Consider the following 72,089-nt stretch of genomic DNA (forward strand, 5'->3'; position numbering starts at 1 on the left):
CCTAATGGTAACTTTAAAAAGTAGATGTAATCTCCATTTTACAGAGTTGAAAGCTGAGGTCTGAAGAAGTGACTTCCTCAATATCACTTACAGTTTGCTGCAGAGCAGGGCTTTGAATCCAGACCTACCTAATATCTTAAATTCTCGTCCTTTTGGCTAAGATCAAGTGTGAACCCAGACGTATTTGCCTATCTGGCTCATCTCTGCTCTTTTCACTGTGCCACGCTGCCATGAGGTAGTAGATTAATATGAAAGCAGCACTTGGTGTTACATTTTTTTCATTAAAAAATACAAATGTATTTATATACATTTACATTACATATACATTAAATACAAATATAAATAATATTTTTGATAATAATAGAGCTCTATTTATAAAAAAAATACCATAAGAAGTGAAAATGAAAAACCATTATTTCTCATGAACACAGACATGACAATTTTTAACAAAACATTATTAGATCAATAACAGCAATAAATCACAACCAAGTGGAGTTCATCCAAACCACCTAAGTCTTGTTCAACAATGGAAAAACAATCAACATAATTCACTATATTAATAGACTGAAGAAAGAGAACCAAAAGATCATATCAATAGATGCAGAAAAAGTTTTCAACAGAATTCAACATCTTTTTATGATCAAAAACTTCAGCAACCTATGAACTTCATTAGCCTAATAAAAATAACTATGAATAACTTCATTAGCCTAATAAAAATATCTATGAATAACCAATAGCTAATATAAAACTTAATGGTAGGAGACTAACTTATTTTCCTGTATAATCTAGAACAAGGCAAAGATGTCTTTTTCTACTACTAATTATCCAAAATTGTTTTGAAAGCCCTAGCTAATGTAATAGACTCCCAAAAAAGTCATAGAAAGTAGAAGAACAAGTGAAACTGCCCTTATTTCTATGCAACACAACTACCTATGTTAAAATCCCAAATAATCTACAAATACCTCTTGAAACTAATAAGTGAGTTTAGCAAGTTCATAGGATACACTGTCCACATGTATAATAGAGCCAGCAATCAAAAACTGAAATCTAAAATTTTAAAAAATTATAATAAAATCTATTTGTATATAAATTTAGTGAAGTATAAGCAAGAGCTATATGCAGAAAATTACAAAACAACAATGAAATAAATCAAAGACTAAGCAAATAGTATACACTATTAATTAAAAGACTCAATGATGTTAAGGTGTCAATTTCTCCAATTCAGCAAATTTTGTTTTGTTTTGTTTTGTTTAGATATCAGCAAGATGATTCTCAAAATCATTTGAATAGGCAAAGCAACTAGAATAGCCAAAATAATTTTTTTTAAATGCTACAATGTTGTAGGACTCCTATTATAAAATTAGACTTACTGTAGAGTAATCAAGATTGTGTGCTATTACTGGTCAGTGTGGTATTGGTAAAAAGCATACACATAAAGATCAATGGAACGAAAAGAAAAAGGTAATTTGATGGAGAAAAGATGGTGTTTTTAACAAACAGTGCTAGAGCAACTGGATGTCCATATACAGAAAATGAACTTAGACTATGACACAGTTTACACAAAATAGCTTAAAATGAATCATAGATATAAAGTACTTAAAGGATCTCAGAAGATACACTTCAATCCTTTTACTAAGGAGGAGGAGAATCCATTGAGTAGATGAGCTTTTTGGATAAACAAGTATAGCTAGAAGGAATGGGACAGTGAAGAAAAAGATAAGAGAAGAGGAACATAGGGGATCCCATGGAGAAAAGTCTGAGATCTGAAGGAGATGCAAAAACACCTACTAAATCAAGATTGAGGGAGACACGTAACAGCAAGAGAAAAAAGTTGGGGGGAAAAAGTTTATTTGGATTGTAGGGAATAGACTGATCATAAGATCTCCCAGAATCCCTGGGTAATTTGTATTTTAGAAGCAAAGCAAACTAACAAGTTGCGCACATTTTCAAAGGCTATGATGCTTGGCTATTTTTATAATTTTTAACCATTAAATAAGACACCCAAATAATCATTAATATACAGAATAATGAATGATTATAAACCCATTAACTCTCACTCAGGACAAAAAAAAAAAAATCGCATCTCTATCTTTCCACAGACTCATGCTCTTTCACCCCAGAAGTGTCACCTCCATTTCATAAGAATCACTGTCACTTTACAATGCCACAGTTCTTTCATTTGTGAAATAAGATTGGTGATATTATCTATTGTATAGAGTTGTTGTAAAGAGAAATGAGCTAAACTCCATCAGTGGTTCAGGTCTGACATAGAGCACAGTTTACTAAATATTTGCTATTAGTGGAACTCAGAGGGCAAAGCAGAATCAGGTATTAGTTTTGAATAGAAATGTAAAAAGAGGAACAGTTATTGAAAATGACCTAAGACTAGAGCAAAATTACAAAACCTTCAAATCTCCTCTTGATAAAGTATTTTAATGAGCATTTTGTAAACCTAAAAATATACAAAAGAAAGATCTATATGTCTGTAAATTTCCTTAGAATTTACCTTAATAACAATTAATTTACCTCAAGTGGAGATTTACCTTAATGGAGATACACCATTACAAATTTTATTGTAAATGGAAATTAGAAGATTTACCTTAAGTGAAATACATTAAAGAACATGTACATCCTTTCCCCCAGAGAATGATAAAAACACTATGTGGGAATGGATAGATATTGTCTCTTTTTTTTAAGATTTTATTTATTTATTCACGAGAGACAGAGAGAGAGAGAAGCAGAGACATAGAGAAGCAGGCTCCCTGCAAGGAGCCTGATGTGGGACTTGATCCCAAGACCCCAGGATCAAGCCCTGAGCCTAAGGCAGAAGGTCAACTGCTGAGACACCCAGGTGCCCTGGGATATCATTTCTTAATATAAGGACCAGGACTATAGTTTGATCCGCAGATTAATAGCAAAGGGAAAAAGCAATTCAAATTGCATAAACAGAGATCTCAGTCACCAAGGACTTTTTAATGAGTGAGATTCTAACAACACACTGAAGAATTACCTTTTGTGTAGGGCATTTGTAATCCAGCTGTAGAGCTGTTGTGGGTACTTGGATCTGAGAGGATACTAACTGGTCAATTGATTATTTGGGGACAGAAAATAATTAACTCGAACTAAATAAGCAACACCTTGGGAGAAAACAAATATACTTTTAGGATATAAACTTTACCTAAAATTTTACTTAGCATTTGAGCTTTGAAAACCTCAGGAATAATGTGGTGGCACAAATAGAGTATAAAATAATGATTTGATTAATTTTCGAAAAAAAGGCCTCTTCTTGCCTTAAGACTTTTTTTTTTTTCCGCTATGGGGTAAACTCCTATCGTTTATTTGAACTGAAATTGTGACAAGTGACAGTAGTTACAAAAAATGTATGAATTTTGTAATTTTTAAAGTATACCTTGGGGGAAGTTAGAAAGTGAAACTCATCAGTAGCATTCGCTAAGCTGAGAACAATTTTCAAGTCAGAAAGTTAAAGAAAATCATTCAAATAGTTAAAGAATGCCTGTGATTTCAATGAAGAATGGGATAAAAGATTATAAAAGAAGAAATCATTCAAAATAAGCGCAGAGGAAAATATGTGAGTAATTTTTTACCATTATTTTGCATAAATCTCTAATAATACCTTTTGAAAAAAAATAGTACCTGCTATGTTAGGAAAATATATTAATTAGCAGCTAATTTTAAAGTAGATTTTACTGTGAATTCTGCAGTCTAAGACTTTTTGGTTTAAGAGAAGACTAAATTCAAATACGTGTTAGTTATCTACTGAGGGTAGGATGACATATTCTAGAAAAATAAGATCAAGGTTGTGTTTTAATTCTACCTACTTTATTAGATGTCTGTACATAAAAAAGGATCAATAATTACAACTTTAGAGAGATGGTCAGCAAAACATTGACCAAGAATAAAGTATTTTTAATTATGTGAAAGACATCATGATTTTATCCGGATAGTTGAAGCTAGTGCCTTTATTCTACAGATAGGAAATTTATATGCCAAGAGTATACCAGGTTCCTAATGTAAGGTGTGGTAGTATTAGGGCTTCCACCCAAATTGTCTTCTCCTACCCATTTTTTTCACTTGGCCAATAGCTGAGGTTGTAATATCACTACTCATACTTGAGAAGTGAGAAATATATTGCTTTCTAGAAGCACATGAGCTGCACGTTTGTTTCTTTCTAGAACTGGCTTGCTTATTTGTAGCTTTTCATGGAGACTTGAGTCTGTTTTATAATCCTGTGTTTCCTTTTACACATTTTCCATTTCAATTTGAGAAGCTAACATGGGACAATGATCCATTCAGGGAGGATCCTGGTTTTGTCTGGAAGATTCAGAAAGGTATATAAATTTCAGATTTGGGACAGCCAGGGTTTATGTTAAATTTATATTTTTGCTTCAATATTTCCCTTTTTAGAGGGTATATAGAGATCTATGATCTATAATCATGATCAAAGTTGATCTATGATCAAGGTTGAGTCTCAGAGATAGTCTGAATTATATAGAACAGGATATATTTTTCTAGGTTTCAAATGAAGAAAAAACTTAAAGAAATTAACTGACATGCAAAAAGTTATATATGAAGTTAGCAGCTGACTTAAGACATATAACCAGGGATTCCCCCCAAATTATTATGAATGATCAGATTATACACATGATTTTTTTAAAGACATTAAAATATGTGGCAATTAATCATAGTAGCCCTATATCTGCAAGGATTTGAACTCCAGACAGGACATTAAATATACCTGGAGCCTTCTAAGCCAAGATAACTAGAAATTCAAGTAATATTTTTAGCATACTGCTAATAAGTGCAGACAGATGGATGAAATGGTTTTGACTGGGAACATTCCAAGACTTACTTTACTTAGAGACTTAAAATTATACAGAAAGCCTTTATACTTGTGCAGGGATAAGGAACATATTTCAGGTATGTTTAATCAATAATTCAAGCCAGTAGTATATCCACTTTTATAATTTTATTCAAATTAAAATAGCCTCTTTAACTTCTTGGCTAATATCACTATAATCTAATTTGGGGAATCATCAAAAGTTATTTTTCAATAACTTGTCCTTAAACTAATTCAAGTTCTTAAAACTCCACTGTGGAAATGAGTATTTTTGCTTTAAAATTCCATTTCTATTACAGTGGGATTATTCATTGTATGGGTGACCATGTTAGCTTAGTAATAGAGAGAGTTGAAGAGGAAATTTAAATAGAAATTGAGAAGTCATGTATAAGGTTAGTGCTGAAAAAAATATGGAAGTGCAAACATCATGAAAATACAAGACAGGATTGAGCCTAAAATTATAAAACTATTGGATTACATATATTATTATGCAATCAGTGCCATGTTTTTAGCAGCATCCAAGACTCATTTGTGGATGATCAAAGGCCTTTAGGTTGACTAAAGCAGACATTGATCACAATTTGCTGGCAGATTTAATGAAAATCTTATGGTCCCCCGGAGTTTTCTTAGAGGGTCACTTTAACTGAATATTTGATTTTTATCCTCTGAGACATTTGAATGAAGCATATTCAACCCAGTAAATTCATCGAATAGGATCTGATCATCACTCTATTCCAGAAACTTTTAAATAGACCTCATGGATTCTGTATTTCAGGTGATTCATGTATTCTATCTATGCTGGACCATGGATCAAAGCAATAACGTCACTGTATTCATTCTCTTGGGACTTTCCAAAAACAAGAACATTGAAATCCTTTGTTTTGTATTATTTTTATTCTGCTACCTTGCTATTTGGATAGGAAACCTGCTTATAATGATTTCTATCATGTGCAGTCAGCTAATTGAGCAACCCATGTATTTCTTCCTTAATTACCTCTCCGCCTCCGACCTTTGTTACACATCCACTGTGACACCCAAGCTAATGACTGACTTATTGGCAGAAAGGAAGACCATTTCCTACAGTAACTGCATGACACAACTCTTTACCACACATTTATTTGGAGGCATCGAGATCTTCATTCTCACAGGGATGGCCTATGACCGCTACGTGGCCATCTGCAAACCCCTGCACTACACCATCATCATGAGCAGACAGAGATGTAATGCAATCATCGCAGCCTGCTGTACGGGGGCGTTTATACATTCCACCAGTCAGTTCCTTCTCACCATCTTCCTGCCGTTCTGTGGCCCCAATGAGATAGATCACTACTTCTGTGATGTGTATCCTTTACTGAAGCTGGCCTGTTCTAATACACACGCCATAGGTCTCTTAGTCATTGCTAATTCAGGCCTAATTGCTTTGGTGACCTTTGCTGTGCTGACGCTGTCTTATTGTTTTATACTGTGCAGCATCAGGGCATATTCTGCACAGAGTCGCAGCAAAGCTCTTGCCACCTGCACTTCTCACCTCACAGTCGTGGTTCTATTTTTTGCACCTGCACTGTTCATTTACCTTCGCCCAGCCACAACTTTCCCAGAAGACAAAGTGTTGGCTCTTTTCTACACCATCATTGCCCCCATGTTCAATCCTCTGATCTACACGCTGAGAAACACGGAGATGAAGAATGCCTTGAGGAAAGTGTGGTGTCATCATGCACTCCTAGAAGGAAAGTAATTTTGCAGAAGCTTGTCTGATTCTCATGCTGTGGTTCTGAAGCCCATGACTGTGAATAAGATCCGCTCTTATCATCTGACCTCACTGCTGGAAGAGATAAGTGGGCAAGCAGAAAGCACATCCCCTCTGTTTTAGGCTTCAACCTTAAACCTCATTAATAAATTGAGTATAATTATTATTCACATGTTCCTCCTCAGGATGTAGCCATTAAGAATTGTGCTTACATGCTATGAGATGACCAGATGATATCTTAAAAATAAAATATTATATTACCTATTGGCTCTTGTGTTGAAAAAAAAGTTAAAACAGGCTGGGCATTTTTTTCACACCTTAAAATGCAAAAAGAGTGAATAAAATAATTCCTTTAATTTTCAACTTGATACTCAGCTATAAATACAGAAAATTGTACATATTGTTTACGTACAGTTCATTCATTACCACACATGGAGCAATATCCTGTAATTAGCAACCAGATTAAGAGTTAGAGATTATCAGTGCACCTAAAGTCCTCCCCATTTTTCTTTAATCATTAACCTTTTAAAGGTGATTGCAATATAATTTGTGGTTTGTATGATACAGATCATACTCTTAGTGTCTGCCCATTATGATTGTGAGATTCATTCATGTTTTGTGAATTTTCTATTTTCATTGATCTATAGTATTTTATTGTTAGAGTATGTAACAACTGATTTATCTCTTCTGTTGCTAGACATTTGAGTAGTTTCCCATTTAGGCCATTATGAGTAGCACTGCTTTCAACATTCTTGAACATTTATTTTGGTGAATTTAAATCTTCTATTGTTTCTTTAACATACTCTATATTGTAATTAAGATAAATTTTAAGATAGTGGTTGTATGCCTGTTAATATTCTTTCCTAATCCATTACTGACATAAAATAAAAAATTATATTAAATAAAAATTATTATCAATAGAAAAACACTAGGGTGAGTGCAATAAATGGTTTAGAAATGTGAAACTTCTAGCACATCTAGGATCCATGCAATGTGGTATTTAATATGTTAATTAATGCAAATAAACCTGTCTGTTATAGATATACAGTTCTTAGAAAGAAGAGAGCTCTTGGAAAGATAGTCCATATAACATAACTCAGAAAAAATTCTGAGAATAGAGCATTAAGTTATGTTTGTAAGATTAGCACAAGTGATCACAATTGAGAAATTGTAATACATAGGATATTTACTAGAGCATATGAAGTATATGAAATTGTCATAATGTCATAAGCAAAACTAGGAAAATTCTTTGTATAAATATATTTTGATAGGTTTCAAATAGGGCAGTGGTTCTAGGGGAAGAAGGTATGCTCTACATACATGCTAACATTGGATTGCCATACATCAACATACATGTGCAGAAATACATAGGATAGAAAATACATCTTCCAGGGGTGTCTATCTCTGTCATAATTGGAATAAACAGGCTTGAGAAGAAAACAAAATATGAGACAGAAATATTTATTTTTTGTGCAAAGCATAAGATCACAAAGCAAAAAAATACTGATAAAGGAGGAAGTTATGTTGAAAATAGCTGTAGTAGAACATGTCATACAATGATAGCTTTTATTGCAGTTCTCATATACAACTAAAATACGTTATTATATAAAAATAAAAAATAATATTAAAATCATGATATAGGGGTGTCTAGGTGGCTCAGTCAGTTAAGTATCTGTCTTCAGCTCAAGTCATGATCCTGGAGTCCTGGGATCAAGGCCCATATCATTCCCCCCACATCCCCTGCCTGTCTTGTACTTTCTCTCACTATCTCTCTCTCTAAAACATATAAATAAAATCTTTAAAGGAATAAATAAAAGCATGATATAGGAACAAGAATCTCAAAACTGTCCAGGGTGTTATAAGAAATAAAAAATAAATATTTTAATTAGAAACTTGATGGATAAAACAGAGTAGCTATATCTTAAGAAAGACTCAGAGAATGGAATTTTAGATATTAACAAATTACCAGAATGCAGAATTAGAGAGAAGAGGTGATAGGAAAAATAGATATATTAAGAGACTTTATGAGTGAAATAAGAGAAAGCAACATGTATCTATCAGACTCCAGGGTTTGGATAATAGGGGAAAAAACATTTAAAAACATAATTATTGCTAATTTTTAAGAACTAATGCAAATAATCTTTACAAAATATTCACAGGAAAGAAAAATACTCACTCTTAAGAAGAATCATAGAAAACACTATTCCCAGTCAATAATAATTTAAATCATAGTAAGAGTAGAAAACAGAAAAAAAAATGGAATTGCATAATGACAGCACTAAAAGAAGAATGTTACCCTTGACTTATGCATTTTTTTCAAGAAAAGTAAAATGAAGATTTTTCAGTACCATAAAACAACAGTGAAAAATAATCAAGAGTTGACTACAAACCTAGGCTTACTAAAAGAAGTTGTGAAGAATGTTTTCATTAAAAAGGGAGGAAGTCTGAGAAGGAAGATAGATTCGAGGAGGAATGGAAAATGAGGGAAGTTATAGACTTATTTGGAAAACTGGAAATTGTATTAAAAATGGCAATCTTGTCTAATATGTAAGAAAGCATAGAAGAGACCAAAGATCCTGCCCCACAAATCATGTGAGTTGGGAGAAAACTATCAGAAAGAAAGGGTTGTAAGTACCATGTATGGTTCAGCAAGAGGGTAAATGCTGTCAGATTCAGACACTTGTGAACATCAATGTACAGACAATGGTATCTTATGGCTAAAGTAATAGGAAATAGATAAACAGGTAGAAAGGCGGGTAGGGAGCTTCATAAACACCCAGATAACAAAAATGCAGAGAGGGAAGAAAAGGAGCCCAATCCAATTAAAAAGCAAGAAAAGAGGGAGAAAATAGAAAAATTGGGAAAAGTAGAAAAAAAGAAAGAAAAAAAAGAAGAAAATGGAAAGTCATAGAAAGAAGTTCAAAAATTTTAGTAAAACAAAATCAATGCAATGAACTAAACTCTCCAGTAGGAAAACAAAGATTATCATAATGAATTTAAATATAGTATGGTGATTTACAAGAGATTATTGGGCATGAATATTGAAACTAAACTGAAAAGATGAAAAGGATACAGCAGGCAAATGCTTAGCACTTGACCCTCCTGACCCTCCAGAGACAGACATGTGCACCCTGGGCCTTGAACCTCCCAGTTCACAAGACCGGACTATATCTGAGCACTCCTCACTTAGCATCTGCCAGGCTACATCCAAGAAAGTATGTTTGCTAGGCTCTTCTGTAAGAGGCTAACACACACCCCAAGCCTCGCGCAGTCCAGCATTTAGCTGATTCTTTGCACTCAACCTATGCATAGCTTCCCGCGAGCCTGCACTGCCCTGCTTTCCGGGGTACTTCCCACCTGCTGGGTGGTATTGGGTACTTCCCACAATGGCCATTCTTTACCATGCCTATAACCTCACCTTTTCCACTGACATCTGAATCCCAACTTTGAGGAGGGTTCTCTTCTTCCAAGTTCATTCTTTGGGTATTCTTCCTCAGTCCTAGTTTACTTTTAATCCCTTATTGAAGTATAATTGACATACAATAAACTGCACATATTTAAAATGTACAATCTAATTAAGTTGTGACTGTGAATCCATCACCACAATCAAGATAATGAGAGTATTCATCTCTCTGAAAAGTTTTCCCTGGAAAATAGTGATTTGTTTTGTGTCTTTATAGATTAGATTAGTTTGTAGTCTCCAGATTTTATATACAGTAAAATCACACATTGTATATTCTATGTTCTAATTATTTTGAGACTAATCCATATTGTTGCACACATCAATTGTACATTCCCTTTTTTAAAGATTTTATTTATTTTTTTATTTATTTTTAAGATTTATTTATTTATTCATGAGAGACACAGAGAGAGAGAGGCAGAGACACAGTCAGAGGGAGAAGCCCGCTCCTCCCAGGGAGCCCAATGTGGGACTTGATCCTGGATCCTGGGATCACGCCTTGAGCTGAAGGCTGACACCCAACCGCTGAGGCACCCAGGTATCCTGTGCATTCCCTTTTTATTGTCAAGTGGTATTCCACTCTTCAAATTCTACACTTCTGCTCTTCAGCATTTAGGTTGTTTCCACTTTTTGGCTATTACAAATACAGCTGCTGTAGGCATTCATGCACAAGTTTATGTGTGAACCATATGCTTTCAGTTCTGCTAGGTAAATCCTTAGGTGTGGAATGGTTAGTCATATCTAGATGTAAGTTTCACATTTTAAGAAACCACCAAACCATCTTTTCAAAGTTACATACCCATGGGAAGTTTATGAGTTTTCCAATTTTTCTTCCACTCTTTACATACCATTTTTCTTAATTTCAGCCCTTCTACAAGATGTGAACTGGTGTTTCATTGCAGCTTTAATTTGCATTTCATAAATAACTAAAGACATCGAGCAGATTTTCATGCACTTACTTGACATGGTGACAATGGTGTGATGTCTTTTGGTGAAATGTCTTTTTAAAGTCTTTTGCCCATCTTAAAGATTTTCATCTAAGTTGTTGAATTTTTAGACATAGATTTGTTTATATTAGCCTTTTCAATATTTTCAAAATTTGTAGTGATGTCAATCCTCTCATTCTTGAAACTGATAATTTGTGTCTACTTTCCTTTGCTCCTGATCAATCTGGCCAGAGGTTTATCAACTTTATTGAATTTCTCAAATAGATTTTTTGCTTTCAACTTTCCCTATTGCTTTTCTGTTTTGTTTTTCATGGATTTTAACTTTGATTTTTATTATTTCCTTCTTCTGACTTTATTGAATTTCTCAAATAGATTTTTTGCTTTCAACTTTCCCTATTGCTTTTCTGTTTTGTTTTTCATGGATTTTAACTTTGATTTTTATTATTTCCTTCTTCTGACTGGCTTAACTTGCTCTTCTTTTTCTAATTTTAAGCTGGACACTGAGGACTTTAAGTTGAAACCTTTCTTCTTTTCCAGTATAGATGTTTAGTGCAATTAATTTCCCTCCAAGTCCTGCATTTGGCAGGATCCCATAAACTCTGATATGTTTTGTTTTTGTTTTCACTCAAATAAAGCTATTTTAATTTCCCTTTTTATTTCTTCTTGACCCATGAGGTTACTTAGAAGTACATTATATAATTTTCAGATGTCTGGAGATTTCCTAGATTTCTTTCTAATATTTCTAATTTGACTCTTCTACAAAGAATATACTTTGAAAGACTGGAGTCCTTTTATTGAGACTTACTTGATGGCGCAGAAAATTATGTATCATTATAAATATTCTGAGCATACCTGACAAGAATATGTATCCTGCTAGAATCAGATGAAGTATTTCAGAGATAATGACGTCAAGCCAGTCAATAGTTTTACTCAAGTTTACTATTTCTTTGTTGATTTTTTTGTCTACTTGTTCCATTAATTATTGACAAATGTGTTGTGAAATATTCAACTATATTGTGCATTTGCCTACTTTTCCTTAAGATTCTGTAAATTCTGTTTTATGAATTTTAGAGCCCTGTTATTAGGGTCATAAACATTTAGGGAGTTATGTCTTCTTGATTAGTTGACCCCTTTATCATATAACATGATTTTTTTTTTTTTTTTACCTATGGTGATATTTTTTACTCTTAAATGGTCTTTGATAATTGAAAAGCCTTTCCATCTTTCTTTGGTGTTAGCATTATTTATCTTTTCCATCCTTTTACCTCTAATCTATTATTTGTATCTTCATATATAAAGTATATTATTTTCTGTTTCCAGAGTATAGTTTGTGAGATTTGTTTATTTGTTTGTTTTTGTTTTTGTTTTGCTTGGCCTTTTAATTTTATTGCTTGGATCATTTCCATGTAATGTTATTATTGATAAGGTTTAGTATAAGTCTATCATCTTGTAATACCATCTATTAGTTCTATTTGTAATCTTTTTGTCTTCCTGTGAATCAATTGAGCATTCTTTTTTAAAAAAATATTTTATTTATTTGAGAGAGAGAGAGAGCAAGAGACCAGCAGAGGGAGAGGAGGAAGCAGGCTCTCCACTGAGCAGGGAGCCTGATATGATGTGAGGCTTAATCCCAGGACTCCAGGATAATAACCCAAGATAAAGGCAGATGCTTAATTGACTGAGCCACCCAGGTGCCCCTCAAATGAGCATTCTTATGATATCACTTTATGTATAGTATAATAGCTTTACAATAATATCCTTTCATTTATCTCCTTCTAATCTTTATGGAATGTTGTTATACATTTCACTTCTACAAAAGTCTTGAAAACTTGTTATTACAACAAAATTATTGTTGCTATTATTATTATTTTGTTAATAATAACAATAACTATTGTTATTATTTTGGAAATCAGCACTGTTATCTTGAGCAAGCTATTTAATCTCTGGAAGATTCCTTTTTCTTTCTTTTTTGCTTTAGGAAATAGGGGCAATAATTGGCACAAAAATGATGTTTTTAAAGAATTAAATCAGATAATGCACTTGAAATACTGTTTTTTTCACTTGAAATACTTAATACAGTGATTGACATGCGATAATTTAAAAATTCGTATAAATATTTTGATTAGTCTACTAAGTGAATTGCTCTGATCTAGATGGGATGCCATAAAACATTGATTTTCTGAAGTCACATGAATATGTACGTATATAGATTTTCTGTTCAAGAACATCTCCTGGACACCTGAATTTCAGTGCACGTGATTCTGAGTCTATATACCTTGCAGCACTGCAACCACACAAAGGTAAGTGTCTGGTAGTAATTAGAATAGAGCTGTATATATTTTCTTGGTTCCTAACTTCATTATCTGCTCCAATATTTTTCAACAAATCTAAGAATCCTTTTCCAACCTACCAGTAGGAGTGGAAAATTTGTTTTAATTTTTAATTTATTTTGCTAATTTTTTTTTCTTTTTCACAATCTAACCCTTCATTGCATCAAGGACAATTAATTATTATTGGGTGTGGTTTCTGGTCCAGGAGAATAGTAGGGTGACAGGTCAATGACTTGTTAACTAGCTGTTATGCATCTTACATTTCTTTGGTTAATGATTTTTGTTGGGACTCTGAATATCCCTCTCTCTGATTTCCTTGCACCTTATCCTCTCTAGAGATAGAGATTTCCTCCCAAACAAACCATTGTTCCCTCATTCCCTCAGGGTTACCAAGTTTCCCTCTTGCTTTTCAGAGGAAGAAATTCTCTGGCAAAATTTCTTTAGCTACTCTGGATCTGAATAACAATAGTGGCCTCTAGAGGCAGAGTGCCCAGAGCTTGGCTAATGCAAAAGTGGAAAATAAATGTAAAGCCTGTTAATTCCTAGGAGGCTAGGGAATATCAACTTGGACAACTGATTAGTGTTACTTGCTAAGGATATTTTGAGAAATACTTCTGGGAAAAACAATTTAACTTTTGAATTAAAAAATTCTTACGATCTCCTCTCACTTTATGTTTGGTTCGTGGAGAGAGAGTTTCCTGCAGGCATAGACCTGAAAGACCTGACTTCTAGGGCATATACATGCAGGATACTTTAGCAGATAATTCAAAATGCTCTTGTTTACTTCTGAATATGAGGAGGTGTCAGGGAATTATATCGGCGATTAAAATCCTAGATCACTTTCTTGTGAGGTGAGCACATATTTCTCTGTGAATCAGAATAGTTTTCGGTGGTATTTATATCTTCACCAACTTTGGGAAAAAGTAGGACTTCCATTCCTGGAAACTCAAGGAATACTAATAAGATATTTTTAAAGAATTTACTGAGATTTGTTTGAATCACTGCTTTCTAGTCTCACATTTTCAGATGTAAATACCAGTAAAAGGTTAGCTAGCTGCATAAGTAAAGGGGACATATGTATGACCAAAACATTTTCCTGGGTACCTGAAAACTAACTTGAAGACCATCCACACTTGATGTTCAGGTAATTGTCCTTAAAATCCTTGTTTTAGGCTCACTAGATCTATTTGACATTCCATTATTTTAAGGATTATATATTTTGATGTGGTATATCAAAATTTAGTAAGAGCAAAAAATGTGCAATACTTAGTTTTGTTGTGTATTACAAAGAGAATTTTTGTTTCTGAAAACACACATAAATCATAAAATTTTTAGGTTGCCAGTGACCTTCCAGCCTCCATTCTTTGAAGAAATTCTCATCTTTCAAATCATCTTTTCTAGATTCATCAGAATCAGGTAAAGTAAGTTTGTAGTAAGGCAGATGCTGATTATATCAATTGAAATGTATATATTTAGTGTTTACAGACCCTAGTTGACCTATGAGAGAATGCAGTTTTGCATCGCTGGTGGTAACTCATTAGAGGGGACCATGACTGTTAAGCAATACTTTTCTTTTTTTCACTTGAAATACTTAATACGGTGATTGACATACAGTAATTTAAAAATTGACTTTTTATTTAATTTTGGTAACATGAAAAAAGATAACTTATTTAAAATTAAGTGTTTAGAAACTCCTCCAGGTAACCAACGATTTCACCAGATCAATTTTATTTTGCCAACAAAACATGATCTATTTGAAGTTTGTTCCAGTTGTCCTCCTAAGATCTCAGCTGCAGTTTTGCTTTCATTTCAAGAAATTTGATTCAGAAGGTATATCTCTGGAGGACAATTTACTTCCAAATCCTTTCATTCAAAGACAGAGGAACATAAGGAAAATATATATGATTGTTACATATACTAAATTTTCCCTGGCAAGTTTGTTTCATAAACTCATCCTTAGGTGATGTTTCTAGATCACAGTTATAGAGGTTGAAGCTCAAGATTAGGAAGGTTCAATGTTTTGTACCAGTAAGAACTACTTGTGTGAATGGAGAAATCCAAAATAGTCTTGTTTATTTTTGTTAAAATTTCATTATAAATGGTAACAGAATGTAAAATGTAAAAATCTTTGGGATTAAGGTGTGGCAATTAAAAAAAATAAGGTGTGGCAATTATTTAACTTCATGCTTGATGATGAGCTCCTCTAATCTGCTTAGATTTGGATGTCAGCTTCTAAATTAACCATAAATATCAAGATTGAAACCAAAAAGTAGCCACATTTTAGTTCAGATTATTTCACTTGATATTAAACATCTGAATACTGAAAGCCTTTAGGCTTTAAGGAATGTAATATATTTTCATAAATTAGCTATTATTTGTAGCTACAATTGTAGATATATGTGAAAAACGTTAAATTTGGGCAGCCTGGGTGGCTCAGCGGTTTAGCGCCACCTTCAGCCCAGGGCGATCCTGGAGACTCAGGATCTAGTCCCATGTCAGGCTCCCTGCATGGAGGCTGCTTCTCCCTCTACCTGTGTCTCTGTCTCTCTTTCTCTCTCTCTTTCTGTGTCTCTCATGAATAAATAAATAAAATCTTAAAAAAAAACATTAAACTTTATGAAGGAGTTACAATTCGTACACAATTTTGAGGGTAAGACCTGATATCTTCATGGTAAAAAAGGAGACTAGAATGTCTTCCATTTCTATTAGTGTTTTTTCTTTTTAAATTTACATTATTGTTTAATGGTTATAGAGTTTATCTTAAAACATTTTTTTACACTAAAACTTAAATAAAAGATAAACATCTTTTCAAATTATTTTTCAAAATGTTACTGACAAAAAAATCTACTTTTTGCTGTAATTTCAGCTCTTTTTGTCTTATAACAAGATTGGCTTTTCAAGCTTTATATATAGTACCCATGTCACACCTACCTTTGTATTTCAAAGAATATTACTTGCAATCCTAATCACCCAACTCACAATGTAGACAAATGTGTCTTTGCTTTTTTTTTTTTTTTTTTAATGCAACTACATTCCTTGACTTATATCTACAGTCAACTTATGCAGATGTTCTATATCATACTGGGGAAATGGAGCATTACCTAGAATGAAAAACTTATTATGAATAAAGAACACAATGGAAATTATGAGTAAAATAAATTTCCTGCATTAAATTAATTCCACTAATATCTAAATGTTATAAATAACAGAAGGCTTTCTTTTTAAAAAATGTAATTTTAAATAATTATACTTTCAAAATTTAATCAGTGCATTTTTAGTATTACCAATATAACAGAATATTTGAAAAAAAAAATTAAAATCATAGTAAAATCAGGGGTGCCTCAGTGGCTCAATTGGCTAAGCTTCTGCTTTCATTTCAGGTGTTGATCTCAGGATCCTGGGATGAAGCCCCACTTCAGGCTCCCTGCTCTGCTGAGGAGTCTGCATTTCCCTCCCACTCTGACTCTCCTCACCATTTGTGCTCTCTCTTGCTCTCACTTTCAATAAAATAAATAAATAAATAAAATCTTTAGAAAAAAAATCATAGCAAAATCAATTATGATTCTCAGGGGGAAAATATAATAATATTGATTTATGAGTTAGCTTCTGTGATTGTTGAATCAACTTTATGCTTTGTTAGTAATTTTTATATGATGGTAATATTATCAGTGTTTTCATCCAAATTGTTTTCTTTTCAGATACTCAATTATTTGTGCATAGCACACAACTTATGGAAAGTCAGAGGAACATCTCAGAATTCATTCTTTTGGGCCTTTCCTATAACCAGAACATACAAATATTTTGTTTCATTTTCTTCTTATTTTGTTATGTTTCCATCTTGGTGGGAAATCTTCTAATTCTTGTCTCCATTCTATGCAGTGGCCTTTTTTACCAACCAATGTACTATTTTCTCAACCACTTATCCTTTATGGACATTTGCTACACCTCCTGTGTGATACCCAAACTGATTGGTGACCTACTACTGGTTAGAAAAACCATCTCTTATGATAACTGTATGTTACAGGTCTTTTCCTTGCACTTCTTGGGAATGATTGAAATCTTCATCCTTACAGTCATGGCCTTTGATCGCTATGCTGCCATCTGCAAACCTCTCCACTACATGATTATTATGAACAGGACAAGATGCAATCTCCTAGTCATGGCTGCTTGGGTTGGTGGAGCTGTCCATTCTTTTTCTCAGTTTTCTATGATAATCTGTTTGCCCTTCTGTGGCCCCAATGAAATCAATCACTACTATTGTGATATCTTCCCTTTGCTGAAAATTGCCTGTACTGATACCTATGTCATTGGTGTCCTTGTGGTTGCCAATTCAGGAATGGTTGCTTTAGTAACCTTTGTTCTCTTGTTTGGGTCTTATGTTGTTATACTATTCACTTTAAGAAATTACTCAGCTGAGGGAAGACGCAAAGCTCTCTCTACCTGTGGGTCTCATATCACGGTGGTCATCTTATTTTTTGGGCCTTCAATCTTTGCCTACCTCAGACCTCCTACCACTTTCCCTGAGGACAAAATATTTGCACTATTTTATACCGTCATTGTTCCTATGTTCAATCCTTTAATCTATACTCTGAGAAATACAGAGATGAAAAAAGCCATGAGAAGGGTTTGGTGTCAAAGGATATTTTCAGAAGACAAACACAATTGATTTGTCCTACTCAATATGCTGAATAAAAACTTTATGCAAGAGCAAAATTGGACTTGGAATCAGAGAGGTCTCTATTAGCTTTCAGATCATTGAAATCAAATCACTTTATGAATGTCAGAGATGATGAACTGAGGAATTATGAGTAAAGTGACTATTTTACTAGTGGAACTGAGATTGGGTAAGGGCATATGTATATTTAACATATGGCTAAAGGAATGGTGGTTATGTCATATACAGTAGGCAGTTTTGAAGCTGTGAGGCTGATTGTGAATTTTAACATTCATTTGCATGTAAAATTTAAACATAAAGATTTGACAACATTTTGGCATTCTGTAGAAATGAAGAAGATTAAAATGGCTTTCAGAAGTTAAAAAAGAATTTTTTTTTGTTATTGAACTTTATTTCCTGCAGAATGTTTATCTAAATCTTATGTGAAATAAATTATGTGATGAAAAAAAATCCACACAGATAATTTAGTTCTAAACCAAAGAAAAAGGGATGGTTATACTTGTCCTCTGGGACTGTAGCACCCACTCCTACCCCATCTCCCTTGAATTATCATAGGCAGGGACAATGGAACAAGTGGCTATTTAACATTTCTGTTATAGTGTTTATTACATCACAGATACTCAGAATGTGAAAAGAAAAAATGAGAAAATTAATAGATCATATCCCTTTCCAGTACAGCTCACTTAGTTGAGGGAACTCAAGACTACATTTGGGAGAAACTGCACATATCAACTTGTCTTGATATGTAGACATGATAAATGAATTCCATTTCCATCAAGATGGACAAGGAATAAGGCCAACTGAAGTCTTAAAAAATAAATTTTCCTTTAGCATAATTCTTGTATTCATTTTTTTCCTCTTAAGGCGAGGTATAGTCTGCTTGAGGACTCTCTTTCCCTCTCCCTCTGCCTCTCCAACTTGTGCTCTCTTTCTCCCTAAGTAAATAAAATTTTAAAAAACAATGAGGGGGAAGGAAAGGGAGAGAAAATATAAGAAACGAAAATCGTAGCAAGTTTATGTGAAGAAGAATTATATAAATTACAATTTAGGCAAATTATTAATAAAAAAATAATGTTGTGCTGGCTTACACCACATCACTAATATCAAGTAGTAAGAGAGTGTAGCAATGTCCAAGGTTTTGAGAGAAAAAGAATAAGAATGATAAGTTTTACTCTTAGTCTTATTGTCTTTAATTTATGCAAAAAATAAAAAGACACTTCATATCAGCCTAATATTTACTACCCACATGTGTTCAAATATTTTACTTTACTGAAAAATTTCATACCACCATAAGTGATGAATTGGTATAAAAAACTTAAGGGAAAGTCAGAATACAGATAATTGGTTTATTTTGTCTTCATCTTCAAGAGCCACCTTTAGTATCATTTAAGGAGAAGAATGAGCAACAAATCAGGAGTCCTTACACTTTTATTTGCATGGCAGTCTACCATTTTTTAATGACATGAGTTTGGTCAAATCAACAAACATCTATGCATCTTATACTCTTCATTTACAATGTAAAACTGATAAGTAAAGTTATTAATGTCACTTAATTATAAAATGATAAATTGAAATGCATTTGAGATATTGATTATGGCTAAGATACATGGACTAGTTATTGCTTAAGATATCAGTCATCTTTAACAGAAGTCATATAACTATTTCCATATTTTTTTCTAATAAATAATAACACTTATTTAGGGATCATGACCTGAGCAGAAGGCAGGCGCCTAACTGCTGAGCCACCCAGGCATCCCAAGAAACACAATTTTTAATAAATTCTCCCAAAATATTAAAATTGATGCTTAACTATACAAGATAGGAATTAGCAAATGCATATTTAATTAACCTTTGGAGTTGACCAGATTCTATCCAAACTTAACCTATACAAAATATATTTTGTGAATAAAGCCACCTAGACTTTTTTCTAATATATCACAGCAGTATTTATGAGGAGCATAGTCTTCTTTCAACAACTTTCCTCCTGCTGTGCTTTATGAGTTAATATTCACTTTTAAATCATAACCTATTTATGTTACGTTGACCTCTCAAATGCTACTCTAACTATTAAGACTTTTGTATTGAAATCAGTTCCAAAGATGCCTTTAATTCCCATTTTGACCAATAACATGAGCAAGAAAAAAGATGTTATTGATTAATTGTATTTCTCATCAATGTCAATATGCAGAATTTTTATGAAATGTTTGATTGCATCATCAAAGACCCTGAAATTTTCCACTAAGGTATTTTCCATTAAGAATTTAATGCAAAAAAAAAAAAAAAGAATTTAATGCACACACAAAAAATACTATAATAATAAAATTAAGGAATAAGAAATTCATGATAAGAAGTCATAAAACACATATGATGTCCAAAAATGTAAAAAAAAAAAAAAAAGCAAGGACCAAAAATCATATTAAAATACTCCATGTACATTGAATGTAATTATTGCTGGAAGCAGAAGGAGAGAAATTGGTTTTATCTTGTCTTTATGCCTATTTCAACAGTTAGTGATACTATGATGACTGAAAAAGTGGTTTGAAAGAATGTATATGTATATATACATGATATATACTAATATATATATACTATCTAGCTACAGGGATACTATGTTTGATAAACTTTTTAAAATTGACATTTTCTAAAAAGCCAGTAAAGGAAGATGAATTTGGATGTTTGCACTTTGGAGGGTGATGAGTTCTTGGGAGCAAATGATCTTCAGTGGTGAGGAACTTTACTAGAAAGATTCAAAGGTAGGGGCTGTAGAGCAGAGCCTGGAGATGACCACATGTTTGGGAAATCAGAAGCTCAGAGGGGATCCCATGGACGTCCTGAGCTGAAAATAGGAATAACTGTGAAAACAGGACCTAGACTAGAGAAGGCATCTTTAAGCAAAATGTCAGAATGTCTTGAATAGGGTTTTAGTGGGGTGACCTAGGTCAAAGGATAGAAACTTTCAGATATGAAAAGAATTCTGTTCTGAGGATGCAAACACAATATGGAGACTACAGCTAATAATACGATTTTGTATCCTTCAAAGCTGCTGAGGGTAGATCATAAGCCTTCTCACCCCACACACAAATAGTGGTTAATTATGTGAAGTGATGGTAATAATGTATTATTAATAATTCCACAATGTATATGTATCATAAAATCATCACATTGTACACTTTAAATATATATGATATATTTGTGAATGATTCCTCAATAAAGTTAAAAAAAAAAAAAAACAGATTTCCTTAGGAGGGTGGGGAAAAGACCAAACCAAATTCAATACCTAGACTTGCTTTCAAGTTAATTCTTTGAAGGCAAATCCAATATCACATTCTACCCTGGGCAGCTACAGTGCCTTGGATATGTCTTGCCATGTATTTTCCTCATATTTAATTAATGAAATAGAACACACAAAGGAGGGCAGCCTGGGTGGCTCAGTGGTTTAGCGTCAATTTCAGTCCAGGGCAAGATGCTGGAGACCCGGGATCGAGTCCCACGTTAGGCTCCCTGTGTGGAGCCTGCTTCTCCCTCTGCCTGTGTCTCTGCCTCTCTCTCTTTCTCTCTCTCTCTCTCTTGCGCGCACGCGCCTCTATGAATAAATAAATAAAATCTAAGAAAAAATAGAACACACAAAGAAACTTGTGTGTGTGTGTGTGTGAGACAGAGAGAGAGAGAGGAGAGAGAGAAAGAGAGAGAGAGATGGGGTCCAGGGTGGGGGAGTGAACTGAGAAGGAAATATCACTGTAATCTCCATATGAATAAAAAATTAGAATACTGCTATCATCTCTAGTCAACCACCCTGTCCTCACTCCTCCCCTTCCCCAGAACTAGCTATTCTTTTAAAATTTATCTGCAATCTCCTCCTTGCCTAGTGATCTTAGACCAAGCATTTATCTTAGCTGTTACAGAGTTTTCTCCTAAGTAAAATAAGAACTCAATGGGTTCTTGTGGAGATTAAGCAGGAGTACTTAGTGTATGACACACAACAAACTCTCAGTATCCATTTGCATGATTTATTCTGCTCACACAACAAGCACATTGGAAGTCAGCTCAAACTTTACATGCAGGTATAAAAATTTTGGGAAGAATTAAAATTTTTCAAATGCAAATTTTGTTCAAACACAAGTTTTCTTTTTTAAATTACTTTTTAAAAATCTTCTAAACCAGGGATGCCTGGGTGGTCTAGCCAGCTAACCATCCAACTCTAGATTTCAAACAGCTCATGATCTCAGGTTCATGGGATGGAACCCTTCATCAGGCTCTACACTCAGTGGGGAGTCTGCTTGAGGATTCTCTCCTTCTCCCTCTGCTCTTCCTCCTGCTCATGCTCTCTCTTCTCTCTCTAAAAATAAATAAATTAAATTTTTTTCTAAACTAAAAGTAATATGAAATAATACTAAGCTTTATTCATTTATAATTTTTCTAGAAATTATACCTGGAAAATTAAAAAAAGAGAAAATAATTCTCTTAGAAAATACAATAAAGACACTTTCTGAGGAGAGATGAAGACCTTTGGCTACCAAGAGGGCCAGGGTTGTCCTACACTCCTGTCAGTTTATAGAGATTACAGAAAGGACAAGGCCCTTAAAGAAAAAAGTTCCTCAAATTTGTTTTCACTACAAGATTCCTTAAGTGCAGGGGAATTCAGTCATTGGGGCCCAGAAGGAATTTCTAATGACAAATTCCTAAATCACATGCAATGTTAATTGTGGCTTGCACACTGTTTATAATCCAGATCCTATTTTAGGGGCATTTGGTCTGATAACTTAGATCTAAAGGAAATCTGCCTGGTGAACTTATATTTGGAAAGGTAAATCCAAACTACTTGGAAAGAACAGTCCATGCTGTAGAATAAAAGAAATGTAGTTTTAGAATGTATTCTCTATTAAGTATTAATTAACCCCATGAGCTTGGACATCTCTAGAAATAATTTTAATGATAAAAATACAGATTGTGATTTGATCTCTTTGGATATAAAATTATTCCACTGCTGTCACCCTAAAGGTATGGCTTCTCATTGTTTGTGCGAACATTGGTTAAGTGGAGTTAGTTGTCTCTAAAATAATACAAGCTTTCTTTCTGTGATTGGCTAACGAGTTATGCTCAGTGAAATGTGAATTCAAGAAGCTGAAATGAAATGCTCTGAACAGTAGGTGAGTGACCAGAATTTCAGTGAAGAGAGAGAGGACACTGGAAGGAAGAAGTAGGAATGAATCCACAACGAAGTAGAAGAATAATATATGGTAAAATATTTCTCCTCCCTTCCCATTATCCTGCTTGACTCTGTGATATCCACTAAATGTATTTTTGCCTCCATTGTATAGCTAACAGACTGACTCCAGTTCAAGTTACATACAGGCATCTTCTCTGATTTTTATAGATTAGTTTGTTTTGAGGTCGGGGCAGTGATAAATTCAGAGAGCTGACCATTTGCCTGGTGGCTCAGTTGGTTAAGCATCTCCCTTTGACTCGGGTCATGATCCCAGGGTCCTGGGATTGAATCCTATGTCTGGCTCCCTGCTCAGCTTCTCCCTCTCCCTCTGCCTGCCACTCTCCTTGCTTGTGTACTCTATCAAATAAATTAATAAATCTTAAAAACAAAACAAAACAGATGCCCATTGAGAGGGTCATATGACATTCTAAAGAGATAGGCACACAGTCAACAGGAAATCATGCTTAGGTGGATAGCAAATCTCAAACAAACAAACAAACAAACAACAAAAAAAACACTTTTAGGACTTTTGGGGTAAAGGTAATAAAGTATTGATTAAGCAAAAAGTGATTCAGGTTACCAAGAAAATGATAAAGCCAAAATTCAAATGACAAATAAACTCCCTGCAGTAACCACTATCATGATTACTGATCCCTCCCTCCTCCTTCAGAAAAAAAGAAAAAAATGCCCCAAGAATTAATTTAACTGAATACCCTACTCACATTACCAAAAAATTCAAATGAAAGTATCTCAAAACTTGAATCTCTGTTTACCTTATCTCTGTTTATTTTGTTGCCTTCCCTGGTTTCTGGGAATCAATTTCAAGACAATAATTTCCATTATGGAGTATTTTATTTATAGACCATTTGAAATCATTGAAGTTATTTTTTTTAATCATTTACATTTACTATTAGTTAAATAAACGGTGGCCTATATTTAACAAGAGATAGAACAAAGATAAAGTAATTAGAAATAGTTATCAAGTCCCTACCATGTACTGGGTGATTTACACATTTTATCCAATTAATTCTCACAGCATTGTCAGCAGGTAGATGTACTCACCAGCGATATATTTATCCACTGCCAATATGGTGATCTGAGAAAAAACAGTACATGCCAAAGATCATACAGATCAGAGAGACATGGCTAGAATTTAAATTTGTGCAACCATTTCTTAGTATTTCAAGGCAGAACATAAGACAGTCTCTCTGTCCTTCAGGAATTTAGGATCACAAAAATTAAGAATGTATAGGGTTTATTTTGGCATAAATTAAAAATGGTCAGTTGGGCACTCTTAAGTAATGATAGTATCAAATATCTATTGAGTACACACTAAGTGTCAGTAACTATGGTCAGTACATAAATTTTGCTAAGTGTGTTGCTAAGTGAGACATGTTGTTTCAGATCTTGACTCTACTAATTAGGTCAATGGTCTTGAACTAATTACTTAATTTCTCCATGGCTTGGTTTCCTTTTTTATAAAATGAGCTTATTAGTAATATTTACTTCTTAGAATTATTGTGAAGATTTAAGTTTTTGCTAGGCACGTGGGAACATTCAAATTGTAAGCTAACATAAAAATTATTAGACCTACTAATAGTGTAGTAAAGTAATGGAATGAGGCCATATATTCACTTACAGCAAAGCCATAATATAAACCCAACCAGGTTCACCCCATTATGTTCAAGGTTTTTCAGAACTTTAACAATAGCAGAGAGCCCAAAGGTTGTGCAAGATCTTAACTGAAACATATAAATTATCAAGACTAGATTTATCCTTTTTTTTTTTTAAATATAGGGACCCTAGAACAAGTGAATGCAAGTTCCTAAGCTGAATGAAGAGCTATAGCAGAGAAGAAATTATAATCTCTTTTTTCTAACTACTGTTCTTACAAAGGGACAATTTGCGGCTGTAATAGCACTGTTCATGTCTGAGAACATGACAAGCTTCAGTGCTTTTTATTCATTTATGTGAGCATAACTTTCTCACTCTTTATAAGTGTGCTACATATGCAGGAAAGAGGAACCGATTGAGTTTGTAGTTTTGTTTGAGTATTTTTGTATTTTTTAGACTAAGAGAGTTTGGCTTAATTCGTTATCTAATTTTGTCATCTGCATATCAAAATTAGAACTGCTGAAATGGTTTAAGGACCATGATTTTGGAGGTTATCTGGTTTTGCATGAAATAATTAGGTAATGAGAGAAAAGGAGTTTTTAACATTAAATTTATTTTGTCACTTTGATACCACGTCTTTTATGTACGAACTCAGGCTCTAGATTCAGAAAACTCTGGTTTCAAATTATATTTTGCTAAATACTAGTTAGGTATTCTATGTATATTTTATCAGGAAAGCTTCAACTAATTTTCATTTCCATAAGGTATTATTACTCTTGCATGTGCATCAAACTGGGCTTAATACCATATTAATTTAGAGAGTATTTTTTCAGAAGTTCTCACAACTATTTTTTAAATTTGAAACTCATAACTCTGATTTATTTAGGCAACAAATAACTTGTCTATATTTTAGACAAAAGTGTTGAGGGAAATGAAGTTCAGAGTTCACACTTAAAATTGATGACTGAGTCAAAGGTAGAAATTAGAAATCCTCTTGCACTCTGAAATTGTGAAGCTAGAGGAGTGCCTGGTGGCTCAGTAGGTAAGCATCCAACTCTTGATTTTGACTCAGATCATGATCTCAGGGTCCTGGGATTGAGACCCAGGAGCCCACTTGAGGATTCTCTCCTTCTCTCTTTGCCCCTCCACCTTATTGTGCTCTCTCTCTCTCTCTAAAATAAGTAAATAAATCTTTAAAAAATAAAATAAAGTAAAGTTTAGAAGCTACAAATATAGACAGTAGTCTATACGTGGTGAACCACACAAGTTTGGAGACACTGAAATGAAAAAAAAATAGGGAAATGAAACATATCTGTGGACTTCAGAATGGAGAAAATTGGAAATTAACCCCCATATTTAGCAGTATTGTTTTGTTAGGAGGTTAGACCATACATTTATTTAGTTGGAAAATTAATTTGGTATCAAATGAAGACAGAATGACTGGCTCTAACTGGATACTCTAACAAACTAGTTTCTAGAGAGGATTAATTTCATGTATGAAGCAAAATTTTCCTGTTAATTTTGGGGGAGAGAAAGAAGAAAAACAATTCAGGTGGTTGTTTATTTCTATGCACATGATTAGAAATGGTTTCATTTATGTCCATCCAAATGAACAATTACTTTAAGAATTGACCAAACCAGTATTTTAAGTATTATTTCTAAAAGAGTGTATATTTACTTATAGGTAAGAAGAAATTTACATAGCATCATTGGAAGCATGAAACCTAACTTTTTAATCATCCTTTCTAAGCTAATTCTAAATCTTAAAATTGTATCGAAGAAATACATTCATTTGTTTTAAGGCCCCATTGCAAAGGAATTTTAGATTTGGTGGGTGATGATTAATTTGATCCCTAGAAGAGAGTGATGAGGGGAGGATTTAATAATTAATTGATGAAAAATTGTAACTACAAGATTAAGTCAAAAGACATATCACAAATTTTTTAATAATAAATTTATTTTTTATTGGTGTTCAATTTGCCCACTTACAGAATAACACCCAGTGCTCATCCCCTCAAGTGCCCCCCTCAGTGCCCGCCACCCAGTCACCCCCACACCCATCGTCCTCCCCTTCCACCACCCCTAGTTCATTTCCCAGAGTTAGGAGTCTTCATGTTCTGTCTCCCTTTCTGATATTTCCTACATATCACAAATTTTAAAGAAAGATGGTAAGTATTAGTGATGCATTTTGAGGTCAAAATTTATAGAAAAAATAATTTGGTCATGTGGTTATCAGTTCCATTATTTTTCCATTAGCCCTGAGGCTCAAACTAAGTTAACAGAAGCTATAGGTCAACCACAACTAAACTACCTGTCTTATCACATATCAAATCCTGTAGATTTAATATAATTGCTAAATGATGAAGAGATTGAAATTATCCTTATTCATTCTATCTTCTATATACTTTTTTTAGCTTTTTAAACAATTTTACATTTTTTTTCTGTAGTCTGTATGCCCAACATGAGGCTCAAATTCACAATCCCCAAACCAAGATTTACAAGCACTAACTAAGGCATCCAGGTGCCCCTGGATTATCTGTATACATTTAATTAAAATCCCTTCTATTTGGAACTAGGATATTTGGTTAGTGCAGATCTCAAAGTTACCTTCCTGCTCAAAATAATTTTATGATATTTAAATTTAATTTTCTACATGGGACTCATACTTACCGGGCTTCAATATTGGCAACTTTACTGATTTGGTAACACTAGCACTAAGATTAAAAATTAGCAATTAATATGCCAATGTTAATAAAGCAAGGGTCATTTCTTGATTTGTCTGAGTTTCTCAACTACTCTGTGGCCAAGTTCCATCAGATTTTCTTATTTTTTAAAAATTTATTTGTATCCAAGTTCACACACTGGTATAATTAGTATTGGAACCTGGGTCCCAACTGTTTGTCTTCATATAAACCTTTTCACATATGTTTTTTCTTTGAATTATGCAGTGTTCAAGAGTCTTTAAGAGTTTGGCAAAAGGCATGCATTGAACAAATACTGAAAAGAAAGTCATACTATTATTCAAAGCACTGTGAAGAAATTGACTTACAAATTATTATACACTGAGTTAAGAGCAAAACCACAAAGGTAAAATTGCTTTCTGCTCTTCTTCCTTTTAGATTTAACTATTGCTTTATTCTGTGGTTTGTTTATATATATGATTTGTATTGATGTGCCTATAAAAATTAACTTTCCATATAAAACATCATCATTTTACTGTCACAAATCACTAAGAAAAAGATAAACAAGCAATTGAAAAATTATTCAAACCAACTCCAGGGTCTCCTATAGAGTTTTTTTTTTTATCTTCTACTTTGTAAATATATATGTTTCATAAAAATCTTTAGTTTTATTTTCTATCTCAGTATGTAACTATTTTGAAGAAGAATAGATTCCACTAGTGAGCACTGTCAAGCTTTCCATTTGCTTCTATATCATTTAACAACTTTAATGACTTATACTTGCATCTTTAACAAATTTGAGTTTGTAAGAACCCAGAGGAATGTCCCTTTCAAGGACTTTGTTGTATATTCCTTTAGAATTGGAAAATGTTTGGCAGTGAATAGTAATTTTTAGACTTTTAAAAAATTTACTGATTGAATTCACTCATTTTTATTAATGTTAAGATCAAACAAAATGTCCTGAAAGACTTGACTTATAGAAATTTCATGAGACTAATCAGAAAAAAATCATTAAATATCAGATTTCATTTTCTAAAATTCTGTGATCATATCCATTAAATATGGCTTCAGGATACCAGTTTCATCATCCATATTCTCCATGTGTATGTCTGACATTGACTTGTACATTATGTCTTTTCAGGGGACTGTTACACATTTTTATTGCAGTGGATCATGGAAAATAGGAACAACATCACTATGTTTATTCTCTTGGGACTGTCTCAAAACAAGAACATTGAAATCCTCTGCTTTGTATTAGTTTTATTTTGCTACCTTGCTATTTGGGTGGGAAATTTGCTCATAATGATTTCTATCACGTGCAGTCAGCTAATTGAGCAACCCATGTATTTCTTCCTTAATTATCTCTCACTCTCTGACCTTTGCTACACGTCAACAGTGACACCTAAACTAATGACTGATTTACTGTCAGAAAGGAAGACCATTTCCTACAGTAACTGCATGACACAGCTTTTTATCCTGCACTTTCTCGGAGGTGTTGAGATCTTTATCCTCACAGGGATGGCCTATGACCGCTACGTGGCCATTTGCAAGCCCTTGCACTACACCATCATCATGAGCAGACAGAGATGCAATGCAATCATCACAGCCTGTTGTACGGGGGCGTTTATACACTCCGCCAGTCAGTTCCTTCTCACCATCTTCCTGCCGTTCTGTGGCCCCAATGAGATAGATCACTACTTCTGTGATGTGTATCCTTTACTGAAGCTGGCCTGCACTGACACACGTAGAATTGGTCTCTTGGTAATTGTTAATTCAGGTCTGATCGCTCTGCTGACTTTTGTGATTTTGATGGTGTCCTATTTTCTGATATTATACACCATCATGACCTACCCTGCAGAGAGCCGCACCAAAGCTCTTTCCACTTGCAGTTCCCATATCACAGTTGTGGTTCTGTTCTTTGTGCCAGTTCTCTTCATTTACATTCGCCCAGCCACAACTTTTCCAGAAGACAAAGTGTTTGCTCTTTTCTACACCATCATTGCTCCTATGTTCAATCCTCTAATCTACACCCTGAGAAACATGGAGATGAAGAATGCCTTGAGGAAAGTGTGGTGTCATCGTTTATTTTTGGAAGGGAGGGAACTCATATTAAAAGCATTCCAGAATTTCACTTTAGGATTCTACCCTGAGCCCTAAGTTAATAAGAAATGATATATACAAGGAATGTACAGTGATTGCAAAAAGCTAGCTAGCCCCAGATCGGAGCTCAGAATCTTTAGCATTTTCTTAGACTCCCTTCAGATTGGATAATTGTATTATTTTTAAAAAATGTTTTTATTTCATTTTTAATTGAAATATTATTGACATACAATATCCTATTCATTTCAGGTGTACATACAGTGATTCAATATTTTTATTTTTATTTTTTTAAAGATTTTATTTACTTATCCATGAGAGACACAGAGAGAGAGAGGCAGAGAAAGAGGCAGAGGGAAATGCAGACTCCATGCAAGAAGCCCAATGTGGGACTCAATCCAGGCAATCTGGGATCATGCCCTGAGCCAAAGGCAGACAATCAACCGCTGAGCAATCCAGGCATCCCAATTCAATATTTTTATACATTTTGAAATGATCCCCACAATAAGTCTAATTATCATCTGCTACTATACAAAGTTGTTACATTATTATTGATAATTGGACAATTTTTATTTTTTTTCATGTCATTGTTACTCTATTCTCCTCACATACCTGTCCCAAGTCCTCCTTAAATTGATAGTTTATTTTGAACATGTAATGAAGTCTTTTCCCACCTCCTCTTGACTTCCACTATCACAAGAGTATGCTCCTATTGACAGAAACTAATAGGAAACCAGTTGGTAGACAAGAAATATGGGTAGATTTTACTACCAGCATCTCAAGGCAGAGCATATGAAGGTAGGTTATTGAGCTGAGGGTACCAGTTACACGAGTATTTGGCATTCATAAACACTCTTCTGTATGATATTTGAACCTGATTAAGAAAGAAGATTATCTTCATCCTTTCACTGAACAAGATGCTTCTACTAACGTGGTCTCATTCTCTTCCTTCCAGAAGGAAAAGTATCATCCTCAACATTCTAGACAAAGTTAATTTCAATGTTAGTTTCTCTTCTAGTTCAGGTATAATCCTTCCCCAAAAATCTGTAACCCTAAGAACAGAGTGTAAAATTACTCAATACATTGCTACAAGTGTCCTTTTTTCTGTAATTGATATTGAGAATTAGTTAATATTTATACCTTTACTTCTTCCACTGCCTCATCATTCTTGCCTTTCATTTCGGGCTGATCTTTATTATTGGGGTTCACTATCTACTCATGCGAACCAAATCTTCATTCTTGAAATCCTGAATCTTTAATGGTCCTGCCATTTTTTTTTAAATTAACTTTTGCTATGGTATGGAAATTTTAAGAGATGTTCTGCATTCCAGATATTGATTATTCATGCTCTACTGTGTCAGACAAATAGATCTGATATTATCAATACCAATTGATCTAGCCCCCTTTTGTCTTTTGGTTTAGTAGAGGCATGATGAGCCCTCTGTATCCAGGTGATAACTTCAATTTCCAGTTCAATAAAACAATTTTTATGCCCCTTAATGAAAGCAGAACCTCTATAACTGAAACCTAGATGCCAGCTGAGCTGAAAAATGCTGGCACAGGAAGCAAAAATTCTATAAAGGACTTTAGTATAATAATAAAAGAGGTATTTGCATATACATCTTTCTATTCCATAGAATTATATAACTGTTTATCATGGCTATGGGAGGAATAAAATCTTGCTCAACCATCTTTGAAGTTAAAACTCCAGTTTTTCAAGGTGCTATTTCTCAGTTGGCAACTCTGTTCAGTAAGCCTTTCTTCATTGTATCTAATCAGTTACTGTAGAGAAATGGTGTATGGATGAGTTTGCTAGGGCTACCATGACAAAATATCATGGACAGGGTGGCTTAAACAACAGAAATATATTTTCTGTCAGTTCTGGAGTCTAGAAGTCCAAGGTCAAAGTACTGGTGGGTTTAGTTTCCCCAAAGATCTGTCTCCTTGGCTTAATAGATGGCTGCCTTGTCCATGTGTCCTCACATGGCCTTCTTTCTGTACACACAGATTCTTGGTACTTACTCTGTATGTCCAGAATTTTTCTTTTGAAGATACCTGTCACACTGGATTAGGGCCCACCCTAAAGGCCTTATTTTAACTTAATTGCCTCTTTAAAGGCCCTATCTCTAAATATTCACCTGCTGACTTTCTTGGATTTAGGTATTCAATATATGAATTTTCAGGAACTCCATTTAGTCTATAGCAGAGCATATGGTAGGATCAATGAATTCCTGTGTGTATGTCCACTACCATGCTTCTTTTACTCTGATTACTTGATCAGAATCAGTCCTAAGTGAAATGTCATGATAGTTAATAAGACGTTCCATAAGTCTATGCATTGTGCTGCTCATACAAATATTATAAGCAGGAAAGACAAATCCATATCTGGAATAAGTGTCTATTTCTGTGAAGAAAAATTCTGTTTTCTCCATGATAGAAGGTTTTCACTATAATCAACTTGCCACCACAGGACTGAGTACTGTATCTCCCTGAAGAATGTACATATTGGGCACTCAATGTTGGTGTGACAGACAGTAGCCTCCAAAGATGGTCACAGAAATATTTCCTAACTAGTCCATATGGAGAGACCATATGTAGAGACTAGATGTAGAATTTATGGCCAACAGCTCATCTGATGTCTGGGTCCACAGCCAATATCAAGTGCCAGAGTTATAAGTCAAGATAGTCCCAGATAATTTCAGCTGCTAGCTAGTGAACACTCCCAGCCTTTGAATTTTCTAGGAGACCCCAGACATCATGGAACATAGACCAGCCATCCTATGTCTAAATTTCTGATCCATAGAACCCAAGTACATGTTAAATTAGTTGTTTTACACACTAAATTTGGTCATAATAACTACAAACATTTGGTACTCAGTGTTAACAGAAGCCAAATGAATCTTCATGAGGTAAATTTCACATTGTCCACCCCTAACAACAGCCTTCATAGGGTGCTTCCTAAGCCATCCTGACTACTTGATTTTTAAGATTTTTAAAAAGATTATTTATTTATTTATTTTAGAAAGGGAGAGTGAGGGAGGGGCAGAGAGAGACAGAGAGAGAGTTTCAAGCAGACTCCATGCTGAGAGTGGAGCCCCATGTTAGGGTTGATCTCATGACTCTGAGATCATACAACCTGAGCTAAAACCAAGAGTCAGATGCTTAACTGACTGAGCCACCCAGGTGCCCCACACTATGGCTGCTTTAGACCTTGACCAAAGTTAGACCTTGGGTAGCTGGGAAAGGAGGATGGCTGATATCCATGAAACATATAATCTTATTTACCACCATTGAGAATTTCCTCTGCAGTATATACCATGTAGTGAGCATTTGTATAATTCCATGAGGTCTATCCATATATTTTGTCCGTGAGGTTTGTTCATATATTCACACCTAGTACCCATACATTCGAAATTCCTAAACACAAGTGAAACCATTAGCAACTGCCATGAATTGGAATAGATCTATGCCTCTGGTTATCTCTTGGTGTGTACAAAGTAGACAGCCAAATCCATTGGTTGAAGATTTGCTGAGAAGATTTTCCTTAATCCCTATCTTTTTTTGAGACTTTTGTATTTGGGGCTTTAATGCCATAATATTCCATTTCAGTTAGTGCCAAAAGGAACTAAATATAAACAGATACAATCATGTATTTCTGCTTTGGCCAACTCCCCATAAAGCTACAGGTATTGACTAAGAGAAAGGAGATGAAATTTTATCAAAATTTCTTGAGCCTATCAGACCTTAAGAAAATAAGCATCATTTTGCAAGGAAACAACTCAGGTGAAGTTATTAATTCATCTCCAGGCTATGAAAATCTATTCCTTTCTAGAAAGGTGAAGGAAGTTAATTCTGTTTGTGCAGAGGTTTCAGGGCATTTGGGTGCTCAAAATTCTGATTCAACCCCAAACACCACTATCTTAGATTTCAGTTTCGTTTTTCTTTTTAGGTTTCTGTTGTTTGACATAAGAGACCACAGGGGCTGTGCCTTCTGTTACCTTTATAGCCTTGCCATATCTATGTTCAATCCCATGGCTTCAGTTTCATCAGAGTCTGTGTTTTGGCTTCTGGAGAATGAGCTGCAAGAGAAGACCTCTCATCCTGATGGTGTACCTTAAATTGTGTAGATCAAGTGATAACTACCCTATAGTTTATATTAGGCTTCTGATGCCACCAACAGAAGGCAGACCACTTCATAATCCTTGTAATTTTGTATTGCCTGCACACCATTCAAGCTCCACAATCGTTGTAAATCCCAACACATCAATGTTGTTTGTGGAAAATCAGTACCTTTTTTTTTGTGTGTAGAAAATAAGAAAAATTTCTTTCCAACAAAAGGTCAAATTTGCTATCATAAAAGCACTGTAAGAGTTTTCTCTCAAATTACTAACTTACATATTCTTCCACTTACAAATAATATTTTTTTTCTACAGGAAAGAATAACCAGTTCTATGGTTTTCAATGTTTAGACTATGATTGCCCTGATACAACCAAATTCCTCACTTCTCTCCTAAGTGGGTCAGTATCCTCATCATAACCTATGCATCATTTTCAGACATGCATTTCAGAGTTTGCCTCAAGTCTTTGCTCAAATAATTCATCCAGACCAGGAAGTCCTTCAGTTATACTTTTCATAATCTACAGTTCACCCTTGAACAATGTGGGGATCAGAGGCACATATAGCTTTTGACCTCTACCTCCCTGTCCAAACTTAACTATTAATAGCCTATTATTGGCCAAAAGCCTTACCAATAACATTAACAGTCGATTAACACATATTTTGCATGTTATACATGTTTTATGTATCAGATGCTATATTCTTACAATAAAATATGCTAGTTGTTTGGAAAATCATAAGGAAGAGAAAATACCTTTATAATACTGTACTATATTTATTGAAAAAACTCTACATATAAATTAACTCACACGGTTCAAGCTCATATTCTTCTAGGGTCAATGGTGCTATTATGTACAACTCAAGCTTCACTCATTATGCATCCCTTTGTATCTATTTTAACCATGTTTTCCTTTGTATATCTCTTTGTACTTGATTGTGTGGGTTGCAAAAACATCTTATTTATTTTAGATATTTAGATGATATATGAAAATAAAATTATTTCTTAAAATAATAAAAAATAAGAAATAACTTTATTTCTTATTTTCAAAGTTTTATTTAACACAAATCTCATTGCAGTATTTGTGAGAGGAAGTGTTATAAACTTACACCTACTCCCAGAGTTAAGTCTATGGAAACTGTTTGCCAAGCGGGGGCCAGAGGAGGAAGTAGGGCCATTGGATGTAAAGTGGCACAGAAGAAGTTTGCCACCCACTGTTCAATTAATTTATTCTGCACTAAAGCAGACTTTAAACCTGACAGTAGGCTTCAATGAAATTTTCAAGTTTAACCTCTGTTTAGACATTATTTCCTGCTGTTCCTCAGAATTTGTTTCAAAATAAAAAGCACATGATTTATAGCCTCTCAATACTGAATAGAAGTGAACTCTTGGTTTGTGCTCAAACTCCTCAGAGTATAAAAAGTTATGAACCACGGCATAACTTTATTTTTAAGGATTAGAAAGGAACTAAGCCATTTTCAGCTGATATTGGCCAACTTTTCTTTTGGGAAATATCTCATCCCATAGACAAAGTGAGGGAGGGTTTGGGGTTATAATCTCCCAGGTAATCTACTTTAAATGACACTTGGAAATTAAACAGAAAAAAAAATATATATATATATATATACACACACACACATTTCCAATGCTGAAACCAATGAATTTACAACTTTGGGTAGAAAAGAAACAAAAGCATTTTTCAACATAAATGCCAATGATGATTTTATTTCCTTTTAGTTTCAAAGATCATGAGAGAATGCTTTGCTTATGAGGGAAATAGGAAAGTCTTAGAATCAAGACTCACTAACATGGGCTGCTTGGTGTGGTGAAATTCATTATCTTCAACAGCAAAATTAAGCATTTATTTTGACTGTATTGAAAACACCAAACACCACCTTTTACTCAGAGATAATGAAGTTTATCTAATGAGATAATCACCTGGTAAGTAAACATCCAACCAAACTATAGTAAATAAACATGACTTTCAAATTATTAAAACATATATATAATAAATTTATTTTTTATCTATAAATATACTTATTTTATAGGTGCTTTCCCTCTTCAAGTTTTGCAAATATTTTATAACATAACTTTCCATTACATTAGTACAATTCAATGAATGATTGATCTTATGTCCCTCAGCAGATGTCAAAATAAAGCAGACCTTTTTTTTGTTTTTTGTTTTTGTTTTTTTTTTTAAAGATTCATTTATTTATTTATTTGTGATAGACAGAGAGAGAGAGAGGCAGAGACACAGGCGGAGGGAGAAGCAGGCTCCATGCCGGGAGCCCGACGTGGGACTTGATCCCGGGACTCTAGGATCGGGCCCTGGGCTAAAGGCAGGCGCCAAACCCCTGAGCCACCCAGGGATCCCTGAAACAGACCTTTTTTTTTTTTTTTTGGAATGATTTTGGGAAATTCATGAAGGAAATAATAATAGCATTCATGTTGTCTGTAGGATATATCTGAAAAAGAATTGGTAGATAAATCAAGAGAGCAACTTGAATTTTAAGCAGAAGAAAGAAAAGTAAAGAGAAAAGAGGTACAACTTAAATATAACAAAAGGAATACACTAGAGTGGAAATATGTTACTATTCCATGCCCTTTGCTACTCTGTATGTACAGTGAGTGATTAAAAGTATGATTTGTTGTGATTTGGAAAACCTAAATATCAGAAGATCCTACACATCAATGTGGAGCAAATCTAATGAGAAGGAATTGGAAAAGAGTAAACAATAAGACAGAAAGGAAATAGAATTAGTTCAGTCAAGACTGGGGGTACTTGGCACTACGAGAAAACTTTGAAGCTGTTGGCAAAAATGTAGCTCAACCTTGACTATTTTGGGTGAGACAACTTGGGTACAGAAAGAAATAACAAAAATGGTAATATGCCCCTGGAATAATTCTAAGAATAATTTGAACTTGACAACCAAATTTTTCAGTAGGCAGATAATAAAAAAGAATTAAAATATGCCTAAAATTAGTCTTTAGAACCTATCAGTATTTTTTCCAAATTGTAAAGAGACTTGGTTTCTTTTTTGCAAAATAGAAATAATAGAAGAATCATTAGGACCTTTAGGATTCACAGCTGAATACATGTAGAAGGTTTAGAACCGCCTGTAGAGTATGGTAAGCACTAAATAATATTAGATATTATCATTATTTCTCTTGTGTCTGTGCATGACTGCTGATAATAGCAATCTATTTGATATAAATTGTAAGAGCCTGCATTTTTATTCATTAACATTTCAGTGTTATTATTTCTATATGGGGTAGCTAATACATGATGATATGAGGAAAAGCAGTGTGAAAGAGAAAATAATTAGTGCCTATTGCATACTTTGTATCTGATTATTCAAACTGCACAACTATGGAATATTGATATTAGAACTGCCCATGTTGAAAAGGGAGAAAAATTATCAGACAAGTTAATTACCTTACTCCAGACCATATGGCCAGATCACTATCTTGGTCTTATGTATGAATCCAAAGTTAATCCACTGACCATAATATCAAAGTATCAACAGCATGCAGAATACAAGGCACAGCCACTGCCTGATGAGTTACCTTGAACCAATTAAATGAAAATTAATTACCCGGATGTTCAAATTTAATTGTAGTAATGAGATACATAGAATATTTCAGGGAGGGTTAACGAGATAAAGATTTCCATAGATTGGAAGAGCTAAAAGGTAGACAAGAAGGAGTGGCTTTTTAAATTTTTTATTCAAGTAAAGTTAATCTACAATGTTTTATTAGTTTCTGGTGTACAATATAATGATACAAAAATGGTATACATTTTTCAGTGCTCATCAAGATAAGTGTACGCTCTAATCCCCTTCCCCTATATCACTCATCCCCCAACTCACTACCCCTCTGGCAATACTCCTTTGTTCACTGTATTCAAGTCTGCTTTTGTTTGTTAGTTCTTTATCCTTTCTTTGTTTGTATGGTTTCTTAAATTCCATATAGGAGTAATATCATATAGTATTTGCCTTTCTCTAAGTGACTTATTTCACTTAACATTATACCCTCTAGGTCCTTCCATGGTGTTGTAAATAACAAGATTATTCTCTTTTATGTCTAAGACTATTCCATTGTGTATACATGTATGTATGTTTGTATGTATATATACACATCTTCTTTATCCATTCATCTATTGATTGAGTCTCTTATGTATCTTGGTTATTGAGAATAATGGGTCAATAAACATAGGGGTGCAGATATTTGCAAAAGAGTAGCTTTTAAGCATGGGGTGACATAGGAAACCAAAATTTTAACTTTATTTTTTTTTTTTTAAGATTTTATTTATTTATTCATGATAGTTACACAGAGAGAGACAGAGAGGCAGAGACATAGGCAGAGGGAGAAGCAGGCTCCATGCAGGGAGCCCGACGTGGGATTCGATCCCAGGTCTCCAGGATCGCGCCCCGGGCCAAAGGCAGGCGCCAAACCGCTGCGCCACCCAGGGATCCCGGAAACCAAAATTTTAGAGGTTAATTTAGCATAGTATATTGCATGAACTACAAAAAGACAAGAGTTACTAAAACAGAGGTGGAATATCGCTGTCCAACACAAGGGAAGCCTGGGTGCTGTTGTATGCCCCTTTTCAAACGGAAAGTAGAGAGGACTCAGAGCAGGAAGGAGCCTGAAATTTAACTCCAACAGTGCCTTGAAGTATCTATTAGTTGCAAATAAGGACGGGGAAAAGAGTCTATTATCCTATTATCCTTCAAAAAAGGGATACATTCTTTTTTTTTAAAGATTTTATTTATTATTTATTTATTTATTTATTTATTATTTATTTATTTATGAGAGATGCACAGAGAGAGAGAGACGCAGAGACACAGGGAGAGGGAGAAGCAGGCTCCATGCAGGGAGCCTGACATGGGACTCAATCCGGGGTCTCCAGGATCATGTCCTGGGCTGAAGGTGGTGCTACCGCTGAGCCACCTGGGCTGCCTGATACATTCTTTTTTTTTTTTTTTTCAAAATCAAAGAATCAATTAGTATAAGAACTTCAAGTTCTTTTAAAAAATTGGTTAAGTTCTCACATTCTAAGGAAAAGGAAAGGTAAAGAGTCCAGGCAAGGGCTGGATCCCATGGCATATGAATTAAGATAGTAAAGTAAATTCAAATTAAAAATAATGATAATAATAAAAAAGCTTAGCCCCTAAACTAGCTCTTTGACTATATATAAAATTGTGATTGAAATATCACTGCTCCAGGGGCACCGGTGGCTCAACTGGTTAAGTGTCCAAACCTTGGTTTCACTCACGTCATGATCTCAGGGCTGTGGGCTTGAGCTCCGCATTGGGCTCCTTGCTCACTGGTGAGTCTGCTAGAGATTATTCCTCTCCCATTGTGCTTCGCCTATGCTCGCTCTTGTTTCCTCTCTCTGTCTTTCAAATAAATAAATAAATAAATAAATAAATAAATAAATAAATCTTAAAAAAATTATCATTGCTCCTATTTAAGAAAGCCTATTACAGTTAATGCTTCCTACAAAAGCATATGGGCTGTACTAGCTAGAATTTTGATAGACTTTGTTGTAAAAATTAACTGAATAAATTAGGAAGTGCCAGTTTTGATTTTTCTATTTGTATTTCATATATTTATTGTGTGGGTATTTGTAAAAATAGAGAGCATTTATAGAATACTTCCATATTTAAAACTATATTTAGATAACAGGATTCCATTTTGTTTCTGAAATTTATTTTGCTTTTCTCATGTCATCACCAAGGGGGTCAGTGCCTTTCATATTTAGTTTTATTTATTTTTAACTTTTTTCTTAAGATTTTATTTATTCATTCGTGAGAGACACACAGAGAGGCAGAGACATAGTCAGAGGGAGAAGCAGGCTCCATACAGGGAGCCTGATGTGGGACTTGATCCCGGGACTCCAGGATCAATCCCTGAGCCATAGGCAGATGCTCAACCACTGAGCCACCCAGGCGTCCCTGTATCTAGTTTTAGAGAGTCCGTTACACTACATGGAATGGTGCATGTTACATGGTAGGAACTCAAAAAATGTTTGTTAAATAAAGAAATAAATTATTCATTTCTCTTTCTGCCCTCAAAATCTTTAAAGCCTTATTTCATGCAATTGATTTGAAATTTTGAAAAGCTCCACGAAGTGTAGAGAAGGAAAGCATTATTTTAGTTCACAGATTAGAGAAAGGAAGGCCCGAGAGAAAGAAAACTGACTATGGTTATATAGCTCATGAATTTGCCTTTGTGCCAGAATTAGTCCTTGTAGCTTCTGATACCAAGTTGTCTCTTTAAATCGCATAAACATGAAATAAGATCTTGTAAATCTAAAATTCAGGGACTTTGGGATGCCTGGGTGGCTCAGTGGTTGAGCCTCTGTCTGCCTTTGGCTCAGGGTATGATCCCGAGTCTGGGAATGGAGTCCTGGGAGAAACCTGCTTCTCCTTTTGCCTGTGTCTCTGCCTCTCTCTCTCTCTCTCTCTCATGAATGAATAAATAAAATCTTAAAAAAAATAAAATGAAATAAAATTCAGTAACTTTAATATTAACAAAGAAGACATTGTAAATAGTATGACGATGTTAGAAATGTAAGTTCTAATAAATAGCATGATTATGAATTCTTTGGGTATCTGATGACACTTTGGAGAATTGTCAGAAGAAACATTCAACTGAGGGAAACAAGGGAAATGGGAAGTCACCAGATTATTTGCCCATCATTCCAGTGTGAGATCTAGTTAAGACAGAAGGAGCAATAGAGACAGAAGGAGTTTCAAGCTATCCTGTTCATTAATTAATGAAATGTTTCTACTTGTATTTTTTTTTTCCTGTGAGAATCATTTTTTCTTTAAGAGCTATATGAAAAAAGTATTACAAATTAGCTTAGGTTCTTGGAAAAGATTAAAGATATGCTATTCCTATAGAAACATATTGGCACATTAATTGAAAATGAACATACAGTTTAAAGTAAAGCTCTTTTTGAAAAAGAACTGTATATTTTTTTCTGATTATAGAAATACTGAGAATATTGTGATAGCTTGAAAAATAGTCCTTGGGATTTTTTTGAAATTGTCATTATTTCTACAGGAAATAATTCAGTCACCCTTAAAAAATAACAAGGGAGGGATGCCTGGGTGGCTCAGCATTTGAGCATCTGCCTTCTGCTCAGGGCGTAATCCCAGGGTCAGAGATCGAGTCCCACATTGGGCTCCTTTGGGGAGCCTGCTTCCCCCTCTGCCTATATCTCTGCCTCTCTCTCTCTCTCTCTCTCTCTCTCTATCATTAATAAATAAAATCTTTAAAAAAGAGAGAGAAAATGGTGAAATTATAATTTCTTAATGTAATCCTTTATTAGAAAAAACAATAATTGAAGTCCAATGTATGTCAGGTGAGTGCCACTCATGTCTATGCATTGTTCTAGTTTAGTTTTGTAGAAAATCTTTCTCTCTCAATATTAAGTATCTAATTATTATTGTTTCATACATCTATTTTAGGTCAAAAGAAATATCACAGCCTCTTAGACTTCAGCTGGTATTATATTTTCATTATTGCTTTCTATAATGTTGGTAAATATTAAGAGATTTCAACTAGGTCAGGATTAGGGTGAGGCAAGTGAGTTACCTCATGTGCAAACAACTCAATAATGAAAATAATAAGATTTTTATGCAATATTTAAAATTTAAATTGCAAATTCCATCATAATAATGGAATTTTATTTATTTTTCTAAGTTTTTTTTAATATCAGTTAGTTAATATTCAGTGTATTATTAGGCTTATGTGGAGAATTTAGTGATTCAACAGAAAAATGGAATTTTAAATAAAGACAGGATTGTACTTTGTAATTGCACAATTCATCTCACTTACTTGGATATAAGTCTGGCTATTTCAACCTATCAAGCAGGTGAGCTAGTCCAGGAAAATAAATGCTCCCTCCCTAAGCCTACTTTTGCAACCCCTACATAAGATGATTGCACATCTTTGTTTATGACTTGAACAAGTGTGACTATTAGTAATATTTCTTTTCACTCTACAAAAAAAAACCTAATCTATTATATTATATGGTAAGCCTATTTATACAAAGCTTATAATTACTTGAAAATGTGCTGTAGGAAACTGATTAAACAAATTTATTTTTACAACACTTCCTCTAATTCATACCATGTTTAGTTCAATATTTCTTATGCTGACTTATCTTTTTTTTTTTTTCTTCAGGCAAACCTTTGAGACTTAACTGCATTAAGCCATGGAAAATATTAATAATGTCACTGAATTTGTTCTGTTGGGACTTTCCCAGAATAAGAAAGTTAAAAACTTATGCTTTCTATTATTCTTATTTTGTTACATAGCTATTTGGATGGGAAACTTGCTCATAATGATTTCTATCACATGCAGTCAGCTAATTGACCAACCCATGTATTTCTTCCTTAATAATCTTGCCCTCTCAGATCTGTGTTATACCTCAACAGTGACACCCAAGCTAGTCACTGACTTGCTGGTAGAAAGTAACATGATTTCTTATACTAACTGTATGGCACAGCTTTTTGTCATGCATTTCTTTGGGGGGATTGAAGTCTTTATCCTCACGGGGATGGCCTATGACCGCTACGTGGCCATCTGCAAGCCCTTGCACTACACCGTCATCATGAACAGAAAGAGATGTTATGGCATAGTCATTGCTAGCTGTACTGGGGCATTTCTGCATTCTTTTGTCCAATGTCTCCTTACCATCACTTTACCTTTCTGTGGCCCCAATGAGATAGATCACTACTTTTGTGATGTGTATCCTTTGCTGAAACTGGCCTGCACAGATACCTACAGAGTTGGGATCTTAGTGGTTGCCAATTCCGGCATGATGGGCTTGGTGACCTTTGTAGTCTTGGTTCTATCCTACTTATTGATATTATACACCATCAAGTCTTACCCTGCAGAGAGCCGCACCAAAGCTCTTTCCACCTGCAGCTCCCATATCACAGTTGTGGTTCTGTTCTTTGTGCCTGTTCTCTTCATTTACATTCGCCCAGCCACAACTTTTCCAGAAGACAAAGTGTTTGCTCTTTTCTACACCATCATTGCTCCCATGTTCAACCCTCTGATTTACACATTAAGAAACATGGAGATGAAAAATACCTTGAGGAAAGTGTGGTGCCAGAAACCATGTTTGATTGGAAAGCAAATCATTATATAACCTACTTACGTGATAGTTACTGTACTTGAAAAACCATGAACTTTTTTTGTAAGAAAAATAAGCATAGACATTGGTGTCACGGCATTAATAGGATAATTTATTTTGAAGTACTTTCTTCTTGCTTTATTGGTTTCTTATTTAAAATTTCCCCTAGTAATAATCTGAGCCATCATTTTCTCGTTGAAGTTCTATTACACTGTTCTTTGAAATATTTTTCCTTTGAACTTTATCCACAAGTTGCTAACTGGAGGTGTCCTTTCTAATCTCCTTTTATTTTGGATTCATGAATGAATCTATGAGTACATAAGCTGCATTTACATTAATCATCCCAGACATAAAGGGTCATCTCTGCGTTCTCATAAAAAAGGAACATCAGAAACTTAGAATCCTGTTTTTCACTCAGCTCATGAGTTTCCATATTCACTACAACAATTTAAAAAGCAAAAATTATTCAAATAGGGTCTAAGCAATAAAAATACTATGTATGAAATAATGGTTCTATAAAAATTGGAAAAGTTTTTCTAAAATGACTTACTTAGATCATTTCAAAATCACAGCATTTTATTATAGAAATATTTGCTGTAAAATAGTAATGAAAAAGTCGTATTGATGATAAATAGTGTAGCCATATAATTCATTCTCCAAACTGAGCCTTGAGTGTAAAAAGAGGGTCTACAGATAATTGTGCTAACATAACAGACGTAAAATTAGATTGTGTCAGGAGAGTAGGATGTTTGACTAATTTTAAATGTCTGAGAAGTGTGGATGCCCCAGTAGAAAGATTAGTGGCAGACTGTAGGATCTCCACTATTACTGGGAACCAATGTGATTGTAAAAACAAATATAGATGCCAGTATTGAAACCACTTGGTCTAGAATATGCTTAAATTTATTTTTTCCTTTGCCATCAAAATGAAAACTATAAATTTCCAATTTCTATGAAACTTCTATACATCTGGATATCTATAGATGTCTGTATTACTGAAAAAGCTTTTCAAATAATTGACATAAATAACAGTTTTGTCTTAATTATTTAGTAAAATTGAACTCACTGGACATCGTGAAACTAAAATGATGGAATGGAGAGCGGAATTATATAGCACAGGTTAGGGGTAGAAATGAACATAAATCAAATATGTAACTGAATATATAAGTGAAGCAACAAATGAAAGTTTATAGCACAGTGTGCAATGAAAAATTTTAGAGAAGTTCAAATAGAAAAATATGATTGGATAATTATCATTATAAGGGGTATGTTTGTAAAGGTATTAAAATTTCAAAAACTATTACTAGATCAGTTGATACCCTAACTGAATATTTAGCAAAATTAGTGTGTAGCCTACATCATGATACATGTCAGTTTGTACTGGTTCATTAAAGGTAACTCTTGAAACAGTGAGAAAATTATGAACCAATGTTTATTTTTCACATTTGATTTTGGGTTAAACTCTTAAGTTTATTGTCTAATAAAATGATTTTTTATTCTATATAACTGATATTACAAAGTAAACTAATAACAGAGATGACAATTAGGATTCGAATGATTTCTCCTAATGCTCAAAATAAAAAATTTGAAGTTGGTAACAGCTGATAATTAAGCACGGAGATGAAAAATATCTTTCTACTTGAGAGATCCTGGAAAGGCAACTATGCTTTCCTCCTCTCTTTCTTCCTCTGTAAAATGGAAGACATATTAACTATCTCAAAAGGTAATTGTAAAACTGAAAGGAAATGAGTATTTGTTCTAAGAATGGAAACTGCTTACCATATTTTTTTATTGTTTCTATTATCCCTCATATCTGTACATTAATTTCTGTGAAACATTCAAATTAAAATTGTCAACATGAATATTTTATTTTATACTTTGAAATTTTTATTTTATAAAGATATACATAAGATTCTTGTAGCTTATGACTGTATATGTTAAAATAATATTATAATAAACAAGATTTCAATCGATGCAAGATAATTGTATTTTTTCTTTAAAAGCTCTAAAACTCTAACTTTGAATTAATGATCTAATTATCTGATTTATTTTTAGATGACTAAACTGACATTCAGAGGTTTAGCATTTTTCTAAGCATCAAACAAGTAGTTTGGTAAAGAAAAATATTTTTTATATAAACTGATGGCAAGTGTCAAAGTTTTATTTTAAGCTTGTCAGCAAGAAAGAAAGCTTCATAAAATACAGATCAAATATTTCACTCTTGATAGTAACATGTATAAAAGAAAGAGTAGAAGATGGAGTCAGGTGAGATTTTCAAACTAGATGCAACAGAGAATGTCTTCTTTAAAAAAAAACAAAAAAACAAAAAAACCCTCCGAATTCACATAGTTGGATGAGTGAATCCAACCTCTCAAAGATGCACTTCTTTCCATTAAATTCCATTAAACAATGACTTAAATGTGCCATTCAATCCCCCCTCCTCTCATTTACTCTCTTATCTATCTATCTATCTATCATCTATCTATCTATCTATCTATCTATCATCTATCATCTATCTTTATCTATCATCTATCTATCATCATCATCATCATCTATCTACCCCATCACTAAATCTACTCTATAGTCAATGTCACATAGCATTTTCAGGTTATCTTAAACTTGAATTTAGGGGATCCCTGGGTGGGTCAGTGGTTTAGCGCATGCCTTTGGCCCAAGGCATGATCATGGAGACCCAGGATCGAGTCCTACGTCGGGCTCCCTGCATGGAGCCTGCTTCTCCTCTGCCTGTGTCTCTGCCTCTCTCTCTCTCTCAATCTCTCTCTCTCTGTGTCTCATGAATAAATAAATAAAATCTTTAAAAAAACTATGAATTTAGATAGTAAATGAAAATTTTTTACTTTGAAAAAATCCTTAATTTTGAAGAATTTATATTTTCTTCCTTTCCACAGGACTGCTAGTTATGGTTTACTCCTTGATCATATATGTTGAATTTCAAACTAGTTAAAATAGCATGAGTTCAGCCATACTAATCTCTGCTACCCATAAACTTTTTGGAGTCTTGTTTGATTGAATCCAGGGTGGAATTTCTTCTTGGCTGTATGAATCCAAAGTATATGGAAGTGGAGAAATACCTATCAGCATAATGGTGGTGTCTAATGTCCAAGTGGGTCATTAAACCATGAAGGTGATTCCTAAGAGGGATGAAAAACAGAACTATTTGACAAGATGTTTATATATTCATTTAATAAATATTTATTGAGCACCTAAATGCATTATACCCTTTGATGGCTGCTGGGAAATTAGTAGTGAAAAACCTACAGCATGGTCAACTACTTTCATGGACCTTAAAACTTAGTGTAGGATGAAAAAAGTGAAGAATATCAGCAAAGGAATATGAAAGAGAAACCCACCAATGGCAAGCTGATGTTTAAGGTTTAGCCTTTACATATTCTGACTGGTTTTTCCATCTGTAAGGAATCAAAGAAAGGGGATGTGTGATGAGAAGATATCCATTCACATCCAAAGATGAATAGCCTTCAAATCATTGGTTTCCCTTTCCAAAACCTTTCAGTGCACCAAACTTTCCTTATGGCATTTTTCATCTCTGTGTTTCTAAGTGTATAGATAAGAGGATTGAGCATGGGGACGATAATTGTGTAGAAGAGTGTAAATACTTTATCCTCTGGTAAAGTTGTGGCAGGCCTAATGTAAACAAAGATGACAGGTGCAAAAAACAGGATCACAACTGTGATGTGGGAGCTGCAAGTGGAAAGCGCCTTGTGGCGGTTCTCTGCAGAATATGCTCTCACATTATATAATATCATAAAGTAGGAGGCCATCAAAACCACAAAGATCACCAGTCCCATCAGGCCAGAATTGGCAATGACTAAGAAACCAATTTTGTGTGTATCAATGCATGCCAGTTTCAACAAAGGATACACATCACAGAAATAGTGATCTATTTCATTGGGTCCACAAAAAGGTAAAAAAATTGTAAGAAGAAACAGGCCAAGGGAATGCAGAAACCCCCCTGCACATGATGCTCTGAGAATTGAGTTACATCTTTGCCTATTCATGAGGATGGCATAGTGGAGTGGTTTGCAGATGGCCACATAGCGATCATAGGCCATTCCTGTGATGATGAAGACCTCAACCCCTCCAAAGAAATGTGTAGTAAATAGCTGTGTCATGCAGTTTTTATAGGAAATGACCTTATTCTCTGTCAGTAAGTCTGTCATTAGTTTGGGTGTCACAGTGGAGGTATAGAGGAGGTCTGAGAGGGCAAGGTAATTAAGGAAGAAATACATGGGCTGATTAATTAGCTGACTGCATGTGATGGAAGCCATAATAATCAAATTCCCCAACCAGATAGCTAGATAACAGAGTAAGAAAAATAAAAAGCAGAGGATTTGGACTTTCTTATTCTTAGAAAGTCCCAAGAGAATAAATTCAGTAACATTGTTCCTATTTTCCATGATCTGATGCTCCAGAAAGGTATCTGAAATGACAAAAACAATGAAGCAAATCATTGATGAGAAAAAGGAAATCTAATATTCAATTAAAATGACCTAATGCATGTTTTAAGACATTAGCCATTTTAATCCATTGAAATCATTCATTCATTTAATAAAATCCTTTCAAATATCTAGTGCCAATATTCTTCCAGGAACTTTGGATATAGTGATGAATTAAACAAAGTCCTAGCTTTTGTGAAATTAAATTCTTTTGGGAGAAAGCAGTAAATTCTACTCATAAAAAGTAAAAAAAAGAGAGCTATCAAATAGTGTTAAGTATTTGTTCAAATACTAAGTTCAAAGTATGCTTATTAATGCAAATAGTGTTAAGTATTAATTCAATTAATATTAAGGAAACATAATGTAGCATCTTAGGATGTAAACTGGAGGTAACCATAGAATTTACCTGAACAGATGGTTTCTAATGAGACCACAAAAATGGTGGAGGGGCATGTGAGTGCTTGGCATATAGTCAATGTTAAATAAGGATTAACTAAAGAAAAAGCTTGAGAGCAAACAGTGTGCTATAGGCTTGAGGGAATAATACAATATTAGAAATAACCATTTGACCATTAATCAGGTAATTCATGATAGAACTAAAGAGGAAATTGTTTTTCTAAGTGGACTTGTAACATTTTTAGATTTAAAAAAGAAAATAGTTGGGATGCTTGGGTGGCTCAGTGGTTGAGCATCTGCCTTCAGCTCAGGTGGTGATCCCAGGATCCTGGGATCAAGTCCTACATTGGGCTCTTTGAGGGAAGCCTGCTTCTCCCTTTGCCTATGTCTCTGCCTCTCTCTTTCTGTGTCTATCATGAATAAATAGGTAAAATCTTTAAGAAATAAAAGAAGAAATAACTACAGAAATTACTCCATTAAACTTTTATATTACTTAAGAGTTATTTCTAGCTTAATGTATCTATAGTTCTGCTTTTCCTATTTCTGTCCATTGAGGGATTATAGGAAAACCAACCTTAGTTTTAAATTTTTATTCTTGGGCAGCCCGGGGGGCTCAGCGGTTTAGCGCCGCATTCAGCCAGGGTGTGATCCTGGGGACCCGGAATCGAGTCCCATATCGAGCTCCCTGCATGGAGCCCGCTTCTCCCTCTGCCTGTCTCTCTCTCTCTCTCTGTCTCTCATGAATAAATAAAATAAAATCTTTTTAAATAATAAATAAAATAAAATTTTATTCTTGGTTCAGTAATTTTTAAATGAATTAAAACGTGTATACATCATTGGTGTCTTCTGCTTTTATATAGAATTGGATTTATTCTACTACAAGTAAAATTAAACTTATGTTAATTAAGATGCATGTAGTTGAAAAAATATATATATTCATATTTTACTTTTCTTAACTTTAGAATTTTTAGTTAGGAGTGCAAGACTGCTTCTTTATAAGATATATATATCCAAAGTGCAAAAGTTCTTCAATTTATATTTAGTTATGCTATATCCAAGAGAAATTAATTAAATATTTAAGTAAATTAACAATGGCTATGTCATGATAATTACATTATGAAGATTTAAATTTTCTAATTTATACTCTTTTTATTGTCCAAAACTTTTACCGTGAACTATTTATTTTTAGAAAAAGGTATATTTTGTAAATAAAAGTGTATTTTACATTAGTAATGCTTATGATTAAAATTAATTTGAAGGTATCTTTGTAAATATAACTATTCATTTATCCTTTAGATCAACCCTAGTTCTGAACATAGCTCTGATACTTAAATGCAAGATTCTCTACTTCCTTATTTTCTTGGTTTTCATAGTTTAAAATATTGAAGAATTATGCCCACTAGAGTCTGGAAGCCCACTTAAATTTTTACAGGAAACTAAGACCAGGAGGTCACACTGAAAATTATTTAGTCTTAAGTGAGAATTTATTGAGAAACAAAAGTACATTGATTTTCAACAGGTTTCTTTTAGTTGAATGGTTGATAAACCTGCAAATTCTGTTCAAGTTTGCTAAATTAAAAGGAATATTTCAATTCTTTGTGTCAATAATACCAAAGATCTTGCATTGTCAGACAAAACAAATAAGGACTCAGAGAATTAAAAAAAAAAAAAAAAAAAGGACTCAGAGCCCAAAGCATTACAGGACTTTGAATTTTGTTGTCACAAGACTGTGACTCAGCATGGAATGAAGAAATGATATGAAGATCAACATACATTTCTTTTTAATAATTCCCTACTTTTTCTAATTACCTACTCTTTCAAATAGTAACTTTTCCAAAAAGTTATTTGAAGGACATTTTATCAAGTGATCAATTATGGTTGCCTAGGTTGGGGACATACAAAAAACTGGACTCAGGGATCCCTGGGTGGCACAGCGGTTTGGCGCCTGCCTTTGGCCCAGGGCGCGATCCTGGAGACCCGGGATCGAATCCCACATCGGGCTCCCGGTGCATGGAGCCTGCTTCTCCCTCTGCCTGTGTCTCTGCCTCTCTCTCTCTCTCTCTGTGACTATCATAAACAAATAAAAATTAAAAAAAAAAAAACTGGACTCCTCTAATTTCAAAACAGAGCCCCCAAACACAATACAATATAATAACGGAGCTTGCTTTGCTCCATCATTTTCTCCCATACCTTCTTCGAGAATCTGCCCGTACAAATGATATGATCCTAGAAAATAATTTAATTTCTTTGTGTTCTGTCAAACAGAAGCAGTTATACTGCATTCCAGGTAATTGTCTGGTAAATGCATTATAACAGTAGATCTTAATTGCTGATTCCCTAGGATTTGGGGCTCCCATCCATACAATAAAGGAATTGGAAAGATCTCTCCCCAGATTTTGACTATGTGACTCTTGATTCCCCATTAGTTTGGGGAAAACACCTGTCTGCCTCCATTATGTCTTCCATGCTCCATTGGTTAAATTGAAACTGTAGAAAATATAGTATTGACAAGTTTATTACCATGTCTGTGCTTCAGTTTCCTTCTCTGTTAAATTGAAGTAGCAATAATACTTCCATGTCGGGTGGTGTTTGAAATAATAAAGTTCATAAATGAGAAATTTCTTATAAAAGTGCCTGAAAAGTATTATATATTCAATAAATGTTAGCCCCTTTCTACAATTACTAAATGTAAGATCAAAGACCTAGAGAAATTGTAAGTAGATCAGATGAGAAATTGTACCTTGTACTATCCCTCTCTTCACAATATTGAAAATAACAGAAACTTTGGCGATCGATCCTAGTTCTGAACATACCTCTGATACTTAAATGCAAGATTCTCCACTTCCTTAAACATTTTCTTGGTTTTCATAAAATGAGCATCACAGTGCCTAACTTACGGAATTATTGTGAAACTCAAATAAAATAATGCATATGAAGCTCAATGTTCAAAAATCTACTACTTGCTCTTGTTTCCTCATTGGAACTTCTTATAATGTTATAAATGCAGGAGGTACTCAAGATAGAAAAATGGTAGGAGACTTAGAAATTAAGAAGTTAAGTTCTGGAGCTACATAAAATTATATAGGATCTTGGCTCCAAAATTCATGGAAAAATCTTGGGAAAAGATATGTAACCTCATTTTCATCATTTATAAAATGAATAATACTATAACTCTGAGGTCTAATATAAGGATTCAATGAGCTCATTTATGTAAAAGCTTAGTACAGAACGTAGTATATAAAAATTAGATACTCAAATATTGGGATCCCTGGGTGGCGCAGCGGTTTGGCGCCTGCCTTTGGCCCAGGGCGCGATCCTGGAGACCCGGGATCGAATCCCACATCAGGCTCCCGGTGCATGGAGCCTGCTTCTCCCTCTGCCTGTCTCTCTTTCTCTCCCTCTCTCTGTGACTATCATAAATAAATTTAAAAAAATTAAAAAAAAAAAAAACATAGATACTCAAATATTTTTAGCATTAATATTATACATTTTTGCCATACCAGTGGACATAAATATAAATTAAGGATGTCATATTATTATTTTTTTTTAATTTTTTTTTTTATTTATTTATGATAGTCACAGAGAGAGAGAGGCAGAGGCACAGGCAGAGGGAGAAGCAGGCTCCATGCACCGGGAGCCCGACGTGGGATTCGATCCCGGGTCTCCAGGATCGCGCCCTGGGCCAAAGGCAGGCGCCAAACCGCTGCGCCACCCAGGGATCCCATATTATTTTTATTACAAATTTTGAATAGCTTATTAAAAACACATAATATTTCAACAGGGGTAAATGAAGGTAGGTAGATAAGACATAGCATAGATTCCCTACCATGAACAATCTGCTCTTTCTTACCTGAAGGCTGGGTTTCTCACATGGGGGATCCCATTCTCTCATTTAAACAAAATCTTTCCCTCCTTGTCAGCTGATCTTCAGCCCACAGACCTGAAGATCAATATCTTGCTTAGGACAGTCCTTTAATGCTTTTGGTTTCTTTCCTTTGAATTCATTCACTCTCTCTACATTACTAGAATGTTCACATTCCCCTTTCACCTAGAAAAAAAATTATCTATATTAAACCTAGAAAAAATAAACATATCACACAGATATTAAAAATTTTAGTAGGTTGATCAAAAATTTTGCCATACAATTTGCTTCTTCACAGTCTTAGAATCATATCAGTATTTTACTGCTTAATCGTTTTATATTCAGACCCCCCTCACGGAAACACAGTCCAGTGACCTGCTTAGCCAGTAGATCCTTCTTCATATTCAACTGTTCTTGACCACGGAATATCAAAGGCTCATGATATGATTACATTTATGAATTTCTAAACAAGACAAAACAAATAAAGCTACTAATACTTTGATGGCTCTTGAGAAAATGACACTGATAACATCTACACACAAATCTCAAGCCCACTACAACCATGGTTTGCTATAGACAGAAGACAAGGCAGACAGAAGCTTTCCCCAAATTTTAAAAGTCATATTTTAATGATTATGGATTTTCCCCATCTAACAGTTTATTAGAAACATTAGATATAAATTATAATCAGAATGACTCAAGTACTCTTTTGAAGTAAAATGACTAATCTATTTATGAACCAGACTTAACTTACCAGCTACTTAACTCAGCAGAAAGATGTGTTGTAAGCTGAGGCTTCACATCTAAGATAAAGTCAAAATAAAAAAAAATTAACATTCCTCTGCAATAATGTCTCAAATTGCATAAAGTCTTATGAAATAACTCTTGTAATATATCATTAATAGAGATACATTTGGCAAACTGAGCCAAATTTGAGATTTTTAGCATATTGTTTTTCCATTTCTAAAAAAGAAATGTGTCTCTCTGATATTCACCTTTGCCTCTCTCTATATATAGATATACATATCTATATATATAAATACACACACTTTTAGATATTTATATTTCTATATTTTGATGTATTTTGATATATATTATATATATGCTTTTTGATATCAAATTGGTATTTAAAGCAAATTCTGAGAAAACATATTTATAGAATAGCTAACATCTCTGAGGGTTTAAAAATTTCCCATCAGTATACTTTTGCCAAAGATATGAATCATTGCTTAATATTCTCCCTAACAGTGATGCCAAAGTCCATAATTATATTTCCCTAATGCATCAGTATCCAAAGCACTGAGATTATTAGATGTGGGACACAGGACTATAAGGAAACATTGTGCATAATGTTCAAACAGAAAAATATTACAATAAATAAAATGGTATCAATTCTTTCATTTAAAAAATATTTACTTTCACCTACCTACCTCTAAGAAGTGTCAGTTGGGGCACCTGGGTGTTGGAATCAATTGAGCCTCAGGCTCTCAGTTTCTACTTGGGTTGTGGTTTAAGGGTTGTGAGATGGAGCCCCGTGTAGAGTTCCCTGATCAGTATAGAGTCTGTTTGGGACTCTCTCTTCCTCTTCCTCCCCAACTCCCAAAATAAATAAGAAAATCTTAAAAAAAAAAATCAAAATTAAAAGAGTCAGTTGGATAAAATACAGTGTAGAGAATGCCTTAGGTGGACAAAACATCTCTGCTTCAATGAGGCTGGAGACTGAAGGAAGAGAAAGATAATAAACAAAACAAACAAATATATTACAAGCAGCATATTCAAAAGCAAAGAACAGGGGTACTGTTAGTCCTTTTTTCTTTTAATTTATGGAAACTTTATTAAATAGTAAGCCTTTGACTTTTTTATGTTGTACAGGTATTGCTACTTGACGGTCTCTTGAATTAGCATTTTGTCTTTTTTATACCTAAAAAGTCTTGCCTTCATATTTAATCTAAAACTGCCACTATTTGATTTAACTTTAAAAAAAAAATTTACTTTTTCCTTATTGTGTACCTAAAAGCTTGTTAGACCTTTTCATCTATTATTGAAATTGTCTTAAACAGCAGATGTCTATGAATGCATCTATTTTAATAGTTTCTTGGTAAATTTCCACAATATTTTTAAGATATCTGCATGCTTAGATTTTTAATTTTCATGTTTTATTCCTCATTTCAAGAAAGTTACCTTTAATTTCCTTTATTATATAGAGAACTTATAAAGGGAATTTGCTTTAATCTATTTGTTTTCTGACTGTAATAACAGGAAGACTTAGAATTCTTATAGTATATCTCAACTTCTTTGATAGAAATATTAATTGTAATCTATGTAGGCAACAGGTGTGTGTAGGCCGATGGGGAGGGAGCTCTAAATCCAGACTTTCTGGTTTCAAACAACAACTGTACTACTGTTTCAATAGACTTTAGTCTTAATGTAATAAAGGGATTTTACATCATAGTAAAATATTTTAAAACTCTTCAGTATTGAGGTGTTTCCTGCAAGTATCTTACCTTTACCATTTTGTTCTGTTTTCTTCAATTTACTTCCTTCAATGAACTACCCTCTACTCTCTTCTGTGTCTACTTTTGCTCACTAAATTAAGTTTCATCAATTCCAGCCATCTGTATTCTGAATACAAAGCAATTCGGAAAGCTTTGAATCTCAATCTCCTGTCCTTTGTGGAAGAGAGAAGTGAGTATGATTTGTTCATTTTTAAACTAACATTTGTTTTTGGTTTTCATATTTTTCTGTTTTTGAAATCGTGTTCAAGAGACCTGATAAAAAGGATGGTAAACACAGACTACATTTATATTATTCCAGACCCCATTTCCTCAGTTCCTTGGCCAAAGCATTAAAATCTATGTTTCCTTAAGTTTATCTCAATGCTCTAACTTTACCAGGTGTTGCATTGTTAAAACTCCTTCCTTGTTTCCCAATTCAGCATGCAGTCTCTTCCTTTCAAGCTAAAATTTTCCTGGTGAGCTTTTTAATGTTTACATGCTCCTTAAATAAATAATGCATAAAGTTACAATATTATGCTTTTAGCCTATAAACAGTTTGCCTCATATTAACTTTATTTAAATCAGCCAATGGCTGCAATGATTTGGTGAAGCATGCCTTGACCTGGGAATTAGAGATAAATTTTTGGATATTCATTTAGTCAGAAAGACACTAAAATTCTGTGAAACAGCTTTATTCTTATATAAAATAGGGTATATAGGGTATATTGTAATTCCATAAAGTGGAAAAGGTGGTAAACTATCTAAAATTATTAAGAAAATTGCTAAGGGAGCTGGATCTAATATATATATATATATATATATATATATATCAAATAAATAGACTGTATTAAACCTAGGAATAAAAAGTAGAATAGGCAATATGAGGTTCAATTTATAATAATAAGAAAACAATAAGTTATTTACAAATATATTTTACTAAGAGAAACTCTAGATCAATAGGAAATTGTATGACCTTAATTAAAACAATAAAATAAACACTGACAGAATCATATCTCAAAGATTTAGATCAAAAATAGTATCATAAAAACAGTAATTTCCTGAATTAATATATAATTGTAATTTTATTTTCAATTCAGATCCAAAGACATTTTTGTTTTCCTTTTTAATAACATAATCCTAAGGTTTATAAAGAATTGGTGCTCAAGAAGAGGCAAAACAAAAACAGAAACAAAACCCAAATCTATATTAATTGAGATTGTCTTCAATCATATTCAATGAGAAACAGTTTAGGAACTTAAGCAAATCTATTCTGATGTAACAATAAGTCCATAAAAATAGAGTTATGTATACAATGATAGTATTTATTTATTTATTTATTTATTTATTTATTTATTTATTTTTTAATTTTTATTTATTTACTTATGATAGTCACAGAGAGAGAGAGAGGCAGAGACACAGGCAGAGGGAGAAGCAGGCTCCATGCACCGGGAGCCTGATATGGGATTCGATTCCGGGTCTCCAGGATCGCACCCTGGGCCAAAGGCAGGCGCCAAACCGCTGCGCCACCCAGGGATCCCCCAATGATAGTATTTAAAACCATGATACAGTTGATTGAATGATGTAGTTGCTGATATAGCTGGGACTCAATCTTTCCAGGTTTTTGCTCTACCATGTTTTTCACAAACACTTGCCATTATTATTGCAAAGTGGCTACTCTACCTCTAGCCTTTTTCATTTTCTTTTTAAGTAGGCTCCAAACACACTGTGGAGCCCAAGGTGGGGTTTGAACTTAGGTGCTTGAGATCAAGACTTGAGCTGAGATCAAAAGTCAGACACTTAACCAACCGAACCACCCAGGTGCCCCAGTCGTTTTTTTTTTTTTTTTTTTTTAATGTAGTTGATGCCATCTTTATTTACAGACTAATAAAAAATATTAAATTCAACTAGATATATTACATTTGTCATACATCCTATAGTTGTGAGGCCAGCCCTACGTGGAAGACTGAATAGGTGAAGAGTGGGTTACATAATAAGGATGTCAAATAACATGCAACTTATACATCAATCTCTATATTTTGTTTCTGAACATGAAAACAAAATAAGGCACTGTGTAGGGAATAAAACCAGGACCAAGGACAAGCTGTGTTAACTTTTGACAACTGTTCAGTTATAATTACCAAGACTCACAACATTTTCATCTCTCTTAAACTTGTTTTACCAGCCTCATAACCAAATGTTATGAACACTCTCTGTTCATCACATCACAAACCCTCCTAAATGTCCATTTCCCAGTTACCCCACCCCACCATCCACCACCCCTCCAGTAACAGTCAGTTTGTTTCCCAGAGTTAAGAGACTCTCATGGTTTGTCTCTCTCTCTGATTCCTTCCCATTCAATTTTCCCTCCCTTCCTCTATGATCTTTTGCAGTGTTTCTTATATTCCACTTGAGTGAAACCATGAAAATTGTCTTTCTCTGATTGACTTATTTCACCCAGCATAATACTTCCAGTTTCTGCGAAGTATTCATCCTTTCTGATGGCTAATATTCCATTGTACATATAGACCACATCTTCTTATCCATTCATCTGTTGTGTACTTCTAAACACCTTCCAGGAAGCTCACAGTAGCATCTGAGCAAGAGTGCTCTTGTGTAGACTTTGCAGACCAAGGTTAAGCAGGAATGAGGAGCAAAGTGATTTGTACAATTTTAAACTACCCAGAAAATTTTTCCTTCTGCTTTTCAGTCATTGAAAGCTACTAACATCATAACCACCTCATACAATCCATATTATACAGCATCTTCATAGAAATGCCAATTCAAGGCTGTTCAAAGACACTTTGTGGATTTATTAGATTGTTCTTGAAAATCAAAAGGTTTTAGCAATTATTTCCAAAGGCTTCTGTCTAATAAAGGATATTCTCTGAAAAAAATGCCATGGTCATCCCATCTGCTGGCTGTGTTTTTTAAAAAAAATAAGAGGCAGCCGGGTAACTCAGCAGTTTAGCACCACCTTCGACCCAGGGCCTGATCTTGGAGACCCGAGATCGAGTCCCATGTTGGGCTCCCTGCATGGAGCTTGCTTCTCCCTCTGCCTGTGTGTGTGTCTCTTTCTCTCCTCTCTGTGTCTCTCATGAATAAATAAATAAAATCTAAAAAAAAAATAATAAGAATAACATGGTGTTAAGTCACAGAAAAACAACAACAACAACGCTTTCAGATACGCTACGATGGAATTATTTTTGCTAAATGAATACAGTGGCTAAAATTTAGCTTGCAGGGGATCCCTGGGTGGTTCAGGGGTTTAGCACCTGCCTTCGGCCCAGGGCATGATCCTGGAGACCCAGGATCGAGTCCCACATCGGGTCCCCTGCATAGGGCCTGCTTCTCCCTCTGCCTGTGTTTCTACCTCTCTCTCTGTGTCTCTCATGAATAAATAAATAAAATCTTTAAAAATAAATAAATAAAATAAAATTCAACTTGCAGATATCATGTCATGTCTGGGATATATATTTGGTGCAGGTGGAATGCATAGGGGAAAAACATTTTTCTTTTAAGAGGCTTAGCCTGTCAGAAGCAACCAATAACATGCAGCTTGCTTATTCAGTTGTACAATTAAATACTAGCTTTTGCTTGGGGATAACATTATGCTACAAAGTATTTTAATATCAGTAACAATATACACTGCAAAAGTACGTTTCCACTACAAATTAACACAGTGATATACGTATTAAAACCACTCAAAATAACCCATAATTGAACAATAGCTAAAATAAAACATTTATAAAGAGCAAAACCAAATGAAATATATACATTGTACAGACTTACCAATGAACAAATATATAATGCATCTAGGGAAGAGAAGTTAATGTGTTTCATATCACATAACATCTGAATATGAGACATGAAGATACTCATAATGCTCCAAAAGTGTTGTAGGCTTTCTCCCACTTAATAGTCCCTTAAAGTTATCTTCTTTAGAACAATGATCTTGGCAAACTATGGCCTCTTTAAAAGCAATGTTTACACTTTTTCCAGCAGGGTACAGTGGCCTGTCAGGACAGTAAATAAGAAATCTAGGTAGGCAACATCTGAAATAGTATGCAAAATAAGAACCATGAAAGTATATTTGCTTTCTCAGGCATTAATTCAATAAGGAATTTGTTTTGGAAAGGACAAATAATTTTTGGGGGAGAGAATTTGGAACCCAGAGATATTTCTGAATATATCTAAAGAATGTATTAGGTGATAAATATATAGTTTTATTAATATACTCCCTTTTTTAGGTATTCTCTGTCATTAGCAATTTTTCTCAATATATGTATTTAGTATTTATTCATTCCACACATATTTATTAGTTATTATACACTAGCTATTATTCCAGGAACATAGTGAAAAAACCCACAGATACCATGCCTTCCTTGAGCTTGCATTTAATTGATACAGTCACTGAATAAGGTTAATACATAAAAAATATAACAGGTTAAATACTTTTAAGTATAAGGATAAAATAAAACAATGAAGAGAGATCAAAAGAATCCAGGTATGGATGTGAATGTGTATGGACATTCTAAAGACATCGAGCAGCCTATCGACTGATGAATGGATAAAGAAGATGTGGTATATATCTATAATGGAATATTACTAAGCCATAAAAAAGAATGAAATCTTACCATTTGCAATGACATGGATAGAGCTAGAGAGTATAATACTAAGTAAAATTAGTCAGTCAGAGAAAGACAAATACCATGTTACTCATATGTAGAGTTTGAGCAACAAAACAAATAAGCAAAGGGAAAAGAAGAGAGAGAAGGAGGCAAACCAAGAAATAGACTCTTAACTGTAAAGAACAAACTGATGATTACCATAGGGGAAGAGGCAGGTGGGGGGAGGGATGAAATAGGTGATGGGGATTAAGTAGTGCACTTGTTGTGATGACTGGGTATTATATGGAAGTGTTAAATCACTATGTTGCACACCTGAAGCTAATACTACACTCTAAATTAACTAACTGGAATTTAAATAAAAACTTTAAAAAAGAAGTTGGCCAGGAAAGAATTCACAGAGAAGTTGACTTCTGAATAATGAGTCAGGAGAATAAGTTGACTAGCTGTACAAATACCTGAATAGGGATGCTTCCCAGGACCAGCCATGCGGGGGAAGTTCAAGATAACAGGCCAATGAAGGTGGATAGAACAAGCAGGAGATGTCATTAGAGAAGTAAGGGGTCCAAATTATGTGGAGTGCCTAGAACTTAGCTTTTTGACTTTGAATAATGTTGCCCAGTTGACAATAAAAAGTGAGAGCAAGTACAGAAGAAAGCAGACCAGATCGGGGTTTATTACAATAATTCACTGAGCATGGATGGGTACATGGAGAGAAGGAGGGGTTCAAGGGAGAGGTTAGTGTTGCAAGATTAAAATTTTGGGCTCATCCACACATAAAGACTATTTAAAACCACTAGATTGTGTGAAATGATGAAAAAAAAAAAGAGTTTTAAGCCCCAAGCCCTATGACAGTCCAACATAGAGTTTAGTGAGACAACCAAGTGTAATGAAAAGATTTTTGGTAAGAGGAAAACCAGCAGAGTATGGTGACCCCAAAGCCAAATCAAAATGTCTCAAGGTAAAAAGAGGGTTCAACTCTGAAATTCCGGATACATCAATGCAGAAACCATTGACAATCCTGAAAAGAGCAGCTTCAGTGAAGTGGGAGAGGAGATAATCTGATTTGAGAAATTAAGTAAATCTGGAGAAGGAAAATTACATACAGTGTAAGATGAAAAAAATCAGAACGGGGGAATTGGATTGGAAAACAAGGAAAAAAGGGAATTTTTTGGTTTATTTTTATTTTTATTCTAATAGGCTTCATGCCCAGCATGGAGCTTGAACTCAGGACTCTGAGATTTTACCCACTCATCTAGCCAGGTGCCCCTGTTTGTTTTATTTTGGATGAAAGAAAGTTTATTTTGTTAAAGGATAAATTTTAAAAGAGGATATAATCATGATTTTTATGTAAATAATGAACCAACACATCAAAGGTTTTATTTAACTCAAGTTTGAATGCAGAAACCAATAAGATGTTACCATTGGTTCAGACCACCACAATATGTTCCACACATTTATGGTCTGGTAAGGAATGCTGAAATGAATTTGTAAGTAGATGCAAAACTAGCAAAATATCCACAAGGCTCCAATCAGTTGCATTTCATTGGACCTGTTTTGCATTTCTATGGACAGGCATTCTTGGCATTGCTAGTATTTTCTATGAGTTAACTTCCTTATCTATAGCACTGTAAAATATCCTAATCAAAAACAATGAAAGGAGAATAATCTGAATGGAAGTAAGGACATTCACTAAATTGCAAAGAATCTCATCATTTTTCCCTACAGTTTTATGTAGATATCAATGATTCCGTTGGAGAGAGGATAATTGCTCTTGCCGAGAAAGAAAGGGGAATCAGTGAAGAGATGACAAAGATGTTCTTGAGAAGGTGAGAAGTTTTAGTTTTCAATAATACAAATCTGACTGGACTGGAGGACAAAGCTTCTGAAGCAGTGTCAAAGTTCACAGTTTTGCTGGTCTTTCCCAGAGCCTCTGCTCATTGTACAGCAGAAAGTGATCTTTCACATTTCTGCTCTGCGGCTGTTCTCTGACTTGTACCTGTTTAAGCCTTTCTTGAGGCCTCTGATATAGCTGTTGAAAGACAAAGAACAAAGTATTTTTCAAGAATTTTTGCAGTCGATATTTTCACTTCCACTTCTTGGCTATTTTAAACTGAGTCACAAAAACAAAACAAAACAAAACAAAAAACTGAGTCATAACACTGCTATTTTTCTCTTCACGCTCTCCACCCATTTTAGGAAAGCCTCAGCAAAAGTAACCCATCTTTATTTAGTATGTCTCCTGTATCAACTTGAAACAAATTCTTCTGCAAGCATTTCATGTTCAAAGAATTTACAAAGAATTTTCAAGTTTATCTTCTGTTCTAATCAATTATTCAATGGCCTGATTTTAATCCTAGATGTTTCTGATTTGGGGCAAATTTTATATTTCTCCAAGGTGACTTTAAATTACCACTAAAAACAAAAACAAGGGATGCCTGCATGGCTCAGTTGTTGAGCATCAGCCTTTGGCTCAGGGCATGATCCCAGGCCCTGGGATCGAGTCCCACATCAGGCTTCTCTCGAGGAGCCTGCTTCTCCCTCTGCCTATATCTCTGCCTCTCTCTCTCTCTCTCTCTCTGTGTGTGTCTCATATAAATAAATAAATAAATAAATAAATAAATAAATAAATAAATAAATATAAATCTTTATTAAAAAATAAAAATAAAAACAAAACAAAACAAACCCCGAACAAAACAAAACCTTCCTTTCAATCCTACAGTGCTAAAAAATGCACCATTGAGTTTAAGTGATATTTTCCACTTGCTCATTCTAAGAAAAATGTAAGCTCACCAATAACAGAAATGTGAATGTCACATTAATTTTTTCCATCCTTATATCTCACTTTTCCAGGGAAAGGTGCTAGAATTAGCTGGAGAGGTACAATTTGTTTATATATGAACAGAGTTAGAAGAATAAGTGCCTTGGAGCAAAAGTAAAGGTTTTGTTGTGGGGCTTGGGATGATATGCTAGTGTTGGGCATATGAGATGTGTGCCCAGAATGCCACTGGCTATAAAAATGACCAGAGTAGAAGCTGAATTTGTTGAGAAATATCATGGCATATAAATTAGAACTGTTAGGATATTCTTTAATAGATGCAGGTAAAAGTTCAGAATTTTTTTAGCATTGTTTGGTGGCTAGAATTGGCTTCATTGAATGTAGCCAATACCCCAAAATGAGCTACATGGGCTTGCATTGTTAATCTGTGTGGCACGGTGCCTTGGCTTGTCTGCTGATAAATATTCTAAGTTAGTTGCACAGACAAGGGATCAATGGGGTAGAAGAGATATAAATAAGAAAACTAGAAAAAGTATAGCAGAGAGGAGTCTGGGTAAATATGGGGAATCTTAATCTTTTGCTCATATTTAGGGCTACCCATGTTACATAGAGACACAGAGGCAAGCATTATGCATTTTAAAGGTTTCAGAGTAGAGAAGTCATATATTCAACAAGCTCTGTGGGGAAAATAAGGATGCCTTTCAGTTTATGTCCTTACTTCCCATGACGTGGCACCAAAATTTCCTTATGGCATTCTTCATCTCCATGTTTCTTAGTGTGTATATGAGAGGGTTGAGCATAGGGGCAAAGACAGTGTAAAAAAGAGCAAACACTTTGTCTTCTGGTAATGTAGTTGCTGGTCGAATATAAATAAAGAGTAAAGGAGCAAAAAAGAGAACCACCACAGTGATGTGGGAACTGCATGTGGAAAGAGCTTTGTGACGATTCTCTGCAGAGTAGGACCTGATAGTATATAGGATCACAGCATAAGATACCAGCAAGACGACAAAAGTCACCAGACCCATCAGTCCCGAATTGGCAACGACCAGAAGACCGATTCTGCTTGTATCCTTGCAAGCCAGCTTCAGCAAAGGGTACACATCGCAGAAGAAGTGATCTATTTCATTGGGGCCACAGTAGGGTAAAACGATGGCAAGGAGAAACTGACCGAAGGAATGAAGGAATCCACCAATACAGGAAGCTGCAAGAATGGCATCACATTTCCACCGGCTCATGAGGAGGGTGTAGTGCAGGGGTTTGCAGATGGCCACATAACGGTCATAGGCCATCCCGGTGAGGATGAAGACCTCAATTCCTCCAAAGAAGTGCATGGTAAAGAGCTGTGTCATGCAGCCATTGTAGGAAATGACCTTCTTTTCAGACAGCAAGTCAATGATTAACTTGGGGGTCACAGTGGAGGTGTAACAAAGGTCTGCCAGGGATAGGAAACTCAAGAAGAAATACATTGGGTGGTTAATAAGTTGACTGCAGATGATAGAAATCATGACAAGTAGGTTTCCAATCAAAATTGCAATGTAACAGAGTAAGAACAGTAAAAAGCAGAGGACTTCTATTTCCTTTTTCTGAGAAAGTCCTAAAAGAATAAATTCTGTGATGTTATTCCTATTTTCCATGATCCAGAGCAGTTTGTGGCTACCTGAAATTAGATAAATTATGAATTCTTATGATATATATTTAAATATGGAGATACATATCATTTGTTGATAAGGGGCAGATTATAATGAAAAGTGTCCAAAGGTCGAATAAAACAGAAATTTGTATTTAATTGATGAAGGCTTTTCTGCAGATCTTTTTATTCCTTTCCTGAAAATATTAATTAGTGATAAACATCTTGGGTGCCTGAAATGAAGACTAACACTGTAAAATACAGTATATTTATGTAATCATTCTATTAACATATACCATAAAACATGACTGAATATTATGCCCCAAAAGCTTTACAAAAATGGTGTTTTTAGACAAGGAAAAATGTGTCTTTGCTGTTCTTATTCTTTAGTATTGAGAAAATACATTGAGAGAAAACACAAAAAACTGAAAATGTATGTAGTACAATAAGTGGATAAAGTTATATGTGAGAAATTTCCTGCTGTATGTCCCACGTGGAAAGGAAACAAATAGAAAAACCAACCAATGTATTTAGAACCATGAAATATTTATTTATTTATTTATTTATTTATTTATTTATTTATTTATTTATATATTTATTTATTTATTGTGTGTTTATTTATTTATTTTTAAAGATTTTATTTATTTATTCATGAGAGACACACACAGAGAGAGAGAGAGAGAGAGAGAGAGACAGGCAGAGGGAGAAGCAGGCTCCATGCAGGTAGCCTGACATGGGACTCCATCCCGGTTTTCCAGGATCACAACCTGGGCTGAAGGTGCTGCTAAACTGCTGAGCCACCTGTGCTGCCCCAGAACCATGAAATATTTATGAAGCAGTATAATCAGTTATATTTGTCTTATGCTAATTTGTAAATATGCTTAATTTACAAATGAAGAATTGATTATATTTCATAGTCAATAAATGGATAGCAAGAGAAGTACGATTATCTCTATTTTTCAAAACATTATGATCTCAAATGTCTTTGACACTCATTAAGGCATTGAGGATAATGGTGGTAAGTATAGCTTGGATTTTAGAGTCTCCCATAAGGTCTTACTCACATAAATTGGCTTCTTTTTAATTGATGTACAAGAATTTTTCACCTTTTCCTAACTGTATCCTGGAAGTGTGTGCTCCCTTCACTTAGCACATTGCCTATCTTAACATCTCTTTCCTTCTTTTCTCTTTCATTCCCATTGAATTTAACTCCTGTCAGTATAATAATGTACAACCAGCTCTATTAATATGTCTTTAGTAATAACTATTAAACGTCAGCACAGAGAAATATTTTTGTGCTGGTAGACTTTCAAGTGTCATCGATAGACTAGGGAAGAATTTTTGAGAAAGAAGCTTTCAACTTTCCACTCTATTATACTGCCAATTCCCTGCGTCAGCTACATAGAACACTGAGCCTTAGTATTTAAAATATCTTATGTTAACTATTCATAATCCAATATATTTACAATGGATTTCCAAAACTATAACACTTTCCTTCTCCTTTTGCCTTTCAGTGGAGCTACCATTCATATTTATGTACATAACTCTTTAAAGTAGGGTTTTGAAAAGAAAATCATATAAATCTACCCAGGGTATGAGAGTTAACATCAAATGACATGAATTGATATTTTGCTATCCTTTATGCCAATAAAATGAAGAAAAGATATTGATAGTGGTCAAATAAGCCATCTCACTCAATTAATAATTGCCTTTTAGGCTTTTAAAATTATTCCCAATAACTTAAAAGAATTGAGTGCTCTAGTATAACTTCTCCCAAAAATTCTTTTCTGTGATTTAGGGAAAGGAAATGCAAGTTAAAGTTTTAATCAAAATTCTGTCTTTACTTCATGATTGACTTGCTGCATGAGCTGATCAATTAGCTTAAGTTTTCCTTGATTTTTTCCCTTAATGGCAGTAAAATTCTGCTAGATCTAATCTGCAGAAGACTTTTTGTCAGGGAACAGATTAAATCGCATTTGAAAAATACAGTGCAAGTTTAATTTGTGGAGTCTGTTTCAGACCTAAAGTGGAAACTACATGGAATGATTTGGGTTGATCAGGAAAATAAGCAACATTTAAAAAAAATACAGATTAGTTTGTTTTAGCAAATACTCAGATATTTCAGACAAAATTTACTATTCTTTTAAAAACTATGATCATGTGAATGCACCTAATCTACTTTGTTAGAAAGATGAGGGGGAAAGATGTGAAAAAGACTTATTATTTAATTTACTTCTAGAAATACAAAATCTATGTAGCACATGACTCAAAAACTATAATCTCTGTTCCTGAATCACTATAAAGTATTATTTCCCAAATTTTCAAGTATTTCTATAGAAAGCTAAGAAAGAATGACTCTTATATAAGACAAGATTCATTTCATATTTTTAAAGCATAAATAATAGTATCACTGTATCAGTAGCAATCCCTTAAAACACTGGGCTGAACAAAACATTATCTCCTTCATCCAACTTTATTACTTCTTAACTGGATGATTTTCATATGCTGCATTCCTTCTATGTATTCAGTTTAACTCTAAGTGAACTGTGTTTTTTTTTTTTTTAAGACTTTATTTATTCATGAGAGACACACAGAGAGAGGCAGAGACAAAGACAGAAACAGGTTCCCTGCTGGGAGCCTGAATCTGGACTTGATCCCAGGACCCCAGGATTATAACCTGAGCCAAAGGTAGATGCTCAACCACTGAGCCACCCAGGTGCCCCTGGACTGTGGGTATTAAACTAGAGCTTTAAGGCAACTTCTGGGCCCTGTCTTATCCGGGATTCTGACCTAAATTTGAGTCAGCCTCTGGCTGTTGATGGCTGGTTGCCTTTCTTCCAAACACACCAGATTAATTTCACAGCTTCATGGTAATTATTTCTCTTAACTCTTTTAAGGTCACCTGAGTTAATTGCACAATATCAAAAAAAAGGTCTTTCTCCCCAAAAAAGCAGGATCCCTTTCCATGGATCCTTCATAGCCTGCTACTTTACACTCCCTAAACACTTTTACCTTTATGTACTGGGTAGGCAGAAATCTCTAGCAGTGCCTATAGGCTTAAACTTCAGTATTCTTTCCTAGAACTCCTGAGGGCTCTCTGCAGCACCAGGATGGGACCTTTACAATTCCCAGTCAAGCTGTTCAATCCTGTCAGGGTCAGTTCAGCTCCTACAGACTCCTGTAGCCAGTAATGCAATGTAATGCACATTCCAATGTTTTAAATCCTTCCTACTTAGAACTACATTGTTTCATATTGTATTTTTTTGTCTGATTGTTAAATGCTTCGGCTTTTCTCTCTAAAGGAATCTTGGCAGGCGTTAGTACCAGTACATAAATGGACCCAGAGTAAAAACAACGCAAAGAAAAAAAAATTATACCTTTCTGGACAAATTATGTGAACTCTCTGAACCTTATTTTTTGATCTATCAGGTAAGGAAAATAAATTTCATCTCCTGTCAACTTGGAAAAAGCCACATGAGTGAATGAATCATGCTTACTACGTGCTAGGCACTGTGCTTTATGGGCAAAAACCTAAAGTCACCTCTGCTTCCTTGAAGTTCTTATATAGTAAGATAACTATCTGGTTCTTCCATAGTAAGACTGTGATTGGATAATTAAATCATGAATTGTGAAGGATTTGATGAAAATAACAATACATTCATAATTTAATCAACTAGATGACAGCTGGCCCCAGCATGTATTAAAATATTAATTCCTGGGATCCCTGGGTGCCTCAGCGTTTTAGCGCCTGCCTTCGGCTCAGGGAGTGATCCTGGAGACCAGGGATCAAGTCCTGCGTCAGGCTCCCTGCATGGAGCCTGCTTCTCCCTCTGCCTGTGTCTCTGCCTCTCTCTCTCTCTCTGTGCCTCTCATGAATAAATAAATAAAATCTTTAAAATTTTTTTAATTCCATTTTTTTCCTTATTATAGCCACACATTATATTTTGATCTTTTTAAGTAATTAGTATGTATTTACCAATTAATGAAAAAGTTTACTTTCAATGTTTAAAAAAATGGAATGGAAGTTCATTTTAATTATGTATCGATTATCATTATCATGTTTTGTCTTATATTGGAGAGATACAAAATACAGAATGTTAATAGTCAAATTTACTTCTGAATGATAAGAGATACAGAAGTAGCCATTTAGAAAGGTCTTTTTGATTTCCACCAGTATCATGTTAGTAAGAATTATTTGGTAGTCACATAAATCTCATCCCTGTAACATTCTCTCATTCCTTACTCAGTCCATTGGCTTACTGTGGAGATGACACTCTCGAGTGTAGTCTTACAGGTTAACATTCATGGCACTTTCCTTATAACCCGTGGTCCTCTGCACTAATGGTCCCCCAAACCAGTTACAAACCCAGTGTTGCTTTATTCTTCCCTCTTTCACCCACACTGGAGGCATATTAAGATCAACTTTATTCATTTCCTATTTTAACAGATAGCCCGGATTTAGCAGAATCAGAATACGTGGTGTTTAGATGCAAACTATGAATGTGACACAGTCAGATAACTAACAAATAGGAATAGTCACTTGATACACTCTATATTTCTTGAATTTTCCTCTTCAGATTTTCTCTGTATCATTCAACAAAATACAAATCATTAATTTTCTGTTTTATTTATTTCCCCTGAACTTGTAATGAAAAAAAAAATTGAACACTATCATGTTTTGAATTTTTTTATGCAACTGACACAGAAAGGATAAATTATTATATATGGTTGTATAAAAATATGTAAACACAAGAGATGTTCTGTATTACCAAATAGATGAAGCAATAGTTTCAAAAGACCTTGTATGTAAATTACGGCTGAAGTTTTCCAATAAACATTAGCCAAGGCATAAATAATCATTAAATTAATATTTTAACAATAAATTCTAAAATAATATTTCTTTTTTTTTAAAAGGTATTATTTATTTATGATAGTCACAGAGAGAGAGAGGCAGAGACACAGGCAGAGGGAGAAGCAAGCTCCATGCACCGGGAGCCCAACGTGGGATTCGATCCTGGGTCTCCAGGATCGCTCCCTGGGCCAAAGGCAGGCGCTAAACCACTGCGCCACCCAGGGATCCCTAAAATAATATTTCTTATTGATCTAAGGACAGTGACTAATTGTGAGTTGGTTAAATAAAACTTAATGTGTGTCCAAGTCACCAAATATTTGTCTTATAAGTAGGGTACATGCCATGATTCAAAACTACCACACTTAGAATTAAGGAATAAAGTCAGTGAATATGTCTTAATAAATTTCACTTTGCAGATGGTTGGGAAGACTCCTAAAGCTAGAACTTACCTGTTCTCTGAGGTAAGGTATCCAGTTTTCTGCAAAAGCAAATTCAAGAGTCTTCCCAGTTGTGTTTTAATATTCAATAGAGGAATAAGCTGATATCTTCAGCATTTATGTTGGCAGCTATTTCTTATTGCTCCCCAAATAGCACATTTATGACATTCTCTAGGGGAAATGAAAACAAAGACAATCCATGGTTCTTTTCTGATTCCCAAACAACTTTACCTGGGAGATATTTAACTTGCAGAAATTTATTGCAGAATATCTGTGAGTTTAGAAATTCCCATTAGGATAATTTGACCTATGTTATGCTGAAATATTTTTTAATTTCAAAAAAAATTTTTAACTTTATCCCAAGTCCTAAAAGTAATTCTATCAAGTCAGATTTTTCCTATACATATATGGAAACTAAGATCGGATCAGATTCCATTTAATATGGGAATAGTTATAGGGGAACTGTGATGATCTCAAAGAAAGGTTATAAAACTGGCACTTCTGAAAAAAAATAGAAAGTGGAGAAAACTGAGTTATAGATAAAAATAAAGCATTAATGTTGCCTCAATTTGCAGTTTGTGGTGATGCTGAATATTCCAACAGGCATCTCCTATTGTCTAGTAAAAACTTTTTACTAGTTATTTACCAAAGATACAAATGTAGTGATCCAAAGGGGCACTTGTACCCCAATGTTTATAGAAGCAATGTTCACAATAGCCAAACTGTGGAAAAAACCCAGATGTCCATCAACAGATGAATGGATAAAGAAGATATGTTATATATACACACAATGGAATATTACTCAGCCATGAGAAAGGATGAACACTTACCATTTCACATCAACATGGTTGGAAGAACTGGAGGGTATTAGACTGAGTGAAATAAGTCAATCAGAGAAAGACAATTCAGTGCAATGGATTATAGGGAAGGAAGGGAAAACTGAATGAGAAGAAATCAGAGAGAGACAAATCATGATATTCAACTCTAGTGAACAAACTGAGTGTTGCTGGAGGGGAGGTAGGCGGGGAATGGGGTAACAGTGATGGGCATTCAGGAGGTCATGTGATGTGATGAGCACTGGATGTTATATGCAATTGATGAATTACTGAACTCTATATCTCACACTAATGATGTACTATATCTTGACTAATTGAAAATTAATTTAGGAACTTCCATTTATTTTTATTATTTTTTAAAGATTTTATTTATTCACTTGAGAGAGAGAGAGAGAGAGAGCAAGCAAGCACAAGTGGTGTGATAGGCAGATGGAGAGGGAGAAGCAGAAACCCTGCTGAGTAGGAAGCCTAATGCAGGACTTGATCCTAGGACCTCAAGATTATAGCCTGAGCTAAAGTCAGACACAACCCACTGAGCCACCCAGGCACCCCTAATAAAAAGTTTTTAATAAACTACCACAATCTGTTGTCCTTTCCTTCTCAAGGTCCTTGGCTGTTGATTTTTCTGTCAAAAATTCATCTAAGCAATTCCTTTATACACCTCATCCCCAGAATGGAAGGTATTTCAAGTCTTTTTTGTGGTTTATTTTTTTAAGATTGTATGTTATTTATGTATGTATTTATTTATGTATGTATTCGTTTATTTATTTATTTATTTGAGAGAGAGAGAGAACACAAGCAGGGGGATCAGCAGGCAGAGGGAGAAGCAAACTCCTCCCTGAGCAGGGAGCCTCACTCAGGGCTCAACCCCAGGACCCTGAGATCATTATCTGAGCTGAAGGCAGGCACTTAACATAATGAGCCACCTGGTGCCTCTCTGTGATTTATTTTTGTCTTATAACTGATTTCTCAGTAACTGTATCTTCTCTGATGTAATTTTCCTCAGGAGCCATGGGCCATATTCCTCAAATTTATTTGCATATGAAATTTGGCAGTTCAACACATTTCAGTGCGTAATTCAGTGGCATTAATTTCACTTACAGTGTTGTGCAATGATCCCTACAGGTTATTTGCAAAACTTTTTCTTCATCTCAAACAGAAACTATGTGCTCATCACCCTTCCTTCTGCCCCTAGTATCCTCTGATCTATTTGTCTCAATGAAATTGCCTCATCTAGGTATTTCATGTAAGTGGAATCATAGAATATTTATCTTCTTGCAAATGGCTTATTTCACTTAACATAGTTTCAAGGTTTATCCATGTTGCAGCATGTGTCAGAACTTCATGCCTTTTAATGGAAGAATAATAGTCCATTGTATGATTGTATGCATATAGCACATTTCATTATCCATTGTCCGTGGATGGACACTTGGATTGTCATCACCTTTTGGCTATTGTGAATAATGCTACCATGAACATTGATATACAAACATCTCTTTGAGCCCCTAATTTTAATCATTTTAGGTATGTAACTATTAGTGCTATATGGTAATTTCACTTACAGCATTTTGAGAAACCACCAACCCCAGTATGGTGGCTGCACCAGTTACATTCCCACCAGCACTGTACAAGAGTTCCAGCCAAATTCTAGACATCTTGGACCACACCTGTTCTTTTTCTTGCTCCTCCTCTTTCTGCTTTTTCTTGCCTTTTTAGTGAGTATGAAATGGTTTATTATTGTGGTTTTAATCTGTATCCCTCTAGTGAATAATGATGGTGAACACCATTTCATGTACTTATTTTCCATTTACAGATCTTCTCTGGAGAAATGTCTATTCAAGACCTTTACCTATTTTTTTAATTGGATTGTTTGTCTTTTGTTGTTGAGTTATAGGAGTTCTTTATATCTTCCGAATATTGATCATCTATCATAAATAATTCATAAATGTTTTCACCAATTCTTTAGACTGCCTTTTTATTTTCTTGACACTATCTTTTAACACACAACAGTTTTTAATTTTGATGGAGCCCAATTTATCTATTTTTTTCTTTTCTGCTGCTGTGCCTTTATTTTTTTTTTTTCTAAAATCCATTGTCAAATCCAAGATCATGAAAATTTACCCTCCTCATGTTTTCCTCTAAGATTTTCAGTTTTAGTATTTGTATTTGGGTCATTAATTCATTTTGTGTTCATTACTGTATATGGTGTGATGCAAGGATCCAAAGTCATTCGTTTACCTAATGGAAATGCAATTTTCCCAACATCGTCTATTGTTGAAGGGATAAGTCTTTTCTCATTGAATAGAAATTCTACCTTTGTTAAAAATTAATAGGTCATAGATTTATGGAATTATTTCTGGTCTCAAATTTCTACTCCGTTGGTCCATGTGTCTAACATGATGCCATATCATATAGTTTTGATTACTATAGCTTTGTAGTGTGTTTTGAATTTGAGGAGTGTGAGTCATCAAACTGTTTCTCTTTCAAGATCACTTTAGTTACTTGAGGCTCCTTGCAATTTTACATATAATTAAGAATCAGGTTGTCAATTTCTGTTTAAAAAAGAAACTATTGAATTTTTGATAGTGATTGCACTATGTCTGTAGATCATCTTGGATAGTTTTGCCATCTTAGCAGTATCAAATCTTCCAGTTCTTCAAAAGTGGCTATATTTTTCATTTATTTAAATATTCCTTAATTTCTTCTAGCAATGTTTTATAGTTTTCAACATATAAGTCACCTTCTTTTTTTTTAAGATTTTATTTGCTTATTAGAGACAGAGAAAGAGAGAGAGAGAGAGAGAGAGGCAGAGACACAG

The 72,089-nt window shown here is 34.3% G+C and overlaps 6 protein-coding genes across 6 annotated transcripts; 4 read left to right on the forward strand and 2 right to left on the reverse strand.

Annotated features, from left to right (window-relative positions):
* The first annotated feature begins 5,663 nt into the window (after window positions 1-5,663).
* LOC140613612 (olfactory receptor 4P4) lies at window positions 5,664-6,593 on the forward strand. The gene has a single exon (XM_072792043.1). It carries the CDS (start codon window positions 5,664-5,666, stop codon window positions 6,591-6,593), a length of 930 nt encoding a protein of 309 aa, XP_072648144.1.
* A 10,479-nt stretch (window positions 6,594-17,072) lies between these two features.
* On the forward strand, window positions 17,073-18,008 carry LOC140613386 (olfactory receptor 4P4-like). Its single transcript, XM_072791915.1, has one exon. The coding sequence runs from the start codon at window positions 17,073-17,075 to the stop codon at window positions 18,006-18,008; it is 936 nt and encodes a 311-aa protein (XP_072648016.1).
* Window positions 18,009-28,691: 10,683 nt separating this feature from the next.
* LOC140613613 (olfactory receptor 4P4-like) lies at window positions 28,692-29,675 on the forward strand. The gene has a single exon (XM_072792044.1). The coding sequence runs from the start codon at window positions 28,692-28,694 to the stop codon at window positions 29,673-29,675; it is 984 nt and encodes a 327-aa protein (XP_072648145.1).
* A 12,285-nt stretch (window positions 29,676-41,960) lies between these two features.
* On the forward strand, window positions 41,961-42,902 carry LOC140613614 (olfactory receptor 4P4-like). The gene has a single exon (XM_072792045.1). It carries the CDS (start codon window positions 41,961-41,963, stop codon window positions 42,900-42,902), a length of 942 nt encoding a protein of 313 aa, XP_072648146.1.
* Window positions 42,903-46,384: 3,482 nt separating this feature from the next.
* On the reverse strand, window positions 46,385-47,323 carry LOC140613615 (olfactory receptor 4P4-like). The gene has a single exon (XM_072792046.1). It carries the CDS (start codon window positions 47,321-47,323, stop codon window positions 46,385-46,387), a length of 939 nt encoding a protein of 312 aa, XP_072648147.1.
* Window positions 47,324-62,220: 14,897 nt separating this feature from the next.
* On the reverse strand, window positions 62,221-63,153 carry LOC140613616 (olfactory receptor 4P4-like). Its single transcript, XM_072792047.1, has one exon. The coding sequence runs from the start codon at window positions 63,151-63,153 to the stop codon at window positions 62,221-62,223; it is 933 nt and encodes a 310-aa protein (XP_072648148.1).
* Between the last annotated feature and the right edge of the window lie 8,936 nt (window positions 63,154-72,089).

This window comes from Canis lupus, chromosome 21 (genome assembly GCF_048164855.1).
Source record: "Canis lupus baileyi chromosome 21, mCanLup2.hap1, whole genome shotgun sequence".
Lineage (NCBI taxonomy): Eukaryota > Metazoa > Chordata > Mammalia > Carnivora > Canidae > Canis > Canis lupus.

What these genes read in the sequence shown, in the direction of transcription:
- LOC140613386 (XM_072791915.1), top strand. Translation starts at nt 17,073, where the DNA reads ATGGAAAGTCAGAGGAACATCTCAGAATTCATTCTTTTGGGCCTTTCC.
- LOC140613616 (XM_072792047.1), bottom strand. Translation starts at nt 63,153, where the DNA reads ATGGAAAATAGGAATAACATCACAGAATTTATTCTTTTAGGACTTTCT.
- LOC140613615 (XM_072792046.1), bottom strand. Translation starts at nt 47,323, where the DNA reads ATGGAAAATAGGAACAATGTTACTGAATTTATTCTCTTGGGACTTTCT.
- LOC140613614 (XM_072792045.1), top strand. Translation starts at nt 41,961, where the DNA reads ATGGAAAATATTAATAATGTCACTGAATTTGTTCTGTTGGGACTTTCC.
- LOC140613612 (XM_072792043.1), top strand. Translation starts at nt 5,664, where the DNA reads ATGGATCAAAGCAATAACGTCACTGTATTCATTCTCTTGGGACTTTCC.
- LOC140613613 (XM_072792044.1), top strand. Translation starts at nt 28,692, where the DNA reads ATGGAAAATAGGAACAACATCACTATGTTTATTCTCTTGGGACTGTCT.